Source organism: Schistocerca serialis, chromosome 3, assembly GCF_023864345.2.
Source record: "Schistocerca serialis cubense isolate TAMUIC-IGC-003099 chromosome 3, iqSchSeri2.2, whole genome shotgun sequence".
Lineage (NCBI taxonomy): Eukaryota > Metazoa > Arthropoda > Insecta > Orthoptera > Acrididae > Schistocerca > Schistocerca serialis.
In genome coordinates this window covers 33,165,610-33,237,698 of record NC_064640.1, presented here as the reverse complement: position 1 = coordinate 33,237,698, position 72,089 = coordinate 33,165,610, and the positions used below count along the sequence as shown (strand labels likewise).

Below are 72,089 nucleotides of genomic sequence, written 5' to 3'. Positions count from 1 at the left end.
ATGGCTGTTCATTGTCCACTTCCATTGGAGCAAGAAATTCTAGAGCAAATGTTTGTCTTACAAATGGTTGTCCTGTTGGCAGGTCAGCGTGAAGTAATTCCAGGACATGGGAAATTTCGTATGGACAGAATTGCAGAATGTTTCGTAGAATTTTATGCAGAGTGCTCACAGGCTTGTCCATAGTACAGGCGATTCTCCGTGAACTGCGAATTTACAAACCTCCATTAGACCGCTCCTCCAAAGTTGTGGCCACATCTTCTATGCAATCGGTTCAACTGTTTTCGTCTCTCTGCTACACTTCACTTCAAAGAAGCTATCTTTTCGAATTTCTTGACAACTTTCTCCAGAGCCTTGGCCGACATCTGAAAAACGCCTTTATTCATACCTTGTACCATATTTGGAACTCCTGCAGAGCCACTGGCGTGGGGTCACCATTGTAGTAATAGACCTATTGCAGCAGTGTGTGAGCCTTCATTGAGACAGCCATGCCGAGCATCTCCCACGAGAACTGAGGAATAGACATGTACCTAACATCCTTTGTTTTGCATATTCTACCACATACAGCACCACATTTTGGTAAAATTTTCGTTGTTCTTTTTTATTTTGTTTCCACAACGAGTCCCCCAGCTGATCTTCTTTTACAGAGTTTTGAAACTGGAACCTTAATTATAATCACCCTGTTTATAACATTAGTACCACTAACAAGGAATGAATTGGGATTTTTATTTTTATTTTCATTTTAATTCAAGAAGCAAGTCGGAAGTATCACTATGTATTAAAATATTTATCTTGTGAAAATAGGGCGCAGTTTATTGGCACTGTAAATATTTCTTGCTTTTCTGTATTCAAATAAATTAGATACGCAGATCGTTAGCTCATGTGAGTATGAATTGTTTCTTCTTTAGAACAATAATTGGATTGAAGAGTTCCTAGATAACAGAATGCAGCATGTCATTCTCAATGGAGAGATGTCTTCTGAAGTAAGAGTGATTTCAGGTGTGCCGCAGGGAAGTGTCGTAGGACCGTTGCTATTCACAATATACATAAATGACCTTGTGGATCACATCGGAAGTTCACTGAGGCTTTTTGCGGATGATGCTGTGGTATATCGAGAGGTTGTTACAATGGAAAATTGTACTGAAATGCAGGAGGATCTGCAGCGAATTGACGCATGGTGCAGGGAATGGCAATTGAATCTCAATGTAGACAAGTGTAATGTGCTGCGAATACATAGAAAGAAAGATCCCTTATCATTTAGCTACAATATAGCGGGTCAGCAACTGGAAGCAGTTAATTCCATAAATTATCTGGGAGTACCCATTAGGAGTGATTTAAAATGGAATGATCATATAAAGTTGATCGTCTATAAAGCAGATGCCAGACTGAGATTCATTGGAAGAATCCTAAGGAAATGCAATCCGAAAACAAAGGAAGTAGGTTACAGTACACTTGTTTGCCCACTGCTTGAATACTGCTCACCAGTGTGGGAACCGTACCAGATAGGGTTGATAGATGAGATAGAGAAGATCCAACGGAGAGCAGCGCGCTTCGTTACAGGATCATTTAGTGATCGCGAAAGCGTTACGGAGATGATAGATAAAATCTAGTGGAAGACTCTGCAGGAGAGACGCTCAGTAGCTCGGTACGGGCTTCTGTTGAAGTTTCGAGAACATACCTTCAGCGAGGAGTCAAGCAGTATATTGCTCCCTCCTACGTATATCTCGCGAAGAGACCATGAGGATGAAATCAGAGAGATTAGAGCCCACACAAGAGGCATACCCACAATCCTTCTTTCCACGAACAATACGGGACTGGAATAGAAGGGAGAACCGATAGAAGTACTCAAGGTACGCTCTTCAACACACCGTCAGGTGGCTTGCGGAGTGTGACTAGATGTAGATAATAAAATGTTGTTCGTTTAGTTTTAAAATTGTGTAAGGTATAGAGCTTTAACTTATCTATTGGGAAGTATAATAAGTAATTAAATTTCATATCATATTTACATGATGTCGATCCTCAAGTATTAATCCGCAGAGGCAAAACTGTTTATTAATAGTTTCTAGTTTATTAAGCAATTAGATTTTCTGTATTCTCACAAGTTTACATTACGTGACTTGTGGTGCTTTAAAAATAACCAGTTGAATTAAGAGATGAATGGCAGTGTCATGTTTGAATAGGCTTCTGTCATCATTGATTTCCTGTTTAATGAATGTGGACAACCTACATAAAATGGTTACTTCAGTGTGGTTGGTAAACAAACATAAGTGCCAAAGGAGACCGGATGAGCATAGAAGTTGTTAGGAAAGTGTGTTACGTGTAAAAGGAACAACAAACAATGTAATTTGTAATACTGTTAATTCAGAGTGACTTTTCATTCTTTAGTTGAAGAAAGTATGAGACACGTATTCCTATTTGTCACATGGTCAGGTTATTTTCGTAACGAAGCATGATCTCCATGTAAACCTCCAATACATGAGTCAGATACTCTAATAGCTGCAAAAATAAATAAGAAAAGACAGTAACGAGGGAAGTTAAAAGCTTTCAAAGATATGTCGTATGCTAATGTCAGCAACTGCTGGGATGGGGTATGGCATATATTTGCAGCAGTGGGCGCTGGCATCAGCAGTCTGCCAAAGGCTGACACAACTACATGCCGTCATCAATGCGTGACAGGCGCAGTTCCTGTCAGCCTGCCTGCTGTTTATTTGCAAAGTAAAATATCAGGAAGTATAGTATATAACCTGTGGTACCCAACATGTCCGAAGACGAATACCGGTACATATGCCTGCACTGGACAGAGATCAGCAAAGATGAAGGCCCACAGCGACAGAGAGACTGGGTAGCCTGTAACACAAGTTCGAACATATGACCCACCGGATAAGAGGTCGCCAGCAGAGGATAGCCACACGGCAAGTTGTACCGTCGCAAGTTGTTCCGAGCGAACTTTCGTAACTTCGGGGGCTGACATCTAGCGGCGTAACCGGGACACACACAAGCGTCTGTCACTGCCTGCCGTGGGAAAGCTATTCAATGTCTCTTACTGGACGCGTATATTCATGCCACCTATTAACCTAAATAAATGATATTAAATATTATTCAATCATTTTTAAAATCGGTACACTACCTTTTGTTATTCAGGAGAAGATTCTATAAAAGTTTCAACATTGTAACTATCATAGTTTCGGAGGTACAAAAATTGCTAAAAAAGTCAAAAACCGACACTTAGGAAACTAAATTCAGTTAGGAAATATAATAGTTTATCTTTTGGTACAATTGGAAAACATAAACAGAACTCTCAGTGTGCAGAATTAATTAACTGAGATTTTCATATTATAATTTTCATTATTTTTCCTTTTTCATAATGTAAAAATCAGACAAAACTATTATTTGTGTCTAATATTTTTGTGGGAATAAATGTGAGTAAATGAGAGTGTGTACGTAGGACATTCGTCAGATTTATATGTATTATATACCATCTTAAGTAACCTGTCGTGGGAAAATGACCCTAGGGAATTTACCCACTTTGCTGATGACGTATGTCTAGGTGTGATTGCTCTTGTAACAGAGCAGCCAGAAAGTCAGCTGGAGTAAAAACAGCATCTAAAGAATATTTCCAGAATCATCGCCATTTCGTTTTCGTTTATTAAACATTACTTTCATATTTTAATGTCAGAATGGCGTAAACGCGTCTGTGTATAAGGATTGGTGTAGGCCAGTATGATCATGAGCGAGTATACTGACAGGCAGGGAGTATTGTTAGCCAATCAGAATTGAGACAGTTCCCGCTCCTTACCTGATAGTTATACTGGGAAACTGACATACGGCCGGAAGAGCGGTGTGCTGACCACATGCCCCTCCGTACCCGCATCCAGTGACGCCTATGGGCTGAGGATGACACGGCGGCCGGTCGGTACCGTTGGGCCTTCATGGCCTATTCGGGAGGAGTATAGCTTAGAGACTGCAAAAAGGGAGTGCCTCGCTAGCTTTGAACGCAGAACGTCATGTTACTAGTGCGAGTCAAAATAATGTGTAAAATGAAGAAATATTTGGCTTCTCGCGTCCAGTTTGTGTGGTCGTAGTAGCAGTTGCATTTACAGACAGTTTTGTGAAGTTTGGAGGTTTTAGAATTGTTTTGTTGGAAAGATATTCGCGTATGAAAATTTGGCCTTCATAGTATCCGCGTGGCATGTTTCAGTATTCAACCACTGAGCATTTTTGGTGAGCAATTTCTTTTTTAGAAATCCACAAGAAGGACCGAATGCAATAACTCAAATTAGTGGTAAAATTAATGACTGAGAAAACGTTGTTTAATTCAGGTTGGATTTGGACAGGTCTCTGGCTGTTGTGCATGTGAAATGTATGTATGAGTTGTGAACTGGAAGAAAATAGTCAATAGTTTAAATGTTGACTGAATAGTACCTTTTTTGGCTATCAATGACAAAATAAACATTTTTGTGTGGAAATTTCGGACATTATTTTCCAGGAGCTAATCCATTTTCTTACTGCCCGATAAAATTGAATGACAGTTTTTCTACAGATCTTTCTTTCATTACTAGAGTTGCGCAGCCTCAGTAATTGTAGATATTAGATGGTGTTTTTTTTTATTTATCAACGCTGCTTTTACATCATCTTTTAAGTATCCACGTTGCCGAGTGAAGGGACATCGAGCAGAGGCCGTTCTGAGGTAGGTGAATTTTAATGTGCAGCCTGCACAGAGAACAAAACCCCGCCCCGCCGCAATTGGTTTTTTTATCGGCCGGGAAAAACAATAGTGAAGTTCGGATGTGTAGGAACTTTATAAAAGCAGCAGTGTCCATTGAACTCGTGAAGTTTTTACACGCGAGTGTAAAAGGAACTATATTAGGACGATAGACACGTGTGCGGTGGTGGTTGTGGTGGTTGTTGGATGTTTAAGGGGGACTAAACAGCGAAGGTCATCAGTCCCCCATTCCAAAATCAGGCGAGCCGAAAATCGACGAAGCAGATAAAAACCAAAGGGGGAGGAGGCGCTAAAAGAACACAAATGCAGCAACGAACACTACAGACAAGAACAGAACAGAGGAACACCAGACAGAAAGAAACAGAAGAAAGGAAGAGGGCCGGAGACTGGTTGACTGACCACGAGATCAAAAAAGGGAAAGAGTCAACCTACCAGAACAGCAACAGACACGAGGACAAAAGACACAGAAAGGGAAAGGCGCAGGACCTCCCTAAATCGAACCATAAAAAGGACTACCACGGATAAAATTTAAAACGTCATCAGCCATGGAGGCATCGTCAGATAAAACCAAAGCCAAAGTGCCCGAGAGATTAAAAGATTGCCGGAGTGTGCGCAGTCGAGGACACTCCAGCAAAATGTGGCCGACCGTCAGCCGGGACCCACACTGACACAAGGGGGGATCCTCCCGACGCAAGAGATGGCCGTGCGTCAGGTACGTATGGCCGATGCGCAGCCGACACAGGACTACCGAGTCCCTGCGAGAAGCCCGCAGGGAGGAACGCCACACATCGGTCGTCTCCTTGACAGCCCGCAGTTTATTCGGGGCTGTCATGCCACGCCACTCAGCAGCCCACATCCCAAGTACCTTACGGCGCAACACCAGCTGCTGGTCGCGAGCCGTTAGGCCGATCTCCAAAGCTGGGGCGTCTATCGCCCCTTTGGCCAGCCTGTCTACACGTTCGTTCCCTGGGATGCCAACATGACCGGGCGTCCAAACCAGGACCACTGAACCACCAGAACGGGCAATGGCGGAAACAGCCTCCTGAATGGAGGACACCAGAGGAGAGGAGGGATAGCAGCGGTCGATGGCCTGAAGGCTGCTCAGGGAGTCACTGCAGATGACAACGGACCTACCTGAGCAGAAACGCATGTGCTCAAGAGCGCGCAAGATGGCCACCAGCTCTGCAGTAAAAATACTGCAGCCAGCCGGCAAGGAGCGTTGCTCAATATGGTCAGAGTGAGCAAAGGCGTAGGCAGTGCGACCATCAACCAGGGAACCATCAGTGTAGACAGGCTCACAGCCCGGAAATGATTCGAGGAGCGCAAGAAAACGGCGACGGAGGGCCACAGGCGGAACCGAGTCCTTAGGGCCCTGTGCCAAATCCAGACGGACAGACGGCCGGGACAAACACCAGGGAGGCGTAGGTGTATGGACCCGGAAGGGGGGCAGAAGAGGGAATGACCCCAGTTCTGACAGCAGGGACTGGACACGGACAGCTACGGAAAGCCCAGACCTAGGTCGCCGTTTGGGCAGATGGAGGACCATGGCAGGGAAAAGCAGGCGACGATTGGGATGGCCTGGCGAGCAATGCACGTGGACAGCATAGTCGGCGAGCAGTCGATGGCGGCGAAACCGCAGCGGGGGAACCCCGGCCTCCACCAGTAAACTATCCACGGGGCTCGTACGAAAAGCGCCAGTTGCAAGCCGGACCCCACAGTGGTGTATGGGGTCTAACAACTTCAACACTGAGGGTGACGCAGACCCATAGGCCAGGCTCCCATAATCAAGCCGGGACTGCACAAGGGCTCTGTACAATTGCAGTAGCGTGCAGCGATCTGCACCCCAAGACGTGTGGCTAAGGCAGCGGAGGGCGTTGAGGTGCCGCCAGCATTTTTGCTTCAGCTGAGTAACATGAGGAACCCATGTGAGCCGGGCATCAAACACGAGTCCCAAGAAGCGGCAAGTGTCCACCACGTCAAGCAGGTGGCCGTCGAGGCAAAGTTCAGGATGAGGGTGGACCGTCCGACGCCTGCAGAAGTGCATAACCCGAGTCTTGGCAGCAGAGAACTGAAAACCATGAGCCAGAGCCCATGATGCTGCCTTGCGAACGGCGACTTGCAACCTGCGTTCGGCGACTCCCGTAGTCGTGGAGCTAAATGAGATGCAGAAGTCGTCGGCATACAAAGAAGGAGACACCGACGACCCCACTGCTGCAGCCAGACCATTAATGGCCACTAGAAATAACGAGACGCTCAACACCGAGCCCTGCGGGACCCCATTTTCCTGTATATAAGAGGAACTAGAGGTGGCACCGACTTGCACCCGGAAAGAGCGGCGCAATAAAAAGCTTTGAAGAAAAGCCGGGAGCCGACCACGAAGACCCCACCCATGCAACGTGGCGAGGATGTGATGCCTCCATGTGGTGTCATACGCCTTCCGCAGATCGAAAAATACAGCAACAAGGTGCTGACGTCGGGCAAAAGCCGTACGGACAGCAGATTCCAGCCGCACCAAATTGTCCACTGCAGACCGGCCCCGACGGAAGCCATCCTGGGATGGAGCGAGGAGACCGCGCGACTCAAGGACCCAACACAAACGCCGCCCCACCATACGTTCGAGCAATTTGCACAAAACGTTGGTGAGGGTAATGGGACGATAGCTGTCCACCGCCAGTGGGTCCGCACCGGGCTTCACGATGGGGACAATAAGACCCTCTCGCCATTGCGACGGGAACACGCCCTCGTTCCAAATGCGGTTAAAGACGGCGAGGATGTGTCTCTGGCAGTCCCTGGAGAGATGCTTCAGCATCTGCGCATGGATGCAGTCCGGTCCTTGTGCTGTATCAGGGCAATCAGCGAGGGCAGCGAGGAGTTCCCTCTCGCTGAAAGGAGCATTGTATGTTTCATAATGACGCGTGTGGAATGAGAACGGCGTCCGCTCGGCTCGCTCCTTTAGAGAGCGAAAGGCGGGGGGATAGGATGCAGTCGCAGAGCTCTGAGCAAAGTGCGCGGCTAGCCGTTCAGCAATGGCGGCAGCGTCCGTGCAGACAGCGCCGTCCAAGGACAGCCCAGGGACACCCACAGGGGTCTGGGAGCCATAAATCCGCCGGATACGGGACCACACGTGCGAGGACGAGACACGGGAGCCCAGGGAGGAGACGTACCTCTCCCAGCACTCCTGCTTACGCCGTGCAATAAGTCGACGGGCGAAGGCACGGAGCCTCTTAAAGGCGATGAGGGTCTCCAGAGACGGGTGCCGCCTATGACGCTGGAGAGCCCGCCTACGGTCGCGAATAGCCTCAGCAATCTCCGGCGACCACCAGGGGACAGCCTTCCGCCGAGGGAGGCCAGAGGAACGGGGGATGGTAGCCTCGGCCGCTGAAACGATGGACGTGGTTAAAACACGGACCACCTCGTCAATGTCACCCTGTGGGGGAGACGCAATGGTTACAGCGGAAGTAAAAGCTGGCCAGTCAGCCCTGTGGAAAGCCCAGCGGGGCAAGCGCCCAGAAGAATGACACTGTGGCAGTGACAAATAGATGGGAAAATGGTCACTACCACACAGGTCAGGATGCACCCTCCAGTGGAGGGATGGGACAAGTCCAGGGCTGCAAATAGAGAGATCGATGGCCGAGAACGAGCCATGGGCCACACTGAAATGCGTGGGAGCACCGGTGTTTAAGAGGCTAAGGTCGAGCTGAGCCAACACATGCTCCACGGCCCGACCACGATCATCGGAGACAGTCCCACCCCATAGAGGGTTGTGGGCATTGAAATCGCCCAGCAGCAAAAAAGGTGGCGGCAGTTGTGCTATCAGAGCAGCCAGGACATGCTGCGCGACAGTACCATCAGGTGGAAGGTAAATACTGCAGACGGTGATAGCCTGTGGCGTCCACACCCGAACAGCGACAGCCTCTAAAGCTGTTTGTAGAGGTACAAACTCGCTGTGAAGAGAGCTCAGGACATATATGCAGACGCCACCAGACACCCTTTCGTAAGTTGCCCGGTTCTTAAAATAACCCCGATAGCCACGGAGGGCGGGGGTTCGCATTGCTGGAAACCAAGTTTCCTGCAGAGCAATGCAAAGGAAAGGATGACGGCTGATAAGTTGGCGGAGCTCAGCTAAATGGTGGAAGAAACCGCTGCAGTTCCACTGGAGGATGGTACTGGCCATTGCTGGGAAAGGCGTGACGGGACGGGGAAGGCAGATTACGCCACTGGGTCACCCGCTGCCTCCAAGTGAGCACCTGTGCCAGTGCTTTCCATGGCGTCGGAGGGACTGGCGAGATCGAGGTCCTCAGCGGACGCCAGGATCTCCACCTCGTCCTCAGACGCAGAGGTTGAAGGTTGCGGTGGGACAGGTGCCACCGCAATGTCAGGAGGCTTGGGAGCCTTTTTCTTCAACGGCTTCGCACGCTGTGCCTTGGGAGGGTCTGGCTGGGAGGGCCCCACTGGGTCAGTCTCAGGGACGGACGACGACCGTGAAGCCCTATGACCAGCGACCGGTTGTTGCTTCAAAACTTTGCGGGTATCCGCTTTGACACTGGGCAAAGCCTGGGAAGGGAGGGCCCCAAGGGACCCCTTCCTGGCTAGAGTAGCCGAAGAAGCCCTACGCTTCTCCGGCTGGGAAGGGGGGACGAATGTCCCCGATGGTTGGGGTGGTGTCGCTCCTGGAGTAGATGGAGCAACAGAGGGCGAAGTGCTCCCCACAACCAAGGGGGCCGGGTCATTTTGACATAGCTGAGAGGCAACAGTACGTGACGACACGGGAGAGGATCGGACCGCTGTTGCAGCAGCGGCATAGGTGGATGTCATGGGCACAGGATGGAGCCGCTCATATTTCCGCCGTGCCTCTGTGTAGGTCAGGCGGTCCAGGGTCTTATATTCCATTATCTTCCTTTCCTTCTGGAAGATCCGACAGTCCGGTGAGCAGGGGGAATGGTGTTCTCCACAGTTAACACAGACAGGAGGCGGAGCACATGGAGTATCAGGATGCGAAGGACGTCCGCAATCCCGACACGTGATGCTGGAAGTACAGCGAGATGACATGTGCCCGAACTTCCAGCATTTAAAACACCGCATCGGAGGAGGGATATATGGTTTCACATCACAACAGTAAACCATCACCTTAACCTTTTCGGGTAAGACATCACCCTCAAAGGCCAAGATGAAGGCACCGGTGGCTACCTGATTATCCCTCGGACCCCGATGGACGCGCCGGACGAAGTGAACACCTCGTCGTTCGAGGTTGGCGCGTAATTCATCGTCGGACTGCAGAAGAAGATCCCTATGGAATATAATACCCTGGACCATGTTGAGACTCTTATGCGGCGTGATGGTAACTGAAACATTCCCCAACTTGTCACAATTGAGCAACCTCCGTGACTGGGCAGAGGATGCCGTTTTGATGAGCACAGAGCCAGAGCGCATCTTGGACAAGCCCTCCACCTCCCCGAACTTGTCCTCTAAATGCTCCACAAAAAACTGGGGCTTGGTCGACACGAACGATTCTCCATCAACCCGCGTACACACAAGGTACCGGGGTGAATATTCGCCACTGCCTTCTTTAGCAAGACGTTCCTCCCATGGAGTAGCTAGGGAGGGAAACGATCTCTGATCCAATTTCTTCCCGTTGAGGTTAGACCTCGATCGCTTAGAGACTGCTGGTGGAGGCCCACCAGCGATAGATGATGTACCACGCTTCATTGCGGGTCATCCGCCCTGATGCCACCTACTCCGACCAAGGGCCCTCCCCACGGGCGCCACCCAGCCACAGCAAAGGCCACCTGGCAGGATGGCCGTTGCCGGGAGTCCCGATGCCCCAGGGAGATGGGCATCTACTCCTTGGCATACGTGGGGAGTGAACGGCGCAGGCATCAGTAGAGCGATCCCTGTGTTGTCAGGGGGCTACAACCAAGAGGGTACATGGTGACCCCACCACAACGGACTGGCTACCGTGCTGGATCTTAGGTGCAAAAATGGCCAAGGTCGTCGTCACAGTTAAAAGAAACACTGCAGAGTGCAGCGTGGTAATCGCCCAAGAGATCGAAAACGAGCGGGACACCATTGCAACGACGAGAAAGACGGCTATAGGTCTAATTGCACGAAGGATACAGTGCACCATGTAAGGTGCCCTTCCCCAATTGGCTCGCTCTTCGGAATAATTTAGATAGATGGAGGTCAAACCCGAGAGGGGACCATCACATAAGGCCGAAACGTTTGAGACTCCTTTTAGTCGCCTCTTACGACAGGCAGGAATACCGCGGGCCTATTCTAACCCCCGAACCCGCAGGGGGTGACACGTGTGCAAATGAAGTTTCATGAAGAATTGGCAGCCAGTGGAACGAGGTGGCAGACTACATTGGTGACCACGGAACTTCGAGAGACGGCGTTGCAGCTGCAGTGGAGCTCGGAGGATGGTCCCGCTGTTTCATCTCGCCGCGCAGTCAACCGGACGAGGCCAAAGGTAAGTAGTGTTCTAATTAAAGTTTTGTGTGCGTGTGCCAAGAAACTTTACAGAATGGCCGAAAAGAATCAGGAAATTGTAGATGAGAAACTGAAGGTAGCTTTAGGTAATGTAAATTATGAAGATGGTTCAATGATAGGTAATTTCAGTTTTGATGTATCACGAACAGAGGACTGGTTTACCTGAGTCAACATTGTCTAACTAAGCGCGCTGGAAGCCTGTCACTGTTAAAGAAATGAAACAGGAACCAATGTCAGGGGCTTGTGATTCAAAAGATAGTGTTTCAGGTATGTTTGCGAATATTCTCAAACATATGAAGGAGATGGGTTCAGATATTCAATCTTCAGTAAGTTCTGATATTGACACAAAAATTAATAAAATGGGTAATGACATTGATACCCAAATGGATAAATTAGGTACGGATATGGATACCAAAATGAATAAATTAGGTTTGGAAATAAATGAGTTACACACTGCATTTGATCAGGAGTTTACTAACTTGTCAGTAGAAATGGAAGCTAAAATGGAGGATAAAATCTCGAATTTGAGAGAGTCGGACAACAATGTACACTACTGGCCATTAAAATTGCTACACCAAGAAGAAGTGCAGATGATAAGCGGGTATTCATTGGACAAATATATTATACTAGAACTGACATGTGATTACATTTTCACGCAATTTGGATGCATAGATCCTGAGAAATCAGTACCCAGAACAACCACTTCTGGCCGTAATAACGGCCTTGATACGCCTGGGCATTGAGTCAAACAGAGCTTGGATGGCGTGTACAGGTACAGCTGCTCATGCAGCTTCAACACGATACCACAGTTCATCAAGAGTAGCAATTGGCGTATTGTGAGGAGCCAGTTTCTCGGCCACCATTGACCAGATGTTTTCAGTTGGTGAGAGATCTGGAGAATGTGCTGGTCAGGGCAGCAGTCGAACATTTTCTGTATCCAGAAAGGCCCGTACAGGACTTGCAACATGCGGTCGTGCATTATCCTGCTGAAATGTACAGTTTCGCAGGGATCGATTGAAGGGTAGAGACACAGGTCGTAACACATCTGAAATGTAACGTCTGCTGTTCAAAGTGCCGTCATACCATCATGCCGGGTGATACTGCAGTATGGCAATGACGAATACACGCTTCCAATGTGCGTTCACCACGATGACGCCAAACACGGAGGTGACCATCGTGATGCTGTAAACAGAACCTGGATTCATCCGAAAAAATGACGTTTTGGCATTCGTGCACCCAGGTTCGTCTTTGAGTACACCATCGCAGGCGCTCCTGTCTGTGGTGCAGCGTCAAGGGTAACCGCAGCCATGGTTTCCGAGCTGATAGTCCATGCTGCTGGAAACGTCGTCGAACTGTTCGTGCAGATGGTTGTTCTCTTGCAAAAGTCCCCATCTGTTGACTCAGGGATCGAGACGTGGCTGCACGAGCCGTTACAGCCATGCAGATATGATATTTGGTCTTTTTGGATTTTATCGAAAATTTGTACCTGGTCAGTTATTTAATGCACCTTGTCTGAGGGAGCTCTTAAAGAAAAATGTACCCTATAAGTGGACTGATGAGTGTCAAAGGGCATTTAAAGAACTCAAAGAGGCACTGGTGAATAGTCAGATTTTTCCAAGCACTTTTGTCTTGGATCCGATGCCTGTGGTTATGGTCTGGGGGTAGAATTATTTCAAATTGAAACAGTAGGAGAAAATCAGGTACATAAAACAATAGCTTTTGCTAGTCGATCATTGCAACAAGCTGAAAATAATTCATTTCAGAGTTAGAAGCATTAGCAATCATTTTTGGTTTACAGAAATTTGAACAATACTTGTTGGGCCATAAAGTTTTAGTTTTCAGTGACCATAGTGCATTAACTTACCTACAGACGTGTCAATTTAAACGCAGCAGACTTCGGATGTGGGCCATGTATATCCACAAGTTTGATCTTCGCATAGAACACATAAGAGGCTCTGAAAACATTGTGGCGGATGCATTACCTCGATATGTAGAGGAGAACGAGCAGGATGGAGATTTAGTAGCAATACGGGATTGTGATGAAGTTTTGCTGGCGGTCATTCATAATAATAATTCAGTTACAGGAAGAAGGACCAATAAAACGTATTTGTAAAAATCTCAGGCGGGAAAAAACCAAGACGGCAATCTTAATTTGGTAAAAAGCAGGTTAGGTCGTCCTGACTTTCCTAAGTTAACAGAGTATTACCAGATACACAAGGACATACTTTTTAGGCGAAAGAAGAACACTGGTGAAAATTGGCGTATTTGTTTCCAGAACAACACGTGGACTTTCTTATTGATTATGTACATAGGAAATATGGACATTATGGAGCCCGGAAATCTATTGCAAAGTTAAGTGAGGTAGTAATTTTCGATAACATGTGGCGAAGAGTACAGAAAAGACTAGTTTAAGGACAGCTTGCTGCATGTAACTTCGGGGGCTGACATCTAGCGGGCTAACCGGGAGACACACTGCCTGCCGTGGGAAAGCTATTCAATGTCTCTTACTGGACGCGTATATTCATGCCATTTATGAACCTAAATAAATGATATTAAATATTATTCAATCATTTTTAAAATCGGTACACTACCTTTTGTTATTCAGGAGAAGATTATATAAAAATTTTAACATTGTAACTATCACAGTTTCGGAGATAAAAAAACATAGCTAGAAAAGTCAAAAACCGACACTTAGGAAACTATATTCAGTTAGGAAATATAATAGATTATCTTTCGGTATAATTGGAAAACATAAACCGAACTCTCAGTGTGTATAATTAATTAATTGAGATTTTCATATTATAACTTTAAGTATTTTTTCCTTTTCGTAATATAAGAATCAGACATAATTATTATTTGTGTCTAATATTTTTGTGGAATAACTAAGAGCTGGAATTATGTAGCTCAGTGACGAGCCATGATGTGAACCATACGTAAGCGTTGATTAAAAGTGATCCGTACTCATTTTATTCATCGGAGACAGTTATCAGGACCCCAACGTGTAGTCAGAGAAATGTTAGATAAAAAAAAAAAATACAACCCCCATATCGAAGTGAATATATTCTCTTAAGGTTCAGGAAAGGACGCCCCACACAGTGCCAAAATTGTATTTTAGTAAATTATTGAATGCTGATAAGCGACGTAATAAAATAACTATTTTTGCTTGAAGTCAAAGTGAAAGATTAAGAACTTTCTTCAGAGACGGTTGTATTTTCAAGAAAAGTTAAGTGTAAATATTTTACTAATTTATTTTTGAGAAAAATGTGATTTTGGAGAAAGATGGAAATTTTCTATAAATTAATAAGATTGTATGCTATTCAGTCCTAGCCTTTGGTATTCGATATAATTGTATACAACACTGTCATGAAGTTTAGATATTTGGTTAATTGAGGAAAACAACGTTTGATTAACAGTGTCGTGGTAGTTAAACATTCAACTTTTGGACGTAGTAAGAACCATAAAATGTAATTAAAAGAAGTTTTAGGTTCTTAGGGGTGTGTAGCGTTGCAAGTTGTTCCGGGCGAACGTTTGTTTTAGGATAGCTTGCTGCATGTAACTTCGGGGGCTGACATCTAGCGGGCTAAACGGGAGACACACTGCCTGCCGTGGGAAAGCTATTCAATGTCTCTTACTGGACGCGTATATTCATGCCATTTATGAACCTAAATAAATGATATTAAATATTATTCAATCATTTTTAAAGTCGGTACACTACCTTTTGTTATTCAGGAGAAGATTGTATAAAAATTTCAACATTGTAACTATCATAGTTTCGGAGATAAAACACATTGCTAGAAAAGTCGAAAACCGATACTTAGGAAACCAAATTCAGTTGGGAAATATAATAGTTTATCTTTTGGTATAATTGGAAAACATAAACAGAACTCTCAGTGTGCAGAATTAATTAATTGTGATTTTCATATTATAACTTTAATTATTTTTCGTTTTCGTTATATAAGAATCAGACAAAATTATTATTTGTGTCTAATATTTTTGTGGGAATAAATGTAAGTAAATGAGAGTGTGTACATGAGACATTTGTCAGATTTAAATGTTGCATGATATACCGTCTTAAGTAACCTGTATGAGTTACATAAGCCTGTTGTGGGAAATTGATCCTAGGGAATTTACCCACTTTTTTGATGACGTATGTCTAGATGCGATTGCTATTGTAACAGAACAGCCAGAAAGTCAGCTGGAGTAAAAACAGCATCTAAAGAATATTTCCAGAATCACCTTTTTTGTTTTCGTTAATTAAACATTACTTTAATATCTGTATGTCAGCATGACGTAAATGTGTCTGTGTATACGGATTGGTGTAGGCGAGTTTTGGGGCAAGTATGATCATGAGCGAGCATTCTGACTGGCAGCGAGTATGGTCAACCAGTCAGAATTACCTGATAGTTATATTGGGAGTGAGGTTGCCAGAAGGTCGTCGCACGCTAGCTTTGAACGCCGAAGGTCATGTTACTAGTGCGAGTCAAAATAATGCGTAAAATGAAGGAATATTTGGCTTCTCGCGTCCAGATTGCATGGCCATAATAGCAGTTGCATTTACGGACAGTTTTGTGAAGTTTGGAAGTTTTCGAATTGTTTTGTTGGAAAGATATTCGCGTGTGAAAATTTGGCCTTCATAGTATCCGCGTGGCATGTTTCAGTATTCAACCACTGAGCATGCATGAGCTGTGAACTGGGAGAAAATAGCCAATAGTTTAAATGTGGACTGAATAGTACCCTTTTTTTGGCCATCAAGGACAAAATAAACATTTTTGTGTGGAAATTTCGGACATTATTTTCCAGGAGCTAATCCATTTTCTTACTGCCTGATAAAACTGAATGACAGCTTTTCTACAGATCTTTCTTTCATTATTAGAGTTGTGCAGCCTCAGTAATTGTTGATATTAGGTGGTGCTTCTTATCTACGCTGCTTTTAAGTCATCTTGTAAGTATCTACGTTGCCGAGTGAAGGGACATCGAGCAGACGCTTGTCTGAGGTAGGTGAATTTTAATGTGCAGCCTGCACAGAGAACAAAACCCCGCCCCGCCGCAAAGTGACCCAGCGAAGCGAAGGTACCAAATTATCTTAGCGCGAAGTTAACAGTTGTTGAAGATGCTGGTGTTCGATATCAAATACACACCCCAATGCTGTCATGCACAGAGAATATCGACGAGTATCTGGGAGCATCTGAGAATGAGACTTTGATTTAGGGGTACAGCTGTGAGAGCCTGCTGGTCATTATTTCTCCAAGAGGAGCACCCTCACCGTGGAAGGAATAACAAACTGTAGCAGTTGGGTATCACTATTTGGTGTTGATGACTTCATTTGTTCTGATTTTCTTGTTTAATCACCTCGTGTAGGAGCCTAGCCACAACTGTAATATGGGCCAACTTCACCCTTCAGAGGTGCTGGCTTGCTTCTTTAGCTTCCTGAATAAGCGCCCTTTCATTTAAATACAACTTTTTGAGAACCGGTGTCTGTTACTTGCCTCCCTCTGTATGATATTGTTTTGCATAGTACTACAGGAACAATTTATCGCGCCCGATGATGTCGAGGAACATTGCAGCTAACAAGTCTGCAAATAACTTATAAACTTCTAGTTTTTTTTTCTTTAATAGCAATTGTTTCGCAGTGGTGTATATCGGTGTCTAGACTTCAGTTGATAGGGCAAAAATTGTGTATTCACGTTCCTCCAAGATACGTTTATCTAAACACGACGGTAGCTACCGTATTATTGTGAAAGACGTGGAACCTAATATCAGTGATGTAGCTAATAGGGTTGTCAGTAACATTAAAGCATATGGCTTTCTCGGAACGGATTGAGGTTCAGTTGTAATGAAACACAATGTATGCAGTTTCAGACACGTCACTCGTGTAAAAGCGAATTTTTGTTGCCTGAAGGTGGTCAAACAGTCTATGAATTCGACCATTTTAAATTCCTAGCACTTAGGGTAGATGAAGCTACCTTGGAAGTACCACGTTTAAGGTCTTGTGCAGAAACTGAATGCAGCGATATTCACTTCAAAGACAATCTCAACTGTATCTCACACTTAAACACGAATGCTTGCTCCCTTTTTATTACTTTCACTCTATTATCTCATATAGTATCATATTTTCGGTGAAGTCTGTGCACTGAACAAGAAGATTCTCAGACCTGAAAATGGTGGGCTAATTAACTTCAGTTTTGGTGGGCAAACTCTGCATAGGCCGTAGATCAGATTACTCAGATTGTAGCTCAGCCGTTCCTGTACATACATTCCATGCTGGGAATTGTTGACAGTATTGACTCTTTCATAAGAAACTGCAACCTCCATTCCGTTAACACTAAATGAAAAAACGATGTGCCCTTGCGTAACACTTCCTTAATCAGCTAATTAACGATATGCCCTTCCATAACACTCCCATAATCATTGTACGGAAAGGTGTGCACTATGCAGCAGTTCTCATTTTCACCAGGCTTCCAGCAGGGCTAAAAACTGTGTGATTAAATCTCAAGTATTCATATAGAACTTGAAGATTTCCATGAGGCAAGGTCGTTTTATTCTGTACAGAAGATCCTCACAGCGGCTAAGAACTTTTCTATGTAGTGTGTTATTTGTTTGTATACTCTCTCTTTTTCGTGTCTTATTAATTCCTTAATTCTTTGTTTATAAATTTTCTAATCATCATTCTGTAAACTATGTACTATATATATACACTCCTGGAAATGGAAAAAAGAACACTTTGACACCAGTGTGTCAGACCCACCATACTTGCTCCGGACACTGCGAGAGGGCTGTACAAGCAATGATCACACGCACGGCACAGCGGACACACCAGGAACCGCGGTGTTGGCCGTCGAATGGCGCTAGCTGCGTAGCATTTGTGCCACGCCGCCGTCAGTGTCAGCCAGTTTGCCGTGGCATACGGAGCTCCATCGAAGTCTTTAACACTGGTAGCATGCCGCGACAGCGTGGACGTGAACCGTATGTGCAGTTGACGGACTTTGAGCGAGGGCGTATAGTGGGCATGCGGGAGGCCGGGTGGACGTACCGCCGAATTGCCCAACACGTGGGGCGTGAGGTCTCCACAGTACATCGATGTTGTCGCCAGTGGTCGGCGGAAGGTGCACGTGCCCGTCGACCTGGGACCGGACCGCAGCGACGCACGGATGCACGCCAAGACCGTAGGATCCTACGCAGTGCCGTAGGGGACCGCACCGCCACTTCCCAGCAAATTAGGGACACTGTTGCTCCTGGGGTATCGGCGAGGACCATTCGCAACCGTCTCCATGAAGCTGTGCTACGGTCCCGCACACCGTTAGGCCGTCTTCCGCTCACGCCCCAACATCGTGCAGCCCGCCTCCAGTGGTGTCGCGACAGGCGTGAATGGAGGGACGAATGGAGACGTGTCGTCTTCAGCGATGAGAGTCGCTTCTGCCTTGGTGCCAATGATGGTCGTATGCGTGTTTGGCGCCGTGCAGGTGAGCGCCACAATCAGGACGGCATACGACCGAGGCACACAGGGCCAACACCCGGCATCATGGTGTGGGGAGCGATCTCCTACACTGGCCGTACACCACTGGTGATCGTCGAGGGGACACTGAATAGTGCACGGTACATCCAAACCGTCATCGAACCCATCGTTCTACCATTCCTAGACCGGCAAGGGAACTTGCTGTTCCAACTGGACAATGCACGTCCGCATGTATCCCGTGCCACCCAATGTGCTCTAGAAGGTGTAAGTCAACTACCCTGGCCAGCAAGATCTCCGGATCTGTCCCCCATTGAGCATGTTTGGGACTGGATGAAGCGTCGTCTCACGCGGTCTGCACGTCCAGCACGAACGCTGGTTCAACTGAGGCGCCAGGTGGAAATGGCATGGCAAGCCGTTCCACAGGACTACATCCAGCATCTCTACGATCGTCTCCATGGGCGAATAGCAGCCTGCATTGCTGCGAAAGGTGGATATACACTGTACTAGTGCCGACATTGTGCATGCTCTGTTGCCTGTGTCTATGTGCCTGTGGTTCTGTCAGTGTGATCATGTGATGTATCTGACCCCAGGAATGTGTCAATAAAGTTTCCCCTTCCTGGGACAATGAATTCACGGTGTTCTTATCTCAATTTCGAGGAGTGTATAATGTTCAACCTCTCTAAATAATACACTGCATTGTCATTAAATGTCATCTCATGCGTGTGTCTGCAAAATACTTCCTGTCTCTGCGTCTCTCTTTCCACCTCTGCCTCGTCATAAATTTCATCTCATATGTGACCACACTACGTTAAAAACAAATATTTGCACATCCACTTCATCATCATCTACATTTAAGTCTACATACGTACTCCGCAAGTCATCATATGGCGCGTGGCAAAGAGTACTTTGTACGACTACTAGTCATTGCCTTTCCTGTTCCACTCGCAAACAGAACGAGGGAAAAATGACTATATGATTTCAGCTCTAATTTCTCTTATCTTCGTGGTCTTTACGCGAAATGTACGTCGGTGGAATTAGAAAACCTCTGCAGACGACTGCAAATGCTGGTTTTCTGAATTTTCTCAATAGCGTTTCTCGGAAAGGACATCACCTTTCCTCCAGGGATACCCGTTTGACTTCCCAAAAGACCTCTGTGAACACTCGCACGCATGTTGACCGAACCTACCGGTAACAAATCTAACAGCCTACCTCTGACTTGCTCAAGAATGGATCGCACTAAAATGATCTATAGGCTGTCTCCTTTACACATTAACCACGCTTTTTCTACAATTCTCCCAATAAACCGTATTCGTCCACTGGCCTTCCCTACTACAATCCTTTCATGCTGCTTCCATCTCATACCGCTTATCAAAGTTACGCTCATATAGGAACATGACTGTGTCAACGAGGACACTGCTAATGCTGTGTTTGAACATTTCAGGACTGTTTTTCCTACTCCTTTGCATTAACTTACATTTCTATATTGTACATGGTAATGGGTAATAATGGTAAAAGATTATGTTGTATTCTGCTCCCATCATTTTAACTTAGCCTCAGGCAGTGGCGTGAACAGTTACGTTAACTACCCCGCAGTACTTGTGGCCGACTCACACGCTATTATGCTGATCTAGGGACACCACGACGGTATTGCTGAGCGAGAGACCCCAACTTTCTGCCACCAACCCGCTAATGCGAGGACCGGGTGCCGTCATGTGAAGTAAGCAAGAGGATCGGCGAGGTAGCGGCCGAAGAGCGGGTCGCTCTCTGGCCTACTAGCTTCCTTAAGCCGTCGGCACACGGACCGTGCTGTCGAATGTTAACGTTGAGCGTGCCAAGTTCAACGCGCTGCTGAACGCTCAGGAACGATGCGACTTGTGCATACGGTACGTGGGCCCCCAACGTGGAATATGCGAACGCAACGCGCTCCAGCGGCAGTTGAGGGGTGTTTCTAGTTCGTAAATCACACTGTTTACTCAATGGGTACGTGCAAAATTCCCACGTTAGCTCTATTAAAACGCGCGTTTTCTCCATCGTCCACGAAAAGGAAAGTACCATGTCCAATCAATAAGGGCACAGGCTTATGAAAGTTCCATTACAAACAGTACGGTACAAATTTGGAATCCTTCTCTGCATAAGATAAACATTATTTCATCATTCCCACATTTTAGTACAACCCCAAGGTCAGACCTACTTAATCACTCTTCCTACCCAGAATCTTTGCAACATGTGAATTACGAAGCGTAAAAGAAAAAGGAGCAAAATATCTCTATACAAGTAGCGCAAGCTGTCTTGTTGATTAAGCCAATCGAACAAAGTCACCCATCAAAAAAAGGTGAACTTATATTTACATTACATCAAATATTATAGTATATACTTATAGTAAACTAATAATAAAGTATCAGAACCTAATAAAAACGCGAATGTTAGGAAATAAAACTTAGTAGTGTCAAGAGGCAAACCACTGCCCCAACCAACAAACAATACTAGACAATGACGCTACTCGTTACGCTAAACCAACAAGACACACATAGCCAGCAATCACTGTATGTTACCCATTGCAAAAATCCTTATCGTAGATATGTTACAAATTAAAATTTAATTACAGTAAATTGTAGCAAGAATAATGCGTTTTGGGTGGATCTTCAGTGTGTCGCTGCCTTCAAATAGCCTACTGTCATAATACGCAAGTTACAATAATTCTTTTGCCATGAATATGATGTTTCTCATTATTTTATTGGAACGAATCACACAGTCAACAACGGTTTTCCAGTGATTCTCAATTTGCTAGTACTCAGAAACAGCATATATACATATAAGCTTGTAATGAATGCCAATATGGCACCTCACAATTGTGTACCGAAGAGAGACGGCGTGCGTGTGACGTAGGTGGCGTTGTGCCATCTCATTGGTCAACGCTCAGACGCACGCTCATAGTATCTGACATGCCAGATATTGCTCTGCACGTTCGGAAAGACTCCCGAACGTGCTATTCCACGTTATGACGTCAGAAATTCAGCATGCTCAACGCTCAACGTTCGGATGCACGGTCCGTGTGCCAACGGCTTTAAAGCTGTCGAACGTCATCGTTGAGGGTGCTGAGTACAACGTGCTGCTGAATGCTCAGGAACGATGCGACTTGTGCACACGGTACGTGGGCCCCAACGTGGTAATGCGATCCCGACGCACTCCAGCGGTAGTTGTGGGATGTTTCTATTAGTATATCACACTGTTTACTCAACGGGTGCGCGTAAAATTCTCACATTACCTCTATTAAAACGCACGTTTCCTCCATTGTCCATATCCTAGTAACGTTGTTCTATATGTAATATACACAAAAACTTCAGTATCGATGTACACGTTTTTAAGACAAAAAGGAAAGTACCATGTCCAGTCAATAAGGACACAGGCTTATAAAAGTTCCATTACAAACAGTGCGACAAAAAGTCAAAGTAATGCTTTTGCCACGAATAAGACGGTTCTAATTATTTTATTGCACGAATCACAGTTAATCAAGGGGTTTTCAAGTGATTCTCAATTTTCTGGGGCTCAGAAACGGCATATATACGTGTAAGCGTGAACGGAATGCCAATATGGCGCCTCACAGCTCTGTGCTGAAGGGAGATGGCTTGCTTGTGACGTGGGTGGCGTTGTGCCATCTGATTGGTCAACGCTCAGACGCACGCTGAGAATATCTGACATGATAGATATTGCTCTGCATGTTCGGAAAGACTCCCGAACGTGCTGTTCTACGCTATGACGTCAGAAACCTTAGCACGCTGAATGCTCAAAATTCGGATGCATAGTCCGTGTGCCGACGGCTTAAGCCGTCGGCACACGGACCGTGCTGTCGAACGTTAACGTTGAGCGTGCCAAGTTCAACGTGCTGCTGAGCGCTCAGGAACGATGCGACTTGTGCATACGGTACGTGGGCCCCCAACGTGGAATATGCGATCGCAACGCACTCCAGTGGCAGTTGAGGGATGTTTCTAGTTCGTAAATCACACTGTTTACTCAATGGATGCGCGTAAAATTCTCACGTTAGCTCTATTACAACGCACATTTCCTCCATCGTCCACGAAAAGGAAAGTATCATGTCCAATCAATAAGGGCACAGGCTTATAAAAGTTCCATTACCAACAGTGCATTACAAATTTGGAATACTTCTCCACATGAGATAAACATTATTTCATCATTCCCACATTTTAGTAAAACCCCAAGGTCAGTCTTACTTGATCACTGTTCCTACCCAGTAGCAGAATCTTTGAAACTTGTAAATTACAAGGCGTAAAAGAAAAAGAAGCAAAATATCTTTATACAAGTAGTGCAAGCTGTCCTGTAGAAAACTCACCTCTCAAAGAAAGGTGAACTTATATTTACATAACATCAAATATTATATTATATATTTATATTAAACTAATAATAAAGTATCGGAACCTAATAAAAGCGCGAATGTTAGGAAAAAAATTCTGGCAGTGTCACGACGTGAAACACCGCCCCAATAATCAACAATTTACAGGACAGAGACGCTACTCATTGCAGTAAACCAACATCACGTCCCGCACAGTAAATCGTATTATGTTACCCTGTGCTGAACACCTTAGTCCTAGATATGTTACTAATTGAAATTTAATTATAACAAATTGTACCAAGAACAATACGTTTTGGGTGGATCTTCAGTGTGTCTCTGCCTTCAAATAGCCTACTCTCATAATACGCTAGTTGCAAAAATTTTTTTGCCACGAATATGATGTTTCTCATTATTTTATTGGAACGAATAACACAGTTAACAACGGGTTTTCCAGTGATTCTCAATTTGCTGGTACTCAGAAACGGCATATATACATATAGGCTTGAAATTAATGCCAATTTGGCGCCCCACAACTCTGTACTGAAGGGAGACGGCGTGCTTGTGAGGTAGGTGGCGTTGTGCCATCTCATTGGTCAATGCTCAGACGCGCGCTCAGAATATCTAACATGCCAGATATTGCTCTGCACGTTCGGAAAGACTCCCGAGCGTGCTATTCCACGCTATGACGTCAGAAACTCGGCACGCTCAATGCTCAACGTTCGGATGCACTGTCCGTGTGCCGACGGCTTTACCCTCTGGACGTGTCCACCAATTCTTCCTATTGAGGGCGAAATGGTTGCTCCGTACCAGGTGCGGTTCACTCCGCAGCTGTCGCCAGTTTTCGTGAATATTGTACCCCTTAGCGGAAGTTGTTTGGGATAAAACCCATTTTTCTCCTGAATCCTGGCTTTTCTCATTTTACGTGTAGGAAAAACACCCTGGATGCCCACCTGAGCAAACGTTAAAACCTGCGAAGATCCCAGCGAGGATCCCCCATACTCTACCACCCTGCGCCACTCACCTCGCCCTCACCTATCCCCTATAGCTCACTCACAACGGGTCCTCATCTCACCCCCATAGCTCGCTCACGAACGGGTCTTCACCCCACCCCCTATAGTGCGCTCGCAGCGGAAGACCGGAAACAGTACCTGCATTTGCGGTTTGGAGCCCGTGTGATGTTAAAGTTCCCTTTATTTACAGTAGTTGTTTCCGTTACATCTACATCTACATCTACATCTACATTTATACTCTGCAAGCCACCCAACAGTGTGTAGCAGAGGGCACTTTACGTGCTACTGTCATTACCTCCCTTTCCTGTTCTCGTCGCGTATGGTTCGCGAGAAGAACAACTGCTGGAAAGCCTCCGCGCGCGATCGAATCTCTCTAATTTTACATTTGTGATCTCCTCGGGAGGTATAAGTAGGGGGAAGCAATATATTCGATACATCATCCAGAAACGCACCCTCTCGAAACCTGGACAGCAAGCTACACTGTGATGCAGAGCGCCTCTCTTGCAGAGTCTGCCACTTGAGTTTGCTAAACATCTCCATAACGCTTACCAAATAACCCTGTGATGAAACGCGCTGCTCTTCTTTGGATCTTCTCTATCTCCTCCGTCAACCCGACCTGGTATGGATCCTACACTGATGAGCAATACTGAAGTATAGGTTGAACGGGGGTTTTGTAAGCCACCTCCTTTGTTGATGGACTACAGTTTCTAAGGACTCTCCCAGTAAATCTGATCCTGGCACCAGCCTTACCAACAATTAATTTTATATGATCATTCCACACTTACTGCATTCCACATTTAGTGCGGAGTGCACATGGTATTTTCGTTTTGTGCGTCACTTGTTTTTAAATCATTGTAGGTTCGTATGAGCAGTTGCCAGTGGGCTCGTGCGCATGCGCAGAGCTCAATTCGCATATGAGCAGTGCCTTCCTCCCGCTTCTGGCTACTTGAAGTGTGGCTGTTTCCCGTGTGAGCAGTAGCGGCAAGTAGCCAGATGCTACCCGGAAAAATTTTTCTGGCGCACCCAAGCTGCCAGTTTGACGCATGCGCAGAACAAGCTGAATTATACAGAATGAGATTTTCACTCTGCAGTGGAGTGTGTGCTGATATGAAACTTCCTGGCAGATTAAAACTATGTGCAGGACCGAGACTTGAACTCAGGACCTTTGCCTTTCGCAGGCAAGTGCTTTACCACTGGGCTACCCAAGCACAACTCATGCCCCATCCTCACAGCTTTACTTCTGCCAGTACCTCGTCTCCTACATTTCAAACTTTACAGAAGCTCTCCTGTGAACCTTGCACAACTAGCATTCCTGAAAGCAAGGATATTGCGGAGAAATGGCTTAGCCACAGCCTGGGGGGGATATTTCCAGAATGAGATTTTCACTCTACAGCGGAGTGTGCGCTGATATGAAACTTCCTGGCAGATTAAAACTATAGCATTAATGTGCCAGGAAGTTTCAAACTGAGTTATAGTGGGGGGGGGGGGGGCCTTCCTCACATGACCCGTGTATATGTTTCGTGTTTTCGTAATATTGCTGGTCTCTTCATTTACAGCTCCTAACCCAAATGAAATCAAAACAGATTTCTGGAGCCATCAAATGAATTAATATACATTCTCATAACCATCAAAGACCAAAATAAGTTAGTAGTTTCAATTTCCTGATTTTTTATTACTTCCCCATTATTAGCAATCAACCATTAATGACTTAATGAAGCTAATTCTGTCTATTTTGCAGAGAAATCTGCTTCTATTATTTTTTTCCCACTGAGGCAGTTAGTTTTCTGGGACGAATGACATTATACCATAATAAAGAACCAAACATGAGAATACAGTACTGGACCAAGAAAATTAGTATCACGAAAACCACATGAAAAGCTGAATATCATGTGCTTCATAGTGCATCTGGACATAGAAATGTGCAATTACAGCGGAATGAAGCAGTTTAGTATGGTTTATGAAATTCCGATGCTGCTGGAGTAGTCTCTGGTGTCCTGTTCCTTTTATGACACTGAAAGATCTCTTAATGATATATACGTGTGAACATACGTAAACATTTACTTGAAGCTGACTGAGTAGGCTAATTTGGTCAGTAGTTTTGAACTAAATATTTTGTTTCAAATATGACAGCTGTAGCAGAATTTTACGAATCTGCTTTCTGTGAAAGTGTTTTTCGACCACAAGCCACTTGTCTAGTAATTCCTCTAGGCCTGAAGTTATTTCTTAATTTGTGTTTACGTCTTAAATCTATAGAATGCCATTCTATGCTAAATTGTAGACTGGCAGCATACCATGTTTTATCGTTTTAACTCCCCAAATGGCTTTATTCCTAGAGTAGAATATAAACTGTCACTTGTACAGTTTCTTTGCCTCACAGACAACCTTGTTAATTTTTTACACATTTTGAAATAGTCATGAAATTTATTGTCCTTTATTCCGGTGTAAGATACACAAGAAACTGTTTCATACTGTTTTTTTTTTTTGCAAGAAATATGTATTCCATAGTACTAGCTTTTTGCAGTGCTGCGTAGATGTAAACCTGTTGGAAATGTTACATAACAATATTCCAGAGTACGAATTAGAAAAAAATAAAAATCTGTCAAAGTCACCCCATAGCAAAATGTAATGGTACTTCGAGCTGTGGAGTCTAATTTTGAAATCATATTTTGCCAAGAACTGCTTCCTTATTTGCATCCTTTATCTGGGTGGGATATGATACAACAATTACTATAAGCAAAACTCTGTATGACCTCTCAACATGGCGCAGGGCTACACATGGTCACGTGATGTCCAACCACGCCCGAAATTCCAACAGAAAAGGGACGAAAAGTATGAGCAGAGCAAGCACCAAATATGGGCCGCCAAAGTCATCGTAGATGCGCATGCGCAGTATAGCCTGTTGTAGGGCGCTGTCTGGTAACTGAACTGCTCAAAAGAACTGTGAGTGCGGAGGGCGCGTGGTATTTTCGTGCTTTCTTCGTTGGCAGTGGTTCCTTTGTGAGTGCGTGGTACTTTAGTTTTTTGCGTCTTTTTTTTCTACTGATTGAACCTACAGTGTTGCGTTTGTGCTGCGAAAATGAGTGCTTTTAAATGCGAAATGTGAGGGAACGAGTATAATTACAGAAAGAATCTCAGTCAGCATGTTTGCAAAAAACCATCAACAGAAGCTTGCTGTTGCCACTGAAGCGCCTGTAGCTTCTTATCAGTGCTACGTGTGAGACAAAATTTTTTCTCTTAAAAGTAATTTGTATCGCCACCAACGAAATATTCATGGTTTTGCAGGAAGTGTACATCGTGCTCATTTGAAAGTAGTTCAAAACGGAGTTGGATAGGTCATTTACAAACTGCTCATGAAATTCAAGTTAATTCCGAAGATTTGCAGTTCTCAAATGAAGATGAGTTTTTACAGTGGAATGAATGCACTGAACACACGATACATTCAAAGTTTATTAAAATGCATGGATCTACTAGCTCTACACATTATTATGGTTGCCGTCGGTCAGATAACTTTATCTCCAAAGGTAAAGGCACAAGACATCTTGAATTAACAGGCAGCAACAAAATGAATGGAAAGTGCCCTGCAGAGATGAAAGTAACTGTACACAAAGGTGGAACATACAAAGTACATTTTGTGTCATCCCACGCTGGTCACAAAGAAGATCTGAGGCACCTGCCACTGAGTCAAAAAGAGCGGGAAACCTTAGCAACAGATATTGCAATGGAACTTCCGTATGACAAAGTTCTAGATAACGTACGGACAAGTTTGCAGGATTCAGAATTGCAAAGAATCCATTTGACTACCAAGCAAGACTTACATAACATTGCAGCAAGCTATAACCTCTCCTACAAGTCGGTCATACATCAAAATGATGCAATCAGTGTCGAAGCTTGGGTAAAAGAAATAAACGAAAGTAAGAACCCGTGTGTGTTATTCTATAAACCACAAGACTTGTCTAGTGAACATCAAGAACTGAGGAGTGAAGATTTCATATTGGTGAAAATGAGTACAGAACAACGCGAAATGTTATCAAAATATGGAGAAGACTGTATCTGTATTGATGGAACCCATGGGCTTAACGGGTATAATTTCGAAGTGACCACTCTGTTAGTACTGGATGATCTCAGGCAAGGATTCCCATGTGCTTTTTTAATTTGTAACGGGAATAACATCAATGTTTTAAGTATATTTTTACAGTACGTAAAATCACAGGTTGGACCAATTTGCGCCAATGTATTCATGTCTGATTTGGCAGAGTCATACAGTAATGCATGGAACAGGACAATGGGTGCTCCTAAGATGAGGGTCTATTGTACCTGGCATGTGGACAGAGCATGGAAAACTAATATCAAGCGGAAAATTGCAGATCTGGATAAAAGAAATGAGGTGTACTGGGTCATTAAATCAGTGTCAATGTTGAGAAATGTAAGTATGTTTCAGGAATCACTGCAAAAAGCACTGCAGAAGCTCAGTAGTGACCCTGACACATCAGAATTTGCTTCATACTTCAAGACGCACTATGAGGGAAATGTGAAGTGTTGGGCCTACTGTCACAGAATGTATGCTGGTCTCAATACCAACATGCATGTGGAGAGTATGCATAGGACGTTAAAGGAGATACATGGTAATGCAAGGCAGAAAAACCACTGGACAAAGGCATATCTACACTAATGTCCCTAGTTACAGCCAAGATGTTTGACTGGCTTATAGCAAATGTAAAAGGGAAGATTACAAGCAAAGTTCAAGACATTTGTAATAATCACAAAACTAGTTTGTTAATGGACAAGGACCTCATCACTGAGGTAGATGGTTGGGAAGTGCCATCCACATCATCTTCAGAGGTGTACATTGTTCGAGGTAACACAGACATCTGTGGGCACAAATTAAAATGTAGTCATTGCAATGTGTGCATACATCAGTATTACTGTACATGTATGGATTACAGTATTAGATGCAATATACGTAAGCACGTTCACACTGTTTGCCATGATGACAGTGTCGGTGATAATCCGTTGCAAAGTCCAGAGGTACTGGGTACTGAGGACGATGTTGAAGCCACCTGTGAGAGAGAAGCAATATTAGCCGAAGTAAGCACAATATCTGTTTGAAAAACACTGAAACCATTGTTAGAAGGGAGGCAGAAGCTTATTTCAGTGTTTTCTAATATTCTCAGCTGAATGATAGAGGCTGACTGCAGTTAGCTAAAAAAAAACTGTTATCCTTAAAGGCAAATGTAGGAGCTGTTCGAGCCCAAAATGGTTATTTCAGACAAACAGATAAGGGCCACAAGAGAAAGCTTATGCCACAGAGGAGGCTGTTTCCTACCAACAAGAAAACAGCATGTGATATTTCTCTGGCTGTTCCAAATGCTGAAGAAAGCTGTGAAATAGTAAAATCACTTCTGAATGAGGGTATGTATCAGTTTTCAACTTATTGAGTAGTTATGTTTACGTGTTGAACCTTGGTAGAGTAAAATGTAAGTCATGGTTAATATACAAATTTATGTTCAGTACCCGTCAGTTTTGTGTGAATTTATATATGTATATTGATACCCTTCTATTCTATTTTACTGTCTGCAATATATTATAAAATTAATTTACAGGCCTGGACATGAATCACATTGTTGCTGTGCAGCATGGTTATGCCATACCAAATGTGCAACAGAGCACAACAGGTAACACTTCAACAGACCCATTATTCCGAATGTATCTCATGCTGCTCTAATGTTCTCATATCAACTAAAGATGGCAGATTAAGTAATATTTACAATGTTGCAATTCAGTAGCAATGTAGTGTGTTTGGATTCTGATTTAAAAGTTACTGGCAGAGGAGTATATGCTACCTTTTAGACCTATCAATTTTGTCAGAATAATAACACAAAAATTATTTGCAGGGCTTGACACTCACAATGAGGTCCATGTTGTGGTACAACCACACACTATGCCATGGCAGTCAGCTGTTCATCATGGTGCATCAGATGTGTGTAAAATAAATCTAATGGAGATTACATAATCTGAGTATAATGAAATCTGAAGTTATATATGTGTACTGATACCTTTATATTCTATTTTACTATGTCTGCACTATAATATAAAATTTATTTACGGGATTGGACATGAACCACATTGTTGCTGTGCAGTGTGGTTACACCATATCAAATGTGCCTCACAGCACAGGTAACACCTGATGGGACCCATGATATCAAATGTCTGTGGTACTGCTCCAATGACCTTATATTCATCATCAATGACAGATTATGTTATAGTTAGAATGTTGCTATCAAGTAGCAGTGTAGTGTGGCTATATTCTGATTTAAACTTTTCTTACAGTCCAGATTACACCCCCTCAACGGCAGAATGGGAGACGGTCTCAGTTTGCAATATGTGCAACACGAGGAAAAAGAAACTCCATCCCTTGAAGCTGAGTGAGCAGCACATCAGGTATTTAACATTGTGTGTGTGTGTATGTGTGTGTGTGTGTGTGTGTGTGTGTGTGTGTGTGTGTGTGTGTGTGTGTGTGTTTTAATTAAGTAATCCTATTTGTTAAAGTAATAGTGTTTCATCTGATGACTGCCTGTCTCATATGTGAAGATACCCTAATGCAAACTTTCTAATTTACTCACATTAGGCCTACACAGTTTCTAAAGTGGTAGTTGTGGAGCTGGCAGAATAGTAGTTGTAATTATATTCTTTCTAAACTGTAGAACTTCAATGCAGTGTTTGCTTGCAGTCTGGATTATGCCATCTCAGGGACCAGTAAGGGAGCTCCCAAACATTTGGAGCTTGGCACTGATGTCAAGTCAGGCCCCTTAGGCTGCCTCAAGAGCAGAGGACCTGAGATCCCCAACATCTAGAGTTCAGAAGATGAGGACCGGGATCCACTCAGCCCTACCTGGCCGCCAGAAGGAGAGTGGAAAGAACCTTGGAATTCCATCACTTCAGAGGAGGTGATCCGGATCCATTCAGCTTCATCAAGCTTAGTGAATGGCAAGTCAGGTATGTAATGGTATTGCAGTTAATAGGGCACAATATAAAGATGTTTTGATACTGGTTTTCAGTACAGTATGTCATTAACTATTATGTAAATTGTTGTTATTTGAGAGCAATGTGACATATCTGAATTCTGATTAAATGCTTACTTACAGTCCGGACTATGCCATCTTGAGGACTAATGAGGAATGTCCCAAGCATTTGGAGCTCGGCACTGATGACGAGTCAGTCCCCTCAGACTGTCTCGAGAGTGGAGGACTTTATATCCCAAACATCTGGACTTCAGGAGGTCAGGATTGTGATCCACTCAGCCTCATCAGGCCTAGTGAATGGCAAGTCAGGTGTGTAACGGTATTTCAGTTAATAAGGCACAATATAAGTATTTTTTGATACTGGCTTTCAACCCAGTATAACATTAATCGTTATTCACACTTTTGTTATTTGATAGCAAAATGGCATGCCTGAATTCTAATTATATCTTTATTTACAGTCCAGAGTGTGATGCTCTGAAAGCAGATGGGAAGGACTTGAGATGTCTCCACCATTTGGAGTTCAGGATAGCATTCCACCCTGTCCTCTACAGCTGCCTCAGGATCAGATTTGAGAGGAACTGCTATATCTGATACCAGAACTAAAGGCCACTCAGCATCTTCAGGATGACTCGAGTGTGCGGCGGTCAAGGCATCTATAATAAGTAGAATTAGAGACTGAAATGCTGTTGGCATGGCCGGGTCACCACAGTAACGCTTGAAGTAAGTAACAATAATTCATGTAGTAATACGCCAGATGACAGTGCTTTTATCAAATTCCTGTAATTTCCTCTATAAAACACAAAAAGTCATAACAAGTAAACATTTGTTAAACTGATACATTCCACATAATTATAGCATCATATTCATGATCTGTGGAACAAATATTAATATAATATATAATCTGATCCGATGTGAATTTTATTTGCAGGTCCTGTCATCAAGAACTGGATTTCTACATCATCAGTAACACCCAGAGAAATACTACATGCTGATTTCTTCTTGGTAGAAAACAGCCTCCTCTGTGGCATAAGCTTTCTTTTATGGCTCTTATCTGTTTGTCTGAAATAACCATTTTGGGCTCGAACAGCTCCTACATTTGCCTTTAAGGATAACACAGTTTTTTTAGCTTACTGCAGTTCAGCCTCTATCATTCAGCTGAGAATATTGGAAAACACTGAAATAAGCTTCTGCCTCCCTTCTAACAATGATTTCAGTGTTTTTCAAACAGATATTGTGGTTACTTCGGCTAATATTGCTTCTCTCTCACTAGTGGCTTCACCATCATCATCAGTACCCAGTACCTCTCTACTTTGCAAGGGATTTTCACCGACACTGTCATCATGGCAAACAGTGTGAATGTGCTTACATATATTGAATCTAATACAGTAATCCATACATGTACAGTAATACTTATGTATGCACACATTGCAATCACTACATTTTAATTTGTGCTCACAGATGTCTGTGTTATCTTTAACAATGTACACCTCTGAAGATGATGTGGATGGCACTTCCCAACCATCTACCTCAGTGATGAGGTCCTTGTCCATTAACAAACTAGTTTTGTGATTATTACAAATGTCTTGAACTTTGCTTGTAATCTTCCCTTTTACATTTGCTATAAGCCAGTCAAACATCTTGGCTGTAACTAGGGACATTAGTGTAGATATGCCTTTGTCCAGTGGTTTTTCTGCCTTGCATTACCATGTATCTCCTTTAACGTCCTATGCATACTCTCCACATGCATGTTGGTATTGAGACCAGCATACATTCTGTGACAGTAGGCCCAGCACTCCACATTTCCCTCATAGTGTGTCTTGAAGTATGAAGCAAATTCTGATGTGTCAGGGTCACTACTGAGCTTCTGCAGTGCTTTTTGCAGTGATTCCTGAAACATACTTACATTTCTCAACATTGACACTGATTTAATGACCCAGTACACCTCATTTCTTTTATCCAGATCTGCAATTTTCCGCTTGATATTAGTTTTCCATGCTCTGTCCACATGCCAGGTACAATAGACCCTCATCTTAGGAGCACCCATTGTCCTGTTCCATGCATTACTGTATGACTCTGCCAAATCAGACATGAATACATTGGCGCAAATTGGTCCAACCTGTGATTTTACGTACTGTAAAAATATACTTAAAACATTGATGTTATTCCCGTTACAAATTAAAAAAGCACATGGGAATCCTTGCCTGAGATCATCCAGTACTAACAGAGTGGTCACTTCGAAATTATACCCGTTAAGCCCATGGGTTCCATCAATACAGATACAGTCTTCTCCATATTTTGATAACATTTCGCGTTGTTCTGTACTCATTTTCACCAATATGAAATCTTCACTCCTCAGTTCTTGATGTTCACTAGACAAGTCTTGTGGTTTATAGAATAACACACACGGGTTCTTACTTTCGTTTATTTCTTTTACCCAAGCTTCGACACTGATTGCATCATTTTGATGTATGACCGACTTGTAGGAGAGGTTATAGCTTGCTGCAATGTTATGTAAGTCTTGCTTGGTAGTCAAATGGATTCTTTGCAATTCTGAATCCTGCAAACTTGTCCGTACGTTATCTAGAACTTTGTCATACGGAAGTTCCATTGCAATATCTGTTGCTAAGGTTTCCCGCTCTTTTTGACTCAGTGGCAGGTGCCTCAGATCTTCTTTGTGACCAGCGTGGGATGACACAAAATGTACTTTGTATGTTCCACCTTTGTGTACAGTTACTTTCATCTCTGCAGGGCACTTTCCATTCATTTTGTTGCTGCCTGTTAATTCAAGATGTCTTGTGCCTTTACCTTTAGAGATAAAGTTATCTGACCGACGGCAACCATAATAATGTGTAGAGCTGGTAGACCCATGCGTTTTAATAAACTTTGAATGTGTCATGCGTTCAGTGTCTTCATTCCACTGTAAAAACTCATCTTCATTTGAGAACTGCAAATCTTCGGAATTAACTTGAATTTCATGAGCAGTTTGTAAATGATCTATTCAATTCCGTTTTGAACTACTTTCAAACGGGCACGATGTACACTTCCTGCAAAACCATGAATATTTCGTTGGTGGCGATACAAATTACTTTTAAGAGAAAAAAATTTTGTCTCACACGTAGCACTGATAAGAAGCTATAGGCGCTTTAGTGGCAACAGCAAGCTCCTGTTGATGGTTTTTTGCAAACATGCTGACTGAGATTCTTTCTGTAATTATACTCGTTCCCACACACTTTGCATTTAAAAGCACTTGTTTGATTTACCACCATTAATTGCTGGTTTAATTCAAATACACGGAGAAAATAATTGTAGACATATGTGTAAGTGGTACTCTGAGATGAACAGATGGGAATTTGTGTCTGTCTTTCTGACAATTTCAACTCAGATGGTGGTAACATCATCATTGTGCAAGATTTCTTGTAGCATAATTCACACAATGAATGTGTCCTCTGAAACATTTTGATGTAATATAACACAGCTTTTTGAAATAGTTTGGTATTTGCCCTATCACTGCAGAAGTTGTGTTCTAATGCATGACTATTGACATAAACATAAGAATGTCCCAATTGGACACTGCTGATAGATTCTCAGGATGTTTTCCATATGCTTACTATTCCTCTTGTGACCTACACAAGCATGTTTTTAAATGTTTGAAAAAAATATAAAAATTGCTGGAGATGAAGACAAGTAGGTACTTTCAACTCTTTAAGATTTATGTCTGTTATTTATAGTAATGTAAGACTGTTCATTCACTGTCATCATGGTTGAAGCAGGATTTCTTAAGTGCCCAATGTAATTATACTTTTTGTATGTCCACTTGTAATATGTTTCTGTAATGCTTTATTATTCATGGCATTTCATTTTGTACTAATATATCTGCAATTAAATGATTGGTTGTATATTGTCAGAGCACTCAGTAAACTTTTATTTTATACAAGGTACAATGTATGTATCATGTTATAATTTCATTGTACTGTTGGTACTGTATGTATGGAATTATTTCATAAAGTTCTAAATTGTGCAACTTTTAAATGTTAATATGGTGTACTATCCAAATAAACAGTTGAAATTGTGGCATGTAGTATAGCACAGATTGTGTATTCAAATATAGTTATCTGAATATTCAAATATAGTTTGCTACATCATTTGTATGACCAGTGAGAGAATTTTCACATTTGCAAAGTGAAAGGAATTCATTTTTGACCTTTCCAATTTATTTAATGAATAACTGTTGACATTACTGCACTCTCAAAGATAATGGTATCCCCTTGGAACATCAGATTTTGAGTCCCAGGCTAAATGCAGCTTGTTCCCCACATTTGGTTTACTCTGTTGTGTTAGTAATTTGTAGAAAGTTAATGATTCAACAAAATTATATCACTGAACAATTTTCATTTTCATTATTGCATTGCATGTCCTACATAAATAAATCACTGTGCTGTGGTGTCAATAAAATCTAGCCATCCTAAATATGTTATGTAACGTAAATGTGTTACGTAACATAAATGTACTGAAGGTGAAAACAAACTGAGCCTCTGAAGCAAACATCACAGGTGGTTTACAATTTTATCCCCAACACCTCACTCCATATCTCTCTACATTTAACAGAAAATCAGGCCCTAGGCTGTGAGTAAGAATTCTTCACTATCATATCAATCAATAAAGGTCTTCCTGGAAGGTCTTGGAGAGAGCCACTGGTTTGTTTGGAAAGAATAAGGGTCTTCCTGGAAGGTCTTGGAGAGAGCCACTGGTTTGTTTGGAAAGATATGGAAAGAGGTAGTAGATTATAAAAGTTTGATGACTGGCTCAATTGGCAAGAGAGCTACTCTACAAAAACTGGTGTGGTATCTGGATTCAGGTTCAGGCTGGTTCACAAATTTCATGTTTCATTAATAAGACACCATTAATCTCATTATCTTCCAGTTCCTTGGAATATATTTCTGATCAGTTTCTTGGTTTTTTCAATGAAATCAAAGTGCTGCCACCATGTGCCACAGTACTGCTGCTTGCTTGAGTTGAGAACTGGTAACACCTAATATCATGCCAAACACATGCCGTATTGAAAAATTTGGATATTTTAATAACATGGGACATTGAGCCAGAATGGAGTCTGGTCCCTTTTTTCTCGCCAGGGTATATCACCTGTACAAGAATCTTTTCTATGTTCTGTGTGTTTACACATAATGCCTGGGGTTCTTGTTAAGATCTCTATGTCCAATAGCCAAGATGGTAACTGCATAAAGATGCAATTAATGAAACTTGTACTTCTGTGCAGAACACTTTTAAAATAAAAATAATAGGTCTCACACTACAGATAATTGATAATATTTGAAGTCTCATGGTGATATGCAAAACTGGATGATTGACTGATCTGGCCTTGTAACACTAACCAAAACGGCCTTGCTGTGCTGGTATTCCAAACAGCTGAAAGCAAGAGGAAACTACAGCCGTAATTTTTCCCGAGGGCAGCAGCTTTACTGTATGATTAAATGATGATGGCGTCCTCTTGGGTAAAATATTTCGGAGGTAAAGTAGTCCCCCCATTCGGATCTCGAGGCGGGTTCTACTCAGGAGGACGTCGTTATCAGGAGAAAGAAAACTGGTGTTCTACGGATCGGAGCGTGGGATGTCAGATCCCTTAATTGGGCAGGTAGGTTAGAAAATTTAAAAAGGGAAATGGATTGGTTAAAGTTAGATACAGTGGGAATTAGTGAAGTTCGGTGGCAGGAGCAACAAGACTTTTGGCCAGGTGAATACAGGGTTACAAATACAAAATCAAATAGGGGTAATGCAGGAGTAGGTTTAATAATGAATAAAAAAATAGGAGTGGGGGTAAGCTACTACAAACAGCATAGTGAACGCATTACTGTGGCCAAGATAGACACGAAGCCCACGCCTACTAAAGTAGTACAAGTTTATATGCCAACTAGCTCTGCAGATGATGAAGAAATTGATGAAATGTATTATGAGATAAAACAAATTATTCAGGTAGTGAAGGGAGACGAGAATTTAATAGTCATCGGTGACTGGAATTTGACAGTAGGAAAAGGAAGAGAAGGAAACATAGTAGGTGAATATGGATTGGGGCTAAGAAATGAAAGAGGAAGCTGCCTGGTAGAGTTTTGCACAGAGCATAACTTAATCAAGCTAATACTTGTTTCAAGAATCATGAAAGAAGGTTGTATACATGGAAGAACCCTGGAGATACTAAAAGGTTTCAGATAGATTATATAATGGTAGGACAGAGATTTAGGAACCAGGTTTTAAATTGTAAGACATTTCCAGGGGCAGATGTGGACTCTGACCACAATCTACTGATTATGAACTGTAGATTAAAACTGAAGAAACTGCAAAAAGGTGGGAATTTAAGGAGATGGGACTTGGATAAACTGAAAGAACCAGAGGTTGTACAGAGTTTCAGGGAGAGCATAAGGGAACAATTGACAGGAATGGGTGAAAGAAATACAGTAGAAGAAGAATGGGTAGCTTTGAGGAATGAAATAGTGAAGGTAGGAGAGGACCTAGTAGATAAAAAGATGAGGGCTATTAGAAATCCTTGGGTAACAGAAGAGATATTTAATTTAATTGATGAAAGGAGAAAATATAAAAAATGCAGTAAATGAAGAAGGCAAAAAGGAATACAAACGTCTCAAAAATGAGATCGACAGGAAGTGCAAAATGGCTAAGCAGGGATGGCTAGAGGACAAATGTAAGGATGTAGAGGCTTATCTCACTAGGGGTAAGATAGATTCTGCCTACAGGAAAATTAAAGAGACCTTTGGAGAAAAGAGAACCACTTGCATGAATATCAAGAGCTCAGACGGAAACCCAGTTCTAAGCAAAGAAGGGAAAGCAGATAGGTGGAGGGAGTATATAGAGAGTCTGTACAGGGGTGATGTTCTTGAGGACAATATCATGGAAATGGACGAGGATGTGGATGAAGATGAAATGGGAGACACGATACTGTGTGAAGAGTTTGACAGAGCACTGAAAGACCTAAGTCGAAACAAGGCCCTGGCAGTAGACAACATTCCATTAGAACTACAGACAGCCTTGAGAGGTCCAGTACTGACAAAAAACTACCATCTGGTGAGCAAGATGTATGAGACAGGCGAAATACCCTCAGACTTCAAGAAGAATATAATAATTCCAATCCCAAAGAAAGAAGGTGTTGACAGATGTGAAAATTACTGAACTATCAGTCTAATAAGTCACAGCTGCAAAATACTAACACGAATTCTTTAGAGACGAATGAAAAAACTGGTAGAAGCCGACCCTGGGGAAGATCAGTTTGGATTCCATAGAGATGTTGGAACACGTGAGGCAATACTGACCCTACGACTTATCTTAGAAGAAAGATTAAGGAAAGGCAAACCTACGTTTCTAGCATTTGTAGACTTAGAGAAAGCTTTTGACAATGTTGACTGGAGTACGCTCTTTCAAATTCTGAAGGTGGCAGGGGTAAAATACAGGGAGCGAAAGGCTATTTACAACTTGTACAGAAACCAGATGGCAGTTATAAGAGTCGAGGGACATTAAAGGGAAGCAGTGGTTGAGAAGGGAGTGAGACAGGGTTGTAGCCTCTCCCTGATGCTATTTAATCCGTACATTGAGCAAGCAGTAAAGGAAACAAAAGAAAAGTTCGGAGTTGGTATTAAAATCCGTGGAGAAGAAATAAAAACGTTGAGGCTCGCCAATGACATTGTAATTCTGTCAGAAACAGCAAAGGACTTGGAAGAGCAGTTGAACGGAATGGACAGTGTCTTGAAAGGAGGGTATAAGATGAACATCAACAAAAGCAAAACAAGGATAATGGAATGTAGTCGAATTAAGTCGGGTAATGCTGAGGGAATTAGATTAGGAAATGAGACACTGAAAGTAGTAAAGGAGTTTTGCTGTTTGGGGAGCAAAATAACTGATGATGGTTGAAGTAGAGAGGATATAAAATGTAGACTGGCAATGGCAAGGAAAGCATTTCTGAAGAAGAGAAATTTGTTAACATCGAGTATTGATTTAAGTGTTAGGAAGTCGTTTCTGAAAGTATTTGTATGGAGTGTAGCCATGTATGGAAGTGAAACGTGGACGATAAATAGTTTAGACAAGAAGAGAATAGAATCTTTCAAAATGTGGTGCTACAGAAGACTGCTGAAGATTAGATGGGTAGATCACATAACTAATGAGGAAGTATTGAATAGGATTGGGGAAAAGAGAAGTTTGTGGCACAACTTGACCAGAAGAAGGGATCGGTTGGTAGGACATGTTCTGAGGCATCAAGGGATCACCAATTTAGTACTGGAGGGCAGCGTGGAGGGTAAAAATCGTAGAGGGAGACCAAGAGATGACTACACTAAGCAGATTCAGAAGGATGTAGGCTGCAGTAGGTACTGGGAGATGAAGAAGCTTGCACAGGATAGAGTAGCATGGAGAGCTGCATCAAACCAGTCTCAGGACTGAAGACCACAACAACAACAACATCCTACATCATTACAAAATGTCATATTCGTAATCTATGGAACAAGTTTTTATGTATGTAAGTATAATAGAGATGGTATAGTAATACTATTTTACAAAATAAAACAGTAATATGTAATACTTATGTATGGTTAGTTTTCACCCACCCTAACACGTGGTTGGGGGATTTGGATAAAAAAAAAAAGTTCAGAGAAACGAAATTTAAACAACAACATTGAGTCATTAGATAAACTCTTGTTAAAAAGGGGAAAATAATTAAAAATATAATAGAATGATTTTGCTGCTTAGTAAATGTGAAACATATTTGGCCAACCCCAGCCACCCTCTGAACACACCAAAATCTCCCATGAAAGAAAATGACAGAGGGTCTTTAAGACAAACTTAATGAGATAATCAGACACAAACAAGAGTAGTGTCACTGAGTAATCACCAGACTAAAGTGGATTATCCACCACCTTTAGAAAATCACTAAAGCAATTCTGTTAATCATTTAAAAAGTTATAAAACAACAATCAAAATTTAGTAACAAATATTTGCAAAAGTTGACGTGTTGAAGGAAGTCATAAATTCTACTTAATCTCTCTAATTATTTTCCTCACATGAGTGTGTGCATAGACAGCCTACTGCTCCTGGTTATGGAATGGCAGATATCATTCCTCCAAGTCAGTAGACGTTTCTTTGCTAATCCAAGTTCGTGGGGATGAATGTGTGAGTAGCTTTGTGGAACATGGAAACAATGAAATGCTTTCATAATGCTGAAAGACAGCCAACTGGCTGGATACTGCCCAGTTAGCCTTTTGGGCATTCCCTCTGTCAGGTCTACTTTATCTTATGTGTGGGTTCAGTTGGGGCAGAAGTCACATACACAAAGGTTGTTAGCCACTTCCTAATGTGCAGTTTCTGTCAGGATGAGCAAGCAGGGTGAGAATAGATCTATGGTAGTAGTGCTGAAGCAGGTAGCATACATTGCATACGATAGAATGATATCTTCAGTCTGTGTGAGACCCTCATTTTCTCAAACCCTCAGCCAGGTGCCACTCCACTCAAACTACACTGTATGCATAAAAATCTTCTAGCAGGAGAATTATCTGTGAGGGTCTCACTGTCAAGGATCATGTGGTGGAAGACACTGCGACATTAAATAGGCATGAACCTTGACAGCAACTGCCTATGCTGATGTGATTAAGGATGCAGTAAAGGCTGATACGTGTCATTGACAAAAACAGTCAGCCCACATTTTGCTCTGTGATTGGTAATGTTTTCTCTTCAGTGGAGGCTATTGTCTCCCATCACAGGAGTGTCAATGGGTTCAAAAATGTTTCTTGCAAACAGAGACACAATGGTCTTTCCAGCACAATGAGCTTCATTTCCTCTATGTGAATGCTGTAACCCATTACATGGGTGCAATTTTATCTACTTTGTTTCTTCTACCCTCCTATTGTGACAGTGGGCAACTGATCAGTGGGGTAGGACAAGCAGGACTTGCAGACACGGATGTGGAAGCATTGGTGTTGTGTGGTTTGAGGAGTATTTGGCTTTTGGGTAGCAAGCCTACCACTAGAATTTGACGTTGAAACATTTTCTTCCATAGTCTTCCAGTTGCCATGACCACTACTCTTATGTCCTTATGACAAGATCACCTGCAGGTGCAGAATTTTGATCGTTTTTTGTGAGTTGGCTAGTGCATATGTTTCTGTTGATAATGTAGGCAGTGGGGAGCTGGCGTGGTAATTACGATGATAAATAAACACTCGCACTCTCAGCAATTGCTATGAATACTTTTATTCTCGGAGCATATACACAATGGATGTAGCATAGACCGCGAACTAAGAAGAATTGATCTGGCAAAGATACAGTTCCTCTCGCTGCAAGTACAGGGCAGTGATATTATTGGGGGGTAGAGTTGGTGGTTCTAAATCCCCACACTGTCTTCACCACTGTAACAGCACAGGCCACAAATGCTGTGATTTGGTGGACTACAATTACTCTCTGAATCCATTGAATGTGATTCCTTTCATTATTTTTACTTATTACATTCTTTCTCTGCTTGGAAAATAGGGTAATCATTTCTCCAATCTGAGAGTTATCTGAAGTAGTCGATGTACACCAATGGGGTACATGCTGCCTGCTTCATGTGTGCCTCAACATATTTGCTGTAAGATGTCTTACCCTTGTAGGTCATTACCATAAGATCCAACTAGTGATATTTAAAACATCACATGGTACTGGTGATGAATGCCCTAACCACTGGACACATTACTACCTGTGTTTACATACTGTGGTAGAATGCTAAATCATAATAAATGTAACAGTTTTCCAGGTCTTTGTTGTTCCTACTAGTGACTTGTTCTGCATCCATGATCCATTGATAAGCTGCTTCATATTTTAAAATCATGTCCGTGAGGTCTCTACATGTTACCCTTTCTACTATTTGGAGAATAGAAGCCAGCCTCACTGTTTCCTTTTCTATAAGTAGTATGTCATTAAACAGGCCCATTATTAACTTATATTGTCAAAATTCAAACAACGGAAACTCCAGGTAAGAATATTAACAATGTAGGAAAAGACACATTGCTACTTACCATAAAGTTTACATGTTAAGTTGCAGACAGACACAATTAAAAGACACTTAAACATAAACTTTCAGCCAAAGCCTTCATCAGAAAAAGAAAAACACATCATTCATTCACACAAACAAGCACACCTCACGCACACATGACTGCCACCTCCAGCAGCTCGACCAAAATGGGGGAGTTGGGGAAACCTTCTCAGAAGATCCCTCCCTTCTCCCATCATCAAAACGATATCATTAGATGCTTGAACCCTGATAGTTTCATCACAGCTTTCAGGACAGTTATTTAAGAACTCTGACTCATTATGACTCTTTTTCATGGAACTGAGGTACTTAATGGCTCAGGAGGACTTTTCAATATCTGCCGTTATCCATTTGTTTTGTGAGACTTTGATATGATGTAGGTACCTCTGGAAATGTCTTTTCAAAATTCAATTTAAAAATGTTGAGAATTTAGAGATTTTCACATTTACACCAGTTTCTCCATATAATTCATCTCAACTTTGGTTTGCTTGTTATTTTGAAATATCTTCTATTTTTATTTCTGATAGATGTCTTTTGCAAGCTTGCAGTTTCGGGATTTTCCCATGGCAGATTTTACTGTTGTTGTTTGCCAGAAATGGTCTGACAGCCAAAGATATTTTTCAGCTACATCACACTTTTCCCTGTCCATGTTTGTGGCCACATTGTCAATCACCAATGGAGCCACTGCAGTAATATTTATTACACTATTGACCAACAGGGACATGCCGAAACTCTGAAGAATATTGATGAGGGTTCTACTTGTTTTGTTTTCATATTTATGTTTATGTCTCCACAGAGAGGTTTGTTTACTTTTCTGTCTGAGACTTTTAGAACTTCTGTTAATTTATTGAAAAAAGTTCCCACACTACTACTAGGAATTTGATACACAAACAATATGATTAATTTTTTATTTGTATCAAGCCCTGTTAATTCAGTAGCTGATATTTCAAAGTGTTAGTCTTCACTTATTGTAGCAAGGACACACCTTGATTTGAGCCACATTCCTTCTCTTGTATAAATGCACAATCCTCAATCCTTTTGAAGTAGCCCTGCAGTAAGGGTCTGTCCTTTTATACAATGCTAATAATACATGTTGGATTTCTGTGTTTTTACACCGGTGCTCAGTGACAGAAACTACTGTGCAGTACAAAGACTGGATCTCAACTTCAGACTGTTGTATTTTATGTTTTATTGATTGTATGACTTGATGAAGAGTTGTTAAGTATCTGGAATGTCCCATGATACTATTTCTGATGGGTTCTTGTTTTCTTATGACATGTAAAAATATCCATATTGTAAACGATTTTATCAGATTTTTTTATCTGTTTCAGATACTCTTTAGTTGGGGGAATCTGTTATCTGGATTTATCATAAAAAGAATCTACTTCTCCTATGTATGACAGCAAATATTTCACCATGCTTGGTCAAAGGTACACCCCATATAATACGATGAATCTACTGTACCAATCTTCTCTTCCTCTTCCTGCTTAGGACTAGGCCACATCTAGTGACACACCATCTATTGATGGTACCAACTGGCATGACAGCAACATGTGTGAACTTGACTGCCATCAGTGCCTTCTGTAACCCCACATTAATCTGCCTCAAAGCTCCATATAGGTGTGGCCAATCAGGGCACTGGAACAGCTCATCAAAGTGTGCATTTATGCCATGAGTCAGGGAAAGTGTCTTGTCCAGGTCACCACCTATGTCTTATCCCCCATTCCTGTCCCAACTGTTTCTCATCCCTACCCACCGTCACCACATGGTCATCTTTTGAGACATCCTTAGCTAAAGACCCCAAGTCCTCCATCACTTGACATAGCCCTGAATTTAGTTTGAATATACTCGTGACCTTGTATGCTACCCTAATTTTTTCTGTAACTGAGGCCTACATCTTGCCCTTGACTACTACCTAGCAGCACCACATTTTTTCTTCCCAACTCCTTGTATACTCCTAGGCTTCCTGACATTGGTTGAAAGGTGTTGTACATTTCCTGCTCCTAGTCCTACCTGAGGCTATTCTCCACTTGAGTCTGGCAGTAGTAGATACCTGTTTTTGGCGTTGATAATAAAACTATCAGATCACATTCTCTTTCTTCCTACCAGCTGCCAGTTCCCAACCGCTGTCCTCCCCTTTTACCTCTCTTGATCCTGATCAATTCCTCACTGCTTCCTTTTCTGTTCTTCAGACAAAATGTTCCAACTGCATACTCTGCGTTTCCAGGAGTGAGCCTCTTCTGTTTTCCCGATGCTCTCCCCACTGCATCCCCCCCACCACCCATCCAACCCCAGTGAGAATATTTTCTACAAGACTGGCAACAAATCACCGTACTCACTATTCTATAACAGCTCATGTATTTCTCACTCGTGATTGAATTCGATAGAAGAATTAAGTTCAACAGTAAATAATGTTTCAAATTTGTCAAGGACGTGATATTGGCTGTAAGTACATAAACACGATGATATATTGTTTTGTCTTGTTGCCGCTGTTTACATACTGATTTAGAGAGACAGAACAATTAATTACTAATTACTTTGGTTTTAGAGAAATCACTTTATAAAGATTGTTTCGATATGTTTTTAAACGTTAGCAACTCAGAAATTGTATGCCTACATCACGTCTGTCTAACCAGTAAACAATACGAACTGCGTTGATAAAAATGAGTTAAAACGTTTAATTACACTTTTCTGTTAAGAACAGACAGAATAGACACTATTGAATCTAACAGCTGCTTTGTTTTAACGAAATTTAAATTATTAAGAAAACTTAAGCAGATATTTTAGTGTCTATGTAACACAAAATTTCGGCCTACGTCGCGAGTATTGGGATTTCTAATAAACGAATTGCTTTTAAGAAAAATGATTACTTAAAACGCTAAATATTCATTTTCGTAACAGGAACGGACACTACAGCGGGTATACAAAATAAGAGCTCCTACTTCTCACGGCACTCCTACACCCACACAACATTTAAGTCACTACAGGTAAACTGAAAGTAGATCAATAAATAGTACGTAATTTTGAAGCCAATTAGTCGTTCCATTGAAGTATTTGGTAATTATAACAATAATTCATAGGTTGCAATACGCCTACTTCGAACTTTACATACAGACGCAAATACTATACCCGTAATAATGAAATACCTCATGTGTCATGTATGGAAAATACGACTGGCTTCATAACGCTTTTGTTATCAATATGATTTTTATATTCTTCATTTCTTTAGGTCCAATGAGTGAAGCTACATTTTATAAACATAAAGATTTTGAGTCAACTTAGGACATTGTAAACAAGTAGGCCTGTCTATTCTTACTAGATTATTGCTTCTATTCCGTAGCAGAATTTTTTGGAAGTTTGAGATACAGAGACTAGAAACAAGACAGTGAAGCTACCGCAAATAGTGCAAGCTGTTTGGTGGATAACGCTTACATTTATGTCTCTACTGGCATATTACAGTATTTTTACTGTGCTGTGTTACCGTTTTGATTTGTTTGTTCTGTGTCTCATAATCTGGAAAGATTTTTTTTTTTTGGATGAATAAAAGAAATAAACTCTGTTGCCGTCTGCGGCATCATAAGCTTTTAATACCTTTATACGTAACATTTCCAAGCACATTATTTGCGAAGTGTAGTGTATTTTATATTAGCCGGCATGGTAGCTCAGCGTGTTCGGTCAGAGAGCCGGTTGGCCTCTGTAATAAAAAACTGAGTTAATGGATCAACAACGAACTTAAACGGATGTCTTACGATGTCCGCCCCGAGCAGATGCAACGAACAGAAGTGAACAAAATGAGTACTTGCTTCGGCGGTACATATACTAAAATTGGAACGATACAGAGAAGATTAGCATGGCCCCTGCGCTAGGATGACACGCAAAATCGTGAAGCGTACCACATTTTATTTTTTTTTAACAGCCGGCACGGTAGCTCAGCGTGTTCGGTCAGAGAGCCGGTTAGCCTCTGTAATAAAAAACTGAGTGGAAGGATCAACAACGAACTTACTTAAACGGATGTCTTACGATGTCCGCCCCGAGCAGATGCAACGAACAGAAGTTTGGTCTGCATTGGCAATAAAGTATGTACGGTTGATCCTGTATTTTGTTTCAAATCCTCAAGATCACCTTCACTATTTTTCAGGGTAAAATATAAATGGATATGATGGACACTAGGCTTTTCTGAGTGTCAGTTGCATGAGAAACAGGAAGTTTTATGTGCAATTATCCGCAGTACAAATCCTTGTGGAGTTGATGCCTACATTAACATGGCTTATAAATACCATTATCCACATAGATTTTAACTCCATAACAAAATGCCTTGGTCTTGGAGCTATCAAGTTACAGGGACTTGAGGTTAAGAGTGTTGCCCCTGAAACCTTTAGTGTCATGACAGACTAGTCTGCACCTTCCCTAACATCTAGTTTAGACTGTGTCAATGTACTTGTGAATTAGTAAAGTCAATGAAAGCTCCATATTTAACACTTTTTATTATAAATAACTAGATGTTTATCATAAATTCAGAAAAGTTTTAATACATAATAGACAAATCGATGAATATTTTGATCGTATTATGTAAATATGTAATACATCAATTATGAGGTGTAGGATGGGGGCAGCAAAGAGCACTAAGTAACTGTCATTTCTTAGTAGATCTAAACTAACAAATAATGAATGTCAATAACATTAAAAATCCTTGATGGAGTACAAACACTTATCAATTAACAGTTGCTTTAATTTTGTCTTAGTATGTTTCCTTTAAACAATTTTATATTATTTGGTAATCTGTTATAAAAATGTCTTCCAGCAGGAAATGGACTATGATATGTTACTCTTTCATTGCTAAATTTTGTGTGTTTATGCTCTCTTTTTTTCTTGTATTATAATTACAGATTTCACTATGCTCCATATTTTCTTTTGGAAACAGTACAGTACTGAGAACATACAATGAATACACTGTTAGTATGTTATACTTAACAAAATATTCTCTACAGGACTGATGCTTACTAATATTACCTATTATCCTAATGGCTCTTTCCTGAGCTCTGAAAGCCCTATCGATATATACCGTTAGTGCCCCATCCCAAATCTCGATACCATATAGCAGGTGAGTGTATAATTCCAAAATAGATTTGTCTTAAAACAGGTTGCACTACTGTGGTAGAAAGGCGTTTTAGCCGGTACGTGTCACAGGAGATTTTTTTTACACACACAGCTGATGTGCTCCTTCCATGTAAGATGTTCATCTACTATAATACCAAGGAATTTATATTTATCAATTATTTCAACTAATAGCTCTGGTTCTGTATCCACTTGTGTTGATTTATAATTTAGCAGAAACTCCATCAGAATTGTCTTGTCCTTATTTAGTGCCAGTTTGTTTTTGGCGAGATTCTGTTTGGGGCTAATGGTCTCTGCATTATTTTGCGCTGCTAACTGTTTTGTAGAGCCCCAACTTATGAAGGAGGCCTCATCAGCATAGTTTACTAGGTTCGAATTTTGTGGAATTATTATATTATTGATGTACACAATAAATGAAAAAGGTCGGATGATGCTTCCCTGAGGGACTCCACAGTTAAGAATTTTGTAAGACAATTTTATTGTTTGTGTATGTCTCCCAGGTGTATAATACAGCTTTGCACATTGTCTCCTGTCAGTAAGGTAGCATCTTAACAAATCTAATGCTGCTACTCTGACTCCAGAAGTTTCTAATTTATGTAGAAGAACAGAATGATTTACAGAGTCAAAAGCCTTGGATAGGTCTTAAATGGTGCCAATAACTTCGTTCCCATCATTAAGTATATTCAATATCACTTTCAAAAATGTAGCTACAGCTGTTATTGTAGACTGGCCCTTTCTGAAATCATGCTGACAGTTTCTTAATACATAGTACTTACAAAAAAATGATTCAAGTTGATCAAGAAGTAGCTTTTCCAACAGCTTACTAAGTACTGATGTCAATGAAATAGGCCTATAATTTTGTATATCTGTAGTTACTCCCTTTTTATGCACTGGTCTTATTTCAGTGACTTTTAACAAGTAAAGAAATGACCCCTGACTGAAAGAGCTGTTTATTAAATGTTGTAGTGGCTTCATTAATTCATTCCTGCATTCCTTCAGGAATTTTGCTGCGATGTCAAATACAGCCACTGGCTGTATTTGCTTTTAAGTTGGAAATAAAGACAGTTTTGTTTAGTTTAATATTTGTACATTCTGTGGATCATAATTGCGCCCTATCACTATGGTGTGGAACAAGTCAGTTTTATACTGGTAACTCTGGCAGCATCCTACAAACCAATGTAAAATTTAGAAAAGTATGATTACACAGCAGATACTTAAGTACATGAGGCATGCAAGGGGGGCCAGTGTGTACAGAAAGATCTGGAATTATTTCTGATTGTAAAAGAACTAATGCTGAGTGAAATAAAAGGCTACAGAATGCAGAGAAGTGTAGCCACACGTGAGTTGTTATAAATAAGTGACATCTTCGCCCTACAACAACTAAATATACGAATAATTACTCGGATATTTTATTCCAAAATAAAATTAATAAAAAGAAGGGAGGGGCAAATAGAAAAATAAAATAACTAACTTCTGAAGCTGTATAAATATTGAAATGCAACCTTAAGTAAAAGAACAAAAACATACCACTTAAGAATAATTATGCCGGTAAGATACCCGTACAACAGTGGCTTCCTAACCACGGTTCTGAGCAGACTGAATGAAAGATTTAAGCTGCAGACGGGAGTGCACAAGTAGTCGCAACAGAACGCAACAGCCGCGAGACGAAGTAAAAAGCTCGCACATACTATGACAACATTCCTGGAGTGTAATTGTCTCGGCCGGATGCATGAGATGCAAATGACAACATAAAAGTAAGTTTTAATGCACGTGCAACCTCTGTCATCTTTGAAATGGGATCAAACTTTATCAACAATTGTTAGAACAAGCCGCGGTACCGACAACAAATCAGACAGTGGAACAAAGCGCACAGATATTCATCTTTATTGGCAGAATGAAAGAAGGAAGGAATAAGTTACGTTTTACACGCGCCACATTCGATATTACAGTAGAGGGATTCGATATACAGAGTGTGAAATGGTGACTAGCTATTGCTATCATTTTTTTCCCTCCCCATACAACAGTAGCATTGTGAGTCATGGATTCTAAGAGTTTGCAAGAACTTTGTTAAAATGCATGTAACCCGGGCTTACCTTTCTTTACATGCTTGAAATGACAGTACGGCCTCTCGCAAAGACCGCTATCGTAAAAGGGACAACTAATCCCTTTAAAACAACCAGTGCATGGTAACATTATGAGTGTAAGGAATTTAACGTGACATGTCACGAAAATAAACTTAAAATCAACATCGTATTACACCACCACTCTTCTCCGTCAACAACAACACATGATACCAAACAAACCTAACTTCTGTGACATCCTGTGTAAAGATGCTACGTTCTTACGATATTGTCAAACGACCTTAACCATAGCGTATATTATTCTATGACTTTAACCATGGTGGTGTGATAAGATACCTCCATGACTTTAACCATAGAGTGGGAATATAGGCATTTCTACTTTATGACTTTAACCGAAGATCTTCCTCGAAAATGGAAACATTCTGTGCATTCTATGAATACCATATCTTTAGTCAGCTGACTAAATGGAAACGTTTCTACAACGTTCACTTCTACATCATTATTCTCGATGGATTATCTGCCTTTTACGGAAATAGTTAAACGATTTAACGGATTAAACTCCTAAAATTGATGTATCGCCTTTTTCGTCAACAGAACGAGTGTCCAAAGGGACAAGGTCCCACTTTCGTTAAGAAAATGACACTGTAAATATGCAGTGAACTTTACTGCAAGCTTTACTGAAGCATTTGATCGGGATTTCTACGATCGATTCCTATTGAAATTTTATTTCTGTGGTGTTTAAGGCCGATGAATCAAGATGGAGTCTTGTTCAGTTGTGTATAGTGATCAAACGAGCATAAGTTTTAAGTTCTGTCAAAAAATTTATTTTTCGGAATTGTAATAGTGAAATAGTGGAACTGAAAGAACGCTACAAGTTTACATTTCATTTAGTTACTCATTTATTCATCCATCACCAACCATTCGCATCCAATCGATGTCATCATGAGTAATGCGATAGAGTTTTTATTGAGTACGATTGACATGTTTAGAAATGTAACTATGTTGTCACACATAACTTAAGTAAACATTGTAAAGAACATACCTAATAAAACAATACAGTTCATACATAAAGATTTATTCACATGATTAGCAGTTAAATATGGAGCTAAATATAGTTAAGTCGCTTACTAAGTTTTACATAATTAAATAACAGAGACCATACACAAAAAAATTCTCTGTGCAGTTAATAATAAAATATGATCTGAATATTATTTAGTACATGCATATTAGTCACATATGTAGAACAAGATACCAAAAGAGACATAAATTGACGAAATATTTGAAATTCTTCCATTGAGCATCTGAACCATCACTAAAGTAATAAATGTTCTTAATGTTTTCAGTCTTCGTCTTTAAACATGCTATTAAATTTATATGAAAGGCATGGACACCAATGGTATAATGATCTAGACCGTCACTGATCATACAAATGCTAATACTCTGACATTCCTTCCCACAAAAATAGACAGCATATGGATATAATGTGGCCTGACTATCCTCCTAATGAAACAACAAGTGAATAATTTTCAGCAAAATCCATTAATATAATTAATTCGTTTTCTGCAATATTTCTTTTTTATCTGTTTAAGGTAAAACTTGTGTTTTGTCACAAAGTGATCTCTTCTAAAATGGCTAATTTTCAAAGTCAGTGCCTTCATGAAATCTTCAACAGTTTTCTGATATGTCTCCAATGTATTTCTGTCGGTATGGACCCACTGCTTGTATTACATTGTTTCTTCAGGGTCGTAGTCTTTAAAAGCATCTTCAAGAAATGCCTCTAGTTTATTTTTCCTGGACATTCCCACATTGTTGCAGAATACAATCTCTTAATTCCCTACTGCACACGGATTTTGACTCAAAACCTTATAGTCATCTTGGATGGAGGTTTCTGAAGCCAACATTAATTAGACATTTTGATGAATTGACATACACATACTGAATGTGATACAGAAGGACCATCTGTATTACACCATTCAGGCCTGAGCTCACAAAAGTTTGAGAATCTCAGTTGATTTCCATGTCGCTTACAATCAGCAATGAACATATCTTTCAAGTTACAAAGGTGCAGATGTTTTTGCTTGTGAACCTTTTTCCCATTTACTCTTACTGTAACACAATGCTTTTAGCCTGGGCATAAATGAGAAAACTCATCACCGTCAAGATAAAAAGAGGAATTTTTTTACTTCATCATTGAGCTTTTTCCATTTTTGGTTTGCAGGTGTTGCCTAAAACCCATCTTCCATGTTTAGTTTTCTTCACTTCTTCACGATTTTTGTCGAAACAGCAATTTTTTTTTTTTTTTAGTCCAGCTATTAGGGGACAGGGTTACAATGTGAACTTTACTGCAAATTCCTGAAGCTTGAAGCTTAAGTTCTTCAAGTAAGATATCTTTACATTTTTGGCACTCTTCCGTTCGTATTTGAGCAATACCTACTTGGCTCACACCAGCAGATGTGGCAATTATCTTAGTAATGCTGCCTTGGGCGTTCAGAACTTTGTGTTTTATGTATCTCTTTGAATCCCTTTTGCTCATCCGTTGAAGCTTCAATGGTGACTCTCCAAGTGATCATAATTAAGTATTAGCAGTAAAACAAGCATCAACAACATCCATGCCTTTTCTGGATGGTGACTCTTGCTTATCCTGGTGGGATGATTCTTTTGGGCCACTTCATGTCTACATTCAGTTCAAATTTTCTGACCAGGTTTAAAATCATCATTAATCAGTAACTTCAACCTGGCAGACATTTCAATGGTTACTGATTTTAAAGCCTTCTTGATTAGGTGTTTTTCTTTACCAGATGGGCTGCAGCAAGTGTTCTGCGGGAATTGAAATTTTGTCATCAACAAGGCAATTTGGTACCAACAAATTTGGGCATCTTCAGTAAAATCTAGCCCAGACCTACATTGTAAAAGTTCCTTGTCCACTGGTGACATTTTTTAAATGATTGTAGTTGACTTTTGCCATAATAGAATGGTGATGACTTATGACAATCAGCTGTATTTGATCCACCAAAGAGCAGGGTGCAAGGGTCTATTTTGTTCATTTAAACACTAAATTACTAACGGATAACAAGCAAGTCTGAAGGCTCATCAATGTCCTGGTTTGAAGCATAGGTAGATTCACACTTGTTTGTATATAAAACATACAAATTACTCTATCAAAACATATTGTTTTGGTGCTTACCTTCAGCTGATTATTGATTATTCACTCACTCATTACCCATCCACAAAAATTGTACAATGTCAACACCAAAGATTACACTACTCAGAAATCTGACACTGCACAAATGAAAGCAACAACTGAATGTGCAAATTCAGCAATGTATCACTGCTGCAAGGATAGAGCCTTAAAAAACTATTGCTGCTTTATAATGCCGAAGCAAACCGAGTGGCAATTCATATATGTATCACTATGCATTGTAGGATTAAAAGTTCTAAGGCAACATAGCATTTCAGTATGCTCTTCTAGATTTTATAATCTTAAAAGCATTTTCTGAGGTTTTTTTATATTTATATTCTGTACAGCAAAATAATGTGATAACATTTCTTAACAGCATAGTTACATCCCCTAAACCACAGGAAAATCTTATATTAATAAAAGACACTACAGTTACACATTTTTTGTTTTACAACTTCAAATTATATTAATTTTTTGTGTGTATCGATAATCCATTTTCCCTACTTTTGATAGGTATTCTTATTCATCAATATGCAAGATCCAAAAATTAAACAATATAATTTTGAAAGCTTAAAGCATGCTCTTTCCAGCTGTGCCAAGAAAAAAAAGGGTGAACAAGATACAATTGAGCTACTGTCCTCAAAAATACCCTAAAATTTACACATACAAAGTTTTGGCCAACTTCGCACATGCATGTTTTTTCATCTAGGCATCCAATTTTAATTCAATTTGATACATATATAGACATCATAGGTAGGATTAACCCTCTGAAGTTTTGGTGTGATTGGTTTGTATGAAAAGTGGGCGTGGTCGGTCAAACCTTGGCTCTCGGCATAATGCAACCAATTTTTTAGCCATTTTAGAGTGTTGTATATATATTTATTTGTGGCTAAATCCCAAATTTTTGTCATGGAGTGGTTCAGCATAAAACTTCGTCTTTGTATATTAAAGGAAATGACCAATTGTCTGCTGTAACTCTTAAAAAAAGCCGAACAAACTTGGCTCATTTGCACCTTCGTACGTGATGCGAATGTGAGTAGCCTCTCTTTAAAAGCCCTTAAGAATTCAACCACTGAAGATAGGGGATTGAAATTTAGTATATAACCATCAAAGACCATATGGAACCCTCACACCAAATTTCATTAGATTTGGAGATGGTTGAGTGGGGACGGTTTCTAATATTGTTCCCTATGACATGGAATGACCCAATATCATAAGTTATGTGGAAACGAAAGGAGACATAACAGGAAATAATGAGCAGTTTTTCAGTAACAGAGGTGCATATTTTTTTTCAGTAGATAGATAACTCATGAAAACTTTCGTTGTATATAGTTTATGTGACTTTCCCAGGTTAATTTTGTATCTAGATATATACCAAGAAGTTTAGTAGAAGTGGACTCAGCACCAACATTTGATAATCTAAAAGAAAAATTTGCAGTCTTTTCATAGTTAACAGCTAACTCATTAGCTTCAGACTACATACTGGACAATCTGACGAAATCTTTACTTCGCTCCTTCAGTTGATTTATGTCCTCTCCTGAATTGATGAAAGTTTTATCATGTGTTTAAAGCTCAGATTTGCATGGCATATTGCTGGGCAGATCATTTATAAATCTTATAAACACTAGTGGCCCAAGCTCTGATGCTTGGGGAGCATCTCTAGTGACATTGAGTAACTACCACTTTTGACCATTGTAGCTTGCAATTTGTTTTCTGTTACTGAGATATGATTTAATGACAGAGAGTTCCAAATCCATAATGCTATAACACCACAGTTTTTCCAGCAATAATGTGGGGTTTACCTAATACTCAAGTCTACTAGCGTGGCTTCAGCAGATAATTTGGATTCAAAGAGGACTGCGCAATGGAAATAACATTTTCAACAGCTTTAATTGTTGGCAATTGGAAAGTAATGCTGTGTTGAGATTTAGGCAGTATATTGTTTCTTGACAAATCCATGCAAATTTAGTATTGTATAGAATATTCTATTACTTTTGAGAGAAGAAGTATCAGAGAAATTAGACAATAATTATTAGAGCAGGATTTATCACTCATTTTGTGCAATGGAATGACTACTGTCCATTTTTAGATATTTGGGAAAAATACCACTGACAGACATCCAGTTTACGAGGGTACAGAGAGGGAATGATACCAAGTCGATTATTTATTTTAATCACAAAATCTAAAAGGCTATAAATATCCTTTGATCTGGACGCACTTAATTTTGCTACTGATTTAATGACATCATATGCTTCCACTTTTCCCCACTTACAAGCTGGCACAGTATCAGCAAAGTTTTATAAAAACTGGTTTATATAAACAAGTTGTGAATTAGATTTCTAACTCTTCTTACGAACAGATAAGGAATTCGGATTAGCAGCACTGATAAAAAAGAGGTTAATTTCATCTGGAGTGACATTAACATCATTGGCAACTTTTCTACACAATGACTATCTGTACCTAATTCTGGATTAATGATCCCCCATGTAGCCTTACATTTACCAGTGTCATTTGCCCTACATTTGGCTAAAATGATTTGTGATCTGTAGTGTCTCTTGTGGCTAATGTACGCTGGTTTGTCAACATTACAGTTGTTTACCTTATCATGGCAGATCAAAACCATCAACCATAGCTTCTTTAAATGTGGTGTGAACTAATTATGTAGAGTTGTTTTCCCATGCTTGGTTGCTTTAGTTTTTTTTTTTTGTTTCATAACCATTGAACAGGAGGTTTTCAAAATTTCAGACGGTGGTGGTGGTGGTTAGTGTTTAACGTCCCATCGACAACAAGGTCATTAGAGATGCAGCGCAAGCTCGGGTTAGGGAAGGACTGGGAAGGAAATCGGCCGTGCCCTTTGAAAGGAACCATCTCGGCATTTGCCTGAAACGATTTAGGGAAATCACGGAAAATCTAAATCAGGATGGCCAGAGATGGGATTGAACCGTCGTCCTCCCGAATGCGAGTTCAGTGTGCTAACCACTGCGCCACCTCGCTCGGTAAAATTTCAGATAGAGTACTAACAAATCTGATACAAGCCTCCTCAACATCAGTGGAAGCATATTTTACAATATTCCAGTTTATTACCTTCAGCTTATCCCCAAAGCTATCTATAATTTTATAATTTAATAGCCTGCCATACTGAGATGGTTCACAGTCCCACTTTCGATCATTAATTGCAAGTTTTACCCATATACCTTTGTGAACTGTCAGATAGTCGACATTAATTAGTCCCAATTAAGAATCATTTTATGTACTTTTGTAATAAAATTGTCGAGATGAGAAAATTGTTATGTGGAGCTGCAATTTGCACAGACGAGATTATGAGACCTTAGCACGTTTAGCAAATTAGTATTTCTGGGTGTCTTTTCCTTACATCTAAATTTAAATCTCCTATAATTACTGTCTTGTGTTTGGTATATTTTTCTGTACAGAGAAGAAGTTTATCGAAGCACTCTGCAAATTCTTCAGCATCACAATCAGAAAAATGTTATATAGAAATAACTGTGAGTTTTAATGTTGGTAGTAGCATGACAGCTGCTTCAAGAACACCTTTAACAAATAAGTCCCTAACATCAAGCAGGGTCTGCAGTACCTTTAGTTAAATTACAACATGGTAGTACATACACTTTTATCCCTTCTTCTCATTACGAGTGTCCATTAATATATAATACCATTCTTTTGTTCCCATTCAATATAACACCAAGTTCATCAGCTTTACATTTCAGAGACCTGATATTTATATGCACAAATAAAATTGATTTTTCACTGCAAGAGGAAAGATGTATAGTGTCCTGGGCCCAACTGGATGCAAACATGGTGGCTTATCCTTCTCTGGTCCTCATGTTTGGTGTGGTGGTGTCGTTATGTTTCTGTATCAGATGGAATTTCTTGAGGCAGGCCATAAAAAAATCATCAGTTAGCTGTGGCATTTTTTGTCTTGTTTGAGGCTCGAATGGAAGCCTTTTTTCATTTCCTCCAAAATTTATCTAGCAGGCGTGATTTCACATACTTGATAACACATTATAAAAAATAGTGTGGGATGGCTGATTTTTATGCGGTACACTATACTTCACAATGGGATGGAGATGATATAGTACTTACTGAGGTTGCTGTCTTCTTATCTGCTAATAGAAGTGACATTTTTGTTGTCTGTTTCTCAAGGTTCTTGTCTGTTTCAAATGCTACATAATTTATGAGGGCATGCTGATTGGAGGCACTTGATAACACTTTGACATAGGATGGAGGTGATGATTCAGTACTGACTGTGGTTTCCCTCCTGTTTCTGTTGTTGTTGATACCATTTCTGCTTCTGTTGCTTGTGCTGCAACGGTTTTTGGTATTGTTGTTTGAGTTGGTTCAGATGCTACTGCTGGTGGCGCACTTATTGTTGAATTTGATCTTGATGCTGTAGCTATTTGTGGTTCTGCAGCTGCTGTAGTTGTTGCCGCTAAGACAGATTCACTTCTTGTGTGATTGCTTTCATTACAATGGCTGGTACTGACCCAAAGATACTCTGTTTTTCGTATGTTTCTAACGTTTCATAAATTGCTTTGCAAGGCAATGACTTGCCTTTTCTATTCAAGTTCATGCCATATTTTGTAAAGCTGTGTCTCTCCAGGAAATCGACACAAAGAAATGTTATATTTGGGTACGCTTTGAATATTGTTTATATCTGCTTATTTGCTTCCATAATTTCGGCGTTCCCACGTGGAGCACATATAAAGTCATACCTATGTTGTATACCAACAGGAATTACTTTCTGGTTCTCTACCAAACCCAGGGCACATTTTAGGTTGAGAATGACGTTCGCTAACTCGTTACAGTACACGTCGTTCGTTCCTCCCGTTAATACAACATGATGATTTTTGTTTTTTGGTTTGCCACATTAGTGCCCCTGGTTTCACATGACTGTATACTTACAGATCGTAATCGTTTCGTAGTACATCCACAAGTCAGTTTCCATGGCTCTCTGAGTAGATATTTAGCTCAGTGTAATTTCCTGAACTTTTCTTATTTTTTCTTGGAAACAAATAATTCAATTGGGTGAAGATTTTCGCTTTCTTAGATTCGTCGCTATGTATTTTCTGTTGTAACTCTTCAATGTCGGTGTGTTTTCTGTTTGTGTCCTGTTAAAGTAAATTCTTTTTATTGACGTATTTAAAAAGAAGTTCTGTGTTAAATTATTAATCAATATCATATATGAGCATAATGTTTCATTTATCTCTGTTTTTTATTTTGAGTCGCAACACTCGCACTTTTATTCATAGGTGCTTGTAGAAGCTCTTTGGTCAAGTGACTTCTTGTGTAAACAGTGCCTCCAGACACAGAAATAAATCTAAGTATTTGAAAACCAAATTCACCGCTTTTTGTTAGCACCTGATCTTTTTGAGAATAAAAAAGTTTTTTTTCCTCAACAAATATACGATAAGTTATGTGTCCCAGTTACGTGTGTAAAAACGTGTGCTAAAAGTGACAGATACAGTTTTCTTTTAACTCGTATTTGAGAGTGTGTTTTTGGTTTTAGAGTTAAAATGAATTTGGTAAAACATATCAAACCGTTGAATAGTGATACTGATTGGCCAACGTGGAAGAGAAAAATACGAGATATAATTGATTACCATGAAGGAGCTTTAGACATAATTGATGGCAAGTCAGTAAAACCCGAGTCACTGTCAGAAGATGCTAATGATGCAACAATAAAGGATCATAAAGTCAAGTCAGATTTTTATCGTAAAGCGAACAGTTACGCCAAGTCTATGATTACAAGTGCAGTTACAGACACTGTATATCAGAAGATCATGGACAAAGAAACGGCTCAGGAAGCATGGGAGGCATTGAAGCAGAATTTCGAAGCATTATAAAAGGACCAGCTGTTCAAGATTTGTTCACATTTCTTCGCATTTAATTGGACTCAGTTAAAAGATACCTCCAAACGCATAGCGAAGTTAACACGTCTGTGGAAAAAACTGAACAACGAGCGTAAAGCAAAGGGAGAAACTGTTCTACCTGATCTGATATTGGTATGTAAAGTTTTACATATTCTACCTGCAAGCTTTGGTTCCTTTAAGTCGAGTTGGATGTTATTAACGAAAGATGATAAGAAAACGTTTGATGAATTAAAGGAACAATTGTGCATGTTTGAGAGAAATTTCACAAAGAGTAGTGACAAAATCGAACAAGAGGCATTAGTACATTAGGTGTAGAAAACAGAGTAAAAACTAACAAATTCAAAGTTAAAGGAAAATGTAACTATTGGAAAGAACTGGGCCACTGGATCAAATATTGCAAGAAGTGGATTGCTGATGGAAGACCAGCTAAAAATACAACTGTGGAGAAAAACATGGACAAAACTGTAGTAACAAATGTATCGTTGTTTACTGTTTGTGGCGAGGCTTGTTCATTAGAAGTGGTTGTATACAACTAGTGGATTGACAATGGTATAACGAAACAAATGACAAATAGTCCTGATTACTTTGTCAGCTTTGAAGCATTCAACAGTCCCTGGTGTATAAAGGCCACTGGACAGGAGTCTCTAGAAGCAACAGAAAGAGGATCAATTCGGATTCTGTCAACAGTTGTCAGCAGATGTGAAGAGCTGACCCTGACTGATGTCTGGTATGTACCAAAAATTTCCTAAAACCTTATTTCTGTTTCAGTTGCCCAAGATCGTAAAAGAAATAGTATATTTCAGTCAAGTACTACATATTGCTCTTTGACAATTGATGGTAGAGTGAGACTGTGTGGAAATCGTAAAGTTGGTATCACTTTATACAAAGCAGAAATTAAGCCCTTAGTGCCAGAGAAGGGTGCAACTGTGAATCTTTCAGTGGAAGATAGATTTGATGTACTTCAACTGTATCATGAGAGATGGGGTCATCAAGGCAAGCATCATGTTAAAACAAAACTCAAAAAGGAATTAACATTGATGTTAAGGAAGGGGCAGAGATTTGTAAACCATGCAAATTTGGGAAAGTGCATCGTCTACCATTGGGAACTAGAGAAAAGTCGACAAGACCTGCTAAGTTGATATCAGCTGATCTGTGTGGACCTTTTCATGAGTCATTCTAGATGAAACGTCACCTCGTTTTGTTCAATGACAATTACACCAAGTTTCGCTATGGTTATTTTTCTGCAGAAAAATCAGAGTTGTGTAAAATTCTCAAAGATTTTCTCTCATGTACAAAGGCATTGGATTACTCTGTTAAAGAGATGCTAAGTGACAATGCCAAAGACTTTGATAACAAAGAGGTTAGATCCACCTTAAGTTCAAATGGTATTACAGCAATTGACTGCTCCCTATACTCCTGAGCAAAACGGTATTTGTGAGTGGGATAACAGGACAGTTGTTGAGATGGCCAGGACACTTAAGTATTCAAATCCAGATGTCACTTATCCAGAACAGATATAGGCTGAACTGGTTAACACAGCAATTTACATCTTGAATAGGACAGAGAAGTCATCTGTAGAAGGTGTCAGTCCTTATGAGTTGTGGGAACGCAAAAAGCCTCAAACAAAACATTTTAGCATTATACACACAACTCACCGCTTTTTGTCAGCACCTGATCTTTATTGAGAATAAATAAGTTTTTTTTTCTCAACAAAAATACAATATGTCCTGTCTTTGTAGTTCATTAGTTAACCTACTTATTACTGTTTTTGCATCCTGCATTTCTTTTTTATATTTCACGACAGGCTGCAGGTTTTCTTGTGTTAAGGCGACATATTTACGTTTTAAAATACGGACATCATTTAGATACATTCACTACGTTTACGTGCGACAGATCTTCCGAAAGACGAAAACCGAATTTCCGAAACCTTTTTTCGCTGTCGTGTTTACATGTTAAAGTCTGAAGTGGATTTGCTAGTCTATTTAAATTTGGCGCTTGGAAAACAGATGTTACGGTTTATGATTTAGTCAGCACAGTCACAATTTCTCATCAAGTAGACGAGATGTAAACAGCTTCAATCTAATATTTCTACTTATCTTTCACTATACAAAAAGCCACTCCATCCACATTAGCCGATAACTTTTGATAACAAGACGAAACCCCAACGGGCCAAGCACGTTTCAAAACCGGTTGCGTTTACATGGCAGCGAAAATCGATTGTGGGATTGGAAAACTGGCAACCACAAGCGGATTTCCAAAATCGATTTTGGAGTATTTACATGACCACACAGAAACCGGTATTGGGAAATCGGTTTACGATATTCGGTTTTCGGAGCCCCATGTAAATCGAAACTTTTTGTTCCGGATTAGCACTTACACAACTGTAATGGTGCGAGTTTTGCATTTAATTTACAAAATACCTTTCGCTGGTCACTTGTTGCAGTATCAATTGTGTGAGTACATATGATAATGTTCAGCACGAGGTTGATCAAAAGACGATGTGGACACTGTACTAGCAATTGTGTTAACGAAATTTGTCGAGATTCCCGTTCTTTCCTCTGATATTTTTACTGTCACATGACATGTAACACATTTCATTTCACTACAGATATTCAGTTTTTCACATTATGTGTACTTTTTAGCACTGTGTTTATTAATATTTGTGGAGCTACGACACTCTAGATCTACACATTCCGCCGTGCACTCACGAAAAATTTGGGCGTTCTAAGACATTACTTTTCGCATTTAAGAAATAAAAATTCTGAGCTGCAGAAAGTCCCTCTCAGCTTGAAGTAAAGCGCAAATGAACAATCAGTCGAATTGCTGGACAGACAAAAGTAAAGTATGCATAATGCATGTTGCATGTGCGAACAATTCAACATATTTATGACAGAATGTGTTTAGCTTGCACTATAATATCAAAAGTTACGAAAAAGAGAAATTTAGAATCGAAGAAGTCCGGTAGTGTACGAAACGACATCTTACGAACATAATGTATCGTTAAGCCGAAAAGTTTCCGGTTTTTGCTACAGTGGCAATCGTATCTTCAATGGAATTGTGTGCATCAGACATTAAACACTGTTTCATTTCTCTTGTGCAAATATGAAGTCGAAACGGAAGTAATGATTGGACATGGACGACGAGCTAGGACTGAATTTGAAAAGAAAGAGGGTACTTACGGTGTAATCAATAATGTAATCAAACGAAGAAATTAAGGACTTAAAGAGTAAATTCGACGAACTCTCACGACAGAGGTTACAAAATGATGGTGAAATAGACAGACAAAAAATTTGGTGCTAAATCATGTCAAAGCCAATTCTATGCAAATAAAACCCTTGCGGGGGCTAAACAGTAAAATAAGCCTAAAAAAGAATTTAAAGCTGTAAAAAGAATTGTGAACAGTTTTTTGTTAATTATTACGACAAGCAACAGGTTTGAAGCGCTTCAAAAAAGAGAAATTCACGAACAACAAAGTACTGGGGAAAGTCGTCTCACAAGTGAAGCAAATAAAATAAATAGCAAAAAATATTGCCACAATAGAAACGGCAATGGCGTAAGCAGCTTATTTCAACACAGGAAAAGAATAATAGTGTTTTCAGACAACCATGGTTGCTCAATAACAGCTAATTCAATGCATCAAAGTCATAATATTATGTAATTCAAGGAAATGTTATACCAGGTGCACCATTAAGTGCAGTACTAGAATGCTGCAACAACTTACACAACCTCTCACTGAATTATACAGCTGTCATCAGGGATGCCACAAATGATGTAGCCAAACACGAAGCTGATAAACGTTTAAAAGGTATAACATCAACATTAGTGAGCCTTCAACACACAAATGTAGTCATAGTTGTAATGCCTACAGATATGATCTTGAAAACTGGTCTTGTGTGAATGATGAAACCAGATGAACAAATAGGAAAATTGCTTAAACAGTAAATCATTCCAAAACACTCAGTTTGTTAGAGTAGCTGAGAATAGAAACGGGTGTACTTCTCATGGACTGCACCTCAGTGCTAAAGGAAAAGAAGAAATGGCTAGAAATTTACTTGCAGCCACCTCTGCAAAGACCTGAATAGAGCCTGCAATATCACTCAAATGGAAGCATCCAGATGAAACTGGCCAAGTGGTACCACAAGAACAACAACAACCAACAACAGTACCTGTAATTAACCACAAGGATGTAAAGGGCAGTAATGAGCAATGGAGTGGGAAGATCAGTTTGTGGCAACAGCAGGCCTATACGCAAAAGGCAGACAAAAGTAGTGCCCTTAGAAAATTCCTCAAGACCAATGAAACCCAGAACTCAAAATGACTTTTGTTATGGCAATGTCAAGCAATTCACAAATTCCAAGTGGACAGCTTGCCAAGTCAGTCAGTGGGAACAACAGACATTGTGGCATGAACAAGTGCAGACTCTTCAGCATTACTTACTCAGTCAAATGTTGTAGGATTCACAGCTCCAATTGCTGCAATACCAAGCACTTCTGCAACTTTTCGGCCTATATAGAGAAGACAAGTGCTAAAGCTACAGAGCAAGAATTAATTCGTTTGCCAACTTTGTTTTTATTATGGAACTACAATAAACCACCAAAAGTAACACACTCTTCAAAAGCAAAGAAACAGTAAGGATCGCTTCTGCAGGTCAAGCAAATAACAACTAATGCCTATAATCAGAATTTCCTTCGAGTCTCTACCCATAGAACTGTTCCACATCGAAGTTTTTTGTTAGCTGCTGGTAGATAGCCCAACACGATGGAAGCGATGCCACACGGGGATAGCCACTCGGTCTGAGGCGTCATGTCACAGTCCGTGTGGCTTCCCCTGCCTGAGATTCGAGTTCTCCCTTGGGCATGGGTGTGTGTGTTGCCCATAGGGTAAGTTGGATTAAGTAGTGTTAGGCTTATGGACCAATGACCTCAGCAGTTTCGTCCCATAAGACCTTACCACAAATTTCCAATTTCCAGAATGACGTATCACAATTGTTGCAGAAGAGAGGATGGCCAAGGTGGCACACTGCTGGACTGGCTGATCTTCTCCACACTTGGAGAGTCATGAACTGTCTCCTAAACGGTCGGGTGCTGATTTATCTGGGCCAGGCTATAGGATATTTCGGGGCTGTTTGCACACATGTAATCCGAAGGAAATAGTTTGTTGACCATCGCGCCCCCTTCCTCTGCTGCTGGTTGATGCCCTCTGATGGGTATTGGCCACACATATGTGTTTGTTGTCCATTGCAGTACTTGCTTGTAAACACTCCTGAATCGACCAGACTTCGCGGCGGAATCGGCAACATTCATCACTGGTCTGTCTGTGGTGTTGCTGCTGCAGTAGGTGTCTGTGGTGACTGCAACAGTCCTACCCCCACCCCCCACCCCTCCCCAGAGTGGGGCGAAGGCACATGTCATCAGTCCCTGGGTCTGCTGGTGGAATGTGACCACAAGGGCCGGCGGAGGTGCTGGTAGAGCCTCATCAACATCCATAGGCGAGGGACCTACCCACAGGGACTCTGCGAAAGCCGGTGTCGCCAGCGTCGGCGATGGCTGCAACGCCGGCAGCTGCAATGGTGGAAGCTGCAATGGTTGTGGCTGTGGCAGCGGCAGCTGCAACAGTTGCAGCTGTGACAGCGGCAGCTGCAACAGTTGCAGCTGTGACAGCGGTGACTACAAAGAGTAGTCCAATGAGCCCCTGGTCTCCTAGAAGGCCTCAGACCAAAGGCGCGGTACCAGAGACAATAACAGTGCTGGGCCCGCCCCACGACATTGCCATAGCTCATGAAAGTGCTTCCGACATAGGGAACCATCATCAAGGACGACAGTACCCATGGTGTGGCCAAGAAGCGTGGAGACCTTGGTGGGAAGCCAGCAGGGGTGGCCCTTGGGAAACACCAACACCCAGACTGGATCCTGTGGAGAGTACCACAGCTGCACTGCAACCAGAGAAGCTGGACGAGGGGAAGCAGGAATCAGGAGTAATAAGGGCATCCAATGAAGGCGGCCGTGCAGCTTCTCCACCGGAGAGGACCCCTCGCGACCAAAAGAACAGTAAGTAGGCAGGAAGAGGTCAAGGGTGGCTGCCTGGGAGTATTACTGACACCGTTTGGCCATCTGCAATTTAAACATGTGGACAAACTTTTCAGCCAACTCATTGGACAGAGGATGGAATGGTGCCATAAAGAGCAGCCGTATGCCCAATGTATCACAGAAGGAAGTAAACTTAGCCGATGTGAACTGTGGCTGTTGTGCATCACAATCGCCTCTGGTAGACCCTCAATGGCAAAAACATGACAGAGGGCTCGAATGGTGTGAGTGGCAGTCGCTGAGGACATACATGTTATGTACTGAAAACTACTGCAAGTGTTCACCAAAATGAGCCAGTAGGACCCTAGGAATTGACCCAAAAAATCCAGACGGAGCTGGGACTATGGGGCAGAGGTCTGAGGTCACAGAAGCAGGCATCGTGGCCCTGCTGACGCTGACAGGAGGAGCAGGAACCCACCATGTGGGTGATGTCACTGTCCATTCCCCGCCAATAGACATGTTGGCGGGCGAGGCGCTTCATGAGGATGATCCCCCAGTGTCCGACATGTAGGAGCATGAGGACCTACTGCTGGAGGGAGGACAGTATCACGACACAACAATGATCAGTGTCTGTTACGGATGGAAAAGTCATTGCGGCGACGCTAGTAAGCCTGAACCTCTGGGTCCAACAGTTGATGACGATTGGAGGGCCACCTGAATTGAACGTGGTGCAGAACCGTCTGGAGAACCAGGTCTGAGGCTGTGTGCTGTGCTATGAGCCGGGCGTTCAATGGCAACACGGCGATGGTGGAGGAGGCCACATCATCCATATGAAAATAAGCAACCACATCTGCATAGAAGTCAGTATCCACCCCCACAGGAAGTCGAGAGACAAAATTGGCATTGGCATGGAAGGCAGTGGCCCGGTAATGGATGTCAAATGGTTCAAATGGCTCTGAGAACTATGGTAATCAACTTCTGAGGTCATCAGTCCCCTAGACCTTAGAACTACTTAAACCTAACTAACCTAAGGACATCACACACTTCCATGCCCGAGGCAGGATTCGAACCTGCGACCGTAGCGGTCGCACTATTCCAGTCTGTAGTGCCTAGAACCGCTCGACCACCCCGGCCAGCTAATGGATGTCGTAGGTGGACTCAGCAAGGAACAATGCCCAGCACTGCAGGCGGCAAGTGGTCTGGGTAGGGATGGTGGATGTGGCCCTGAACTCGGAGACCAAGGGGTTGCGGTGCATGCAGAACGTGAACCAGTAGCCATAGAGGAGCCGTTGAATGTCCTCGAGGTATTGCGACATTGGGTGAATGCCCACAGCGCTCAAGACATAGCTGAGATAGATCACTTGTGGCACAAAAAATTGACATTTGGTCCTGTTGCACTGCAACCCCACAGCCTGCAGTACCTCGAAAAGTCGCTGAAGATTCCGCACTAAGTACCAGGCCCAGATCCCTGCAACTAAGATGTCTTCTCAGTAATTGGTGGTGGCGGGGACCTCCCAAGTCACAGACTCCGAGAAAGTGTTGAAAGATGACTGGAGTGCTGGCGACCCCAAAGGGCAGGCAGTTGTACCAGAAGAGTCCAAAAGGAGTATTGATGACAAAGACCACTTGAGACGGAGTTTCGACTGGCAGCTGGAGGTATGTTCCCCTGAGATCAATCTTTGTGAAGGTCTTTCCACCCGCCATCTTTGAGAGAATATCATCGACCTTTGGGATAGGGTAAGAGTCAATGACAGACTGGGCATTGACAGTGGCCTTAAAATCGCCACATACCTGGAGGAACTCATTCAGTTTTTCGAGGATGACAATGGATGAAGCTCAGCGACTGTGGTGAACCTATGTCAGAACTCCCGCCTCCTCGAGGCGACTCAGTTCCTTGCATAAGGCATTCTGCAGGGCAAAAGGTATTGGACTAGCCTTGTGAAACTTCGGAACCGCTGAGAGAAGTAGTTGGACATACACTTCAAAACCAGACACCCCTGGAGAAGAATCAGAGAAGAAGTCAGAGAAAGAATCGAAAAGCTCCTGTAAAAGAGCCTCAGGGGACACAGTTTCGATCTCTTGGGCTGAATAATGGATCTCAAGGCCAAGAGAATGAAAGAGATCCATCTCCAAAAGGTAAGTGGTTGTGGGAATGGCGAGGACCAAAACTCAGACAGTGACATCATGAGAGCAATACCACTCCTGCGCCAGGAACCATCCCTGCATGCGGATAATGTCATTACTATAGCTCTTCAAGGGGGTCAGGAATGGGCGAAGCATAGGAGCACCCACGTGGCGTGGAGAGTCGCCCTCGATAATAATAGCCAAGGACCCTGTGTCCAACTGGAAATGGAGAGGAGTCCCATTGATCAGGACTGTCAGAGCAATGGACCCTGCCCCATATGGGAGGACCACTTGGACAAAGGAGACGCCCGGCAGCTGGCTCGAATCCTCTAAGACCGAGCCAGAGGGTCCAATGCCGTGAGGTCCACCACCATTGATGAAGGGGAGTAGCAAACATCAGCTTGATGAATCTTTATTCTGCAGGCAGAAGAGACCACCTGCCGGAAACTACAATAACGGTGCTGGTGCATAAAAAAGCATTGGCGACAGGAGGGCAACCTCTGACGTTACTGAGCCCGAGAACCAATAACCTGGGCTGGAGGAGGAGGTGGGGTTGGGAAGCTCCCCACGAGCTATCAGTGTGTCTGCTGCTCCAGCAACTGTGGCTCCGGGTGACAGAGGGGCCGCCATGTGGCTACGAGCTGCGGTGAGGCAAGAAGTGCTGCAGATGAACAGGAAGACTGTTAACAGGCATGAATGACCGACAGACACGTGTCCAAGGAGGGATCCGTTAGCTTCAACACATCTGTTCACAGGGCATTGTTAGGAGGATAGACCAGAATCATGTCGTGAATGAGGGCCGAACCATATGACTGCTTACACCCTGGGTTCACACAAGACAACCAGCAGTCTTCAGAGAACCCTTGAAGGCAGGCGATCCATTCCCAGTAAGACTGCGAGGAAAGCTTCTGACAGCTGAAGAACTTGTGACAAGCTGCCAAGACGTGGACCTGGGCATCAAAACACTCAGCTTAAGTGGCGGTTAGCTGTTCGTAAGGAAGGGCATGGGGTTCTACCTCAGGTGCAACTGCTGCGCTAAGCAATAAATGGCAGGACCCAAATAGGCAAGAAAAAACACATGATGCTGGCCGGTGTCGATGATTCCATGGGCAAGGAAATGTTGTTCCAAGCGAGCTGCATAATTATTCCACAGTTCAATAGACTTGTCAAATGGCAGGAATGTGGCAGGAGCGGCCGACACCAGAACTCCTGGAGAAACACTAGTCAAAGCCTGCAGATGCTGAACCAGAACGATCTAACAGCTCAAGCACGCGAGCTGCCGGCGTATCTAAATCCGGAATACCTTCAGCCACGTCAACAAGCAATGGAGCAAAGCAGGAATTCGAACAAATTCTTCGCCACTGCTAAATCTACAGAGCGAGAAACAAATCTTTGGCCAGCTTTGTTTTGTTTTTGTAAGGAACTACAATAAACCACCAACAGTAACACACTCATCAAAACCAAAGAAACAATAAGGATACCTTCTGTGGATCAAGCAAATAACAACTAATGCCTTTAATCAGCGTTCCCTTTGACTCTATACCCGTACAACTGTTCCATGTCGAAGTCGGTTGTTAGCAGCTGGTAGATAGCCTAACATGACAGAAACGACGTATCACAATCGTTGCAGAAGAAAGGATGATCGAGGTAGCACATTGCGGGACCAGCAATCTTCACTGCACTTGGCGAGTCAAGAACTGCCTCATGGACGGCTGGGCGCTGGCTTATCTAGCCCTGGGCCGAAGGATATTTCCAGGATTATTTCCACACATGTGATTGCCAGGAAATAGTTCGTTAATATTCCTCTGCTGTTGGTTGATGCCCTCTGATGGACATTGGTCGCACCTACATGTTCGTTGTCAACTGTGGTACTTGCTGTAAACACTCTTACATCGCCGGCCGCTGTGGCCGAGCGGTTCTAGGCCCTTCAGTCTGGAACCGCGCTGCTGCTACGGTCGCAGCTTCGAATCCTGCCTCGGGCTTGGATGTGTGTGATGTCCTTAGGTTAGTTAGGTTTAAGTAGTTCTAAGTCTGGGGGCTGATGACCTCAGATGTTAAGTCCCATAGTGCTTAGAGCCATTTGAGCCACTCTTGCACGGGCCAGACGTCGCGGCGGAGTCAGCAACTCGCTTTGCTGGTCTGTCTGTGGTGTTGCTGCTGCAGGAAATGACTATGTCCAGTCGTAAAGAAGGTATAGGTTTGACGTGGAGTACTGTGATAGCAAAGGGAAGGGTATGTCAAGTCATAAGAATAGTGCCGATATTTCTATTTCCAGAGCCACAGCCGTCAGCAGGTTGTTCAAATGGTTCAAATGGCTCTGAGCACTATGCGACTTAACTTCTGAGGTCCTCAGTCGCCTAGAACTTAGAACTAATTAAGCCTAACTAACCAAAGGACATCACACACATCCATGCCCGAGGCAGGATTCGAACCTGCGACCGGAGCGGTCGCTCGGCTCCAGACTGTAGCGCCTAGAACCGCACGGCCACTCCGGCCGGCTCAGCAGGTTGTATTTCCGATACTTCGCTCATTGCCGAATGTCATTCAACTGAGACCACCATCATAACATTTAGTTGTAAGTACTGGGATGAAATATATAAGAGCCCATTTTTTTCCTAGGTCGATTCTGTCTAGGCTTGCTTAGCGTGCAGCGCCAGTGACTTGTGGCAGGAATGGTTCACGTTTCCTGTTAACTGTAGGAGCCATCCGAATGCAGAGGCCTGTTGGAGTGTTGGAATGCAGCTGACTTAACTGTTGTCCTCCAGACGGCTGAAGAGGGAACTAATATCTAGTATTTGTTGGATAGATTTCGTGTGGAAATTTGAGAAGATTCAGTATGGACATGTGCTTGTGCTGGACTGTTATTCCCTCCCATGTAAATTTTCCGGTTGACTACTTCTGCACATAAATTCAAAAAGAGCCAATCATATTGCCCAATTCATTCACAAGACATCCTTTGTGCTGGGATATAGGAGTCTCTGCATAGCGATGAGAACGTTTGCATATGTTGAAAGCAGGAAGGGTAACACATTATGGACGGGCTGCCATGTTAGGACCGCAAGGAAGAAGGCATTCAACGCTATTCTGCGCTATTTTCGTAAACAGGCTCTGTTAGGGCAAGAATTTCCGTGCATACAAGCCGAGACATCACGAAAACTCCTACAAAAGCATATGTTAACTATTTCTGGGACACTATGCAATTTTCGAGACTTCGCTATAGATACTGAGATTCGTTCGAGGACCACAGCCATCAAGAGGAGACATTACCCCTACATCGATCGGTGTCAGACTGTAGCAGCAATCGTAATATCTAATTGCAGTTACACTGGTAAATATGTTCCTGGCTTCCAATATTCTTATGAGTCTTGTGTGTATTTGATAATCTGTAGACAACATTTTAGGGGTTTGACTGTCAGTGCAATTTAGCGATCTGTGCAAAATAATTTTACTGCTGAAAGTCTCGTCTGCAGAAAACAATGGCGAAAGGATTGCTGGGAACAATGCACCCTGTGCTATTCTGGAACATCTCTCTCGGTGCTGGATCGTATCGCAGCTATGCATCATCGCGTGTGGGGCGAGTGTGAGCGCGCCTTGGAGTTCTGTGACGTCAGTATAACACTTGAAGAATTCTAACTGTATACATGAAAATAGACCACAAGTTTCACCTGCTTGCTGTAGGTAGCAGCTGCGTGGTGTTAGCAGTACAGTAGTTAATGGGAGGGTGTGCATGAGTAGGTGACATGGAGAAGAACTGCAGGTTATGTGCAGAACACTACGTTAATTTGCATACTTTTATGTAAAATGCAGTACAATAGTCTAAGGGAGTGGGTGACAGGGAAGAATGCGCCAGAAATGGCGTTGAAAAGCATGTGAAATTCGAAACGTGTACCAGAAAATGGTGGGAGGACATAACTGTTTACTTAATTTGGTATCAAAGGCGGTACAATAATTTAAGGAAAAGGGGGGTGGCATAGAAAACCAGTTAATGGAACAATAGGTTGAGTGCTGAAAAAGGCCGAAATGTTAGGTTAAGACACCAAGGGTACAGCGCCAAACATTAGTTTACGCAGTATGTTTGGCCCATGTGATTGCTTCTTGCAAGACCTACACGTTTCCAAACAGCAAAGAATGATGAGCAAGAGAAATCCAGCCACCCAAAAGTGATTTTTTTAATAAATAAACAATATACCCTTGAATTTCCTGTAATGAGATCCTTCTTCTCCACCAGTTTCCATGTATTCCATACACTGCCTTGAATTGCCTAAATTCTTTAAATAAACTATATTACACACAATGTCTAAATTGTTTAAACAATATTCCATGCACTAAAATCGGATTCCCTCCAAATAATCAATCAACTGAGTCTTTTCCCGGCCAATTCCTAGAAAGAGGTGGTGGCCGGATGACTTAGCTTAGTGGAGGTAGCCAGAGTTCCCTTTCTGTCCCGCTATTTTCTTAGGTTAGTAGAGATAGTCAAATTGACCTATCTTCCCTCCAAAATTCAAACTCGTGCCAGTCCCTAGGAAGAGGTGGCGGTCGGATGTCTTAGGTTAGTGGAGGTAGCCCATTTTAACAGGTTAGTAGAGGCAGGGAGACGTGGCATTTCCCACCAGAGAGGTTAATTAATTGATCAATTTAATTAAGTAGTCAAACTGATAAGAGTGAGAGGGGGGCTGGTTCCAATAACTCAGACCTGAAAGTGTACCTGTAGCATTGAGGGGGCTATCAACGTGTAAGTCGCCGAAGTGGCATCAAATCGAAAGACTTGCACCTGGCGAACGGTCTACCCAGTGGGAGGTCCTAGTCACACGACATTTACATTTTTTCAGTTAGGTGGCTGCGGGTTGTGGGAGGGGGAGGGGGTGGGGGGGACGATAGGCTAAGTGTCTGTCAATCAAATTGAAATGGGATTGACATGGAAAAGCACTTAACAGAACCATAGGTTAACTCAGACCTGAAAGTGTACCTGTAGCAACGAGGGGTGGGGAGTTTCCTGACGGTGGAGGGGACGGGTGGGCAAAATAGGTTAAGTGCAGTGACATGGAAAACCACTTAACAGAACAGTAGGTTAAGGACCTGTCAATCAAAGGAGAACAACAGCTTAAGTACCTGTCAATCAAAGGATAACAATAGGTTTGCCCCTGAGTGCATACCTGCCCCTGATGTAGGCAACCCGCACTAACAAAATGTGCTCGTACGAAGGTATCTCTACTATCTCTACTACTTTCTGTGTTCTTTGGCTTCCAACTCTCTGCATTGGAGGATTAAATGTTGCCCAATTTTACGCCCCTCACCAAATAGTCTGCACCCAGGGACTTCTTTTTCTATACCCATCTTGTGCAGGTGTTAATTAAAGTTCCTGTGGACAGTCATAAATCCTACCATGAGTTTAATCTGCCTCCTGTTTAAGCCAAGGTTTACAGAACTTTTCTTGAAGCACAGGTTTGTCGTCATTAGGCTGCCATGTTTTTGTTATTGGATCTCAGTTAATATTCTTCATGCTGCCTCATAAACCAGATACGTTGTTCTATTCTTACCATAACCTTAATGACGGTTAGGATTGTTTCTGGCAAAAAAAT

At 41.8% G+C, this 72,089-nt stretch overlaps 1 long non-coding RNA gene and 1 other non-coding gene across 2 annotated transcripts; one reads left to right on the top strand and one right to left on the bottom strand.

Annotated features, from left to right (window-relative positions):
- Positions 1 to 28,884: 28,884 nt before the first annotated feature.
- Positions 28,885 to 49,472, bottom strand: LOC126471522 (uncharacterized). Its single transcript, XR_007586330.1, has 2 exons — positions 49,310 to 49,472; positions 28,885 to 29,074 (listed from the first exon to the last, which is right to left on the bottom strand). It is a non-coding gene; the product is annotated as an uncharacterized LOC126471522 (long non-coding RNA).
- Positions 45,897 to 46,003, top strand: LOC126472249 (U6 spliceosomal RNA). Its single transcript, XR_007586377.1, has one exon. It is a non-coding gene; the product is annotated as a U6 spliceosomal RNA (small nuclear RNA).
- Positions 49,473 to 72,089: the final 22,617 nt, after the last annotated feature.